Genomic DNA, 72089 nt, shown 5'->3' on the forward strand with positions numbered 1-72089 from the left:
GCTACGGATGTTGCCTGTTGGGGGAGAGAATCTTTCTTGCTTTAGGAATAAGGGGAAAGGCGGTTCCCCTGTTCCATTAAAGAAGAGAGGAAGAAGAAGGAAGAAAGAGAAAGGAAAAATAAAAAGACAAAAGTAGAGACAAGAAGAAGAGAAGAAAAGAAAAAAAGAGAGATTCTCTCTCTTTGTTCTCTCTCCCTTCTCTTTCTTCATGTGCTTCCATTTTTTCTCTCTCTAAAAATTTTACTTTCTCTCTACAAATTTTCTCTCTCTAAAATTATTCCTCTCTATAAAGTTCTCTCCAAGATTGATCCAATAAAGGAGTTTTCTTTCGATGATTTTGATCAAGTTTAATGAAGAATTCTGATCCGCAATCATCGAATAGTATGTCGGCACTCATCTTGATTAGCTTCGGATACCATTAAATTTGATCACCTATAATTTTTATTAAATCATTCGTACACTAGTTTAATCATAATTTGATTTAAATTATCTTGATCGGACTAATCGAGATGTCGGATAGTATTGCTTGATTAGCCATGCTCCATTTTGTCAATTTCTCTCCTCTGATATTCTCTATCTATATGATTTATGAATCCAGTGAACTTGACATATTGCTTTAAATCTGAGTTGATTCTAGCAAAGAATTTTGAACCACTCTATCAATCGGATAATATATCCACACCATCCGAGCCTTTATTGAGCATCACAAGATCTGATCCTCGTTAATCTTTATTGAATCATTATATTTTAAGTGATCCTGATTAGATGAAGCTAGTTGATCAAATTGATCCCTACTGTTAATTCGTATACCAATATTCAATTTGGCTTTTATTGAGCACTAATAACTTTGATTACCATTGATCTCTGTTAAACCATCTGTTTCTTATTCTAATCATGATCAAATAAAATTATCTTGATTCAACCGATTATGACATCAGATGATACCACATTTGTTAGCCTTATGAGGTTATCGAAACTTAGAATTTTTATTAGTTGTGACTTAAGACCGATAGAAGAATATATTTTGAACAATATATTTTGAAAGATACTCTTAGGACTGATTGAATCTATCCATTCAATATTCTGCAAAATAATAAACTATCTTTTCAAGATATTTTAAATTTATTTTGAAAGCACATATTTAATCTTTAATTTATGTATAATTTATGGAATTGTGCTTTGAATGGAAAGTGATTTGAAACTAAAGATTTCTGAAATATTATGATTTATTGATTTGTTATGAAATTTGCATATGTTCACTTTATATATATATATGCTATATTGCAAAAAGTGTTTTTGGTATGCATCGAATTTGAGCTCTTAATTTTGCTATATTCTACACTATTAGTAAGGGTTATACGTTGGTACTCTGGACCTTACTAATAGGGATTATATATTGATATTCTAAATCCTATCAATAAGGGTTATGCATTGGCTCTCTGAACACTATCAATAGAGGATGTGCATTGATTTTCTGAACTCTATAAGTGGGGATTATGCGTTGGCACTCTGATTGAGCTCACTGTTTCTATTCTGACCCTGCCATAGGGTATAAGTATAGTCATGGTCAAAACTTGTTGAATTATATATTGATTTATTTTGAACCATATATATATATATATATTTGAAAAGATTTGTTTTACACAAATTATTATGGAATATGTGTTTATGTTAATTAATTATATTTTTTTTTGAATATTATATTTTATAATAATATTTGAATATCTAGTTGAGATATTCATTACTTACTGGACTATTAAGCTTATTACTTCTCCTTTCTTTTTAGATTCAAACTCAAATACGGATGTAGATACTACTTGGAGAGTAAGTTTAGATATAAGAGTCGACAGTATCAACCATGCCTATACATAGATTTATTATTATATTTTATAGGATTATTATCCGAGATTTAGTTGACGTAAGATATTCTGAATATTTGTTGGAATTTTATAAGAGATTAAATTTAATTTTAGTTAGTTAAATTTTAAATTTAGTTTATTATTAATTCTATATTGATATCAAGTTTAGAATACCTTGCAAGGTTGTGTAGAGAATTCTCGATGAGTATGCGATGGTTATTATGATTCCTAAACTTACGATGTCGAATTAAGGATGTGATAGATTAGCTCGCGATGTCGAATTAAAGATGTGATAGATTAGCTTTAGCTTTAATACTATTATTCAAATTGGATCCAAACTGAATTCGAATCGAATTTAAATTTTTTAGATCAAGCCAAATTATATATAGATCCGATCCAATTCAAATGGCCCATTACAGCAAAATTGGTCCAAGGATCCAACCCAATCTTTGATTGGATTTGGATCCCATATGAGGATCCAATGAAGCAATCGAATCAGCTCATGATTACTCATGATCCAATTCGACTTGACCCATTTGCACCGATAACCATCACCATCTTTACCACTATTTCTCCTAACACCCCACTATCTAACCACTATTCTTTTTGTCTCCGCTACATCTTGTTGCCCAGCTATGCAACCCAAGAGGGGGGGTAAATTGGGTTTCTAAAAATTTTAAACTTAACTTATACCTTATGAAGATTGTTTAACAATAGCAAGATAAATAAGGAGAGTATAGTTGATTCAAGACTAATGGTTAAATGCAAGAATGCAAGAGAATAAAGAGGTTCTAAAAAGAGAGCAATTAAGCATGACACAAACAAGAGGATTTATAGTGGTTCGGTGCCAACCTTGCACCTACATCCACTCTCCAAGCTCCTACTTGGAAATTTCAATCCACTAACTTGTATTCAACTTGAATACACTTGTCGGAACCTCCGACTCTAGCTATTCCAATGATGCGGGATAATTCTAAAAAAAAAAATCAATCCTAATAATCAAGCTTTCTTCTGTTCATCAACAACAAATCACGTCCGGTCAGGAGCTCATTATTCCCAAGACAGACAGTATAGTTGCCTATACTCTACTCAGGAGGCATGATTGATTGATACGAGACTAAAGCGAGATCAATCTAAATGATACAGACGAATGTCATTCGAGAGATCAGTAAACAATTAGTAATAAAAAATTTTATAAACAGATAGCAGAAATTAAACATTCTCACGAGTAAATGCAAAAAAAGAAATAAGAATAGAACGAGAGAAAATAAAATATTAAATCCATGAGAAAATCTAAGAAGATGATAAGAATCTGGATCGTGGTAGTTAAGAAACTACTCTGATTAGGGCTCTTAATCTTTTAACCAAACAGATCCATCGATAAAGAACTAGGTCTTTACCAACATCGGATTAAAAAAAAAATCAAAGATCAACTGTTAAGGAACGAAGGTCCTTGACAGCATATGATCTGTAGAATAAGAAATCACTCCTTCTCTCAGCACGACAGATAAAAATTCTGGAGGAGACAGATCTTCTCTTGACGGAATAGGCTTGCGTGGGTAGATGGTGGAGTCGATCAAAGTCGCAGGAACACTGAATCTTAAGTAGAAGGAATATGATAGAAAGTGGGCCTCACACCCTCCCCTTGTGGGGCGATTTTGGGTCTCACATCCTCTCCTTCTTGAAGCGATTGATACAAGTATTTGTGGAGTTTGTAAAATCATTCATTATTTTTTTTCATGAAAGATACAAGGATTTATATAAGACTCTAAGGGTCCTATTTGTTTAGGAATCTCTTATCTTTACAAGGAAGAAATCAACCCTCCATAAAAAAGTAAAGCATTATAATCTACCATAGGAAAGAAATCAACCTTCAACAAAATAAGAAGGTAGCCAAGAACTCTTAAGAAATTCTAAGGAAGAAATGAAACTCCATGTGGGTGCTTGATGCTTGATACAACTTGGCATGAGCACGGCACATGCTGGCATGCATATTTCTTCTCTTGGCATGTGGAGAGTGGTGGCTCCAAAGGTGACGTGGACAAATCCAAGTATGGCCCTATGGACCCAAAGCCAAATGCATTAAAATAAATAACTGAAGTAGAATCAATTTAATGAGGCTTCTTCGATCCAAATCGAACTTAAATTATGTTGCTGATTTTTGATGGCTCTGGTGTCCGCACCAATTCTCCTGAGGTGGGAAAAACTCGACCCTGTCGAGTGTGGGTCGATTCCGCTCTGGTGACGCTCAAGTAGATCAGGATCAATGCGTTGCAGCTCTTCTTGAGTGATCCAGGTATCTTCAGACTCCGGTCGACCTTACCATCTGACCAGATACCGCTGATAGCCTCGACTCTGGGTGGAAAGAATCTGCTCATCCAAAATTCTCTCAATCTGATCGTGTTTTGCTGACATTTTGGCTGGTGGACACTCAGGGATAGGTTCGCTCTCAAAGGTTGGTTCAGGCTCAAATGGCTCACTAGGTATCCGAGTTGGTTTTTTATAGGCGACAAGATCTGTAATGTTAAAAGTAGAGCTAATTCCAAAATCAGAAGGTAGGTCCACAACATACGCATTTGATTCGATTTTCTTTATGATCTTAAATGGACCTGCTCCTCGGACATGTAACTTCTTCACGGTTCCGGGAGAAAACCGTTCAGGCCTCAATTGAACCATCACATAGTCTCCCTCTGCAAACTCTTGAACACGTCGATGAGAATCTGTATTCTGTTTATAAACTTTATTACTCATACTAATTTTTTTACTGATCTCTTTATGTAGACTCTTGACATGCTGTGCAAATGACTCTGCAGATTCGAAAATCCTAGCATGCATGGGTAGTGGGATGAGGTCTATTGGTTTTCTAGGTTGATATCCGTGAACTACTTCAAAAGGACTCATGCTAATGGATCTATTAACAGAGCTATTATATGCAAATTCGGCTCGGGACAGCAAAAGATCCCAGTAACCCATATGTTTCCCAATCAAGCAACGCAAAAGATTTTCAAGACTCCTATTAACCACTTCGGTCTGACCGTCTGTTTGCGGATGATAGGCAGAAGAAAACTTTAGTTTTGTGCCTAAAAGATGCCATAGGATTTTCCAAAAGTAGCTCATAAATCTAACATCCCTATCAGAAATAATGATTTTAGGTAATCCATGTAGTCTAACAATCTCATCAAAGTATATCCTTGCAACTTTCGACGCATCAGACGTTTGGCAACAGGGCAACAAATGGGCCATTTTTAAAAATCTATCTACAACCACTAGAATAGAATCATGCTTCCTAGCTGTCCTAGGTAATCCCAAAATAAAATCCATACTAACATCTTGCCAAGGACAGTCTGGTATAGGTAAGGGTGTATATAAGTCAGTGTTTTGTTTTCTCTGTTTGGCCACGGCACATGTTCTACATTGGGCAACAATTTGGACGACATCTCTTTTCAAGCTCGGCCAAAAGAACTGGGCTTCTACCAACTCTATAGTTTTATTCCTACCAAAGTGTCCAGCTAATCCTCCAGCACGTAATTCTCAAACTAAAAAATTTCTCAAAGATGTACAGGGGATACACAGCCTAGTTTCTCTAAATAGGTAACCATCCTGAAGGGTATATTCACTACGTTCTCTAGATGGCCCCTTACGTAAAGCGGTAAGTATGTCATCAAAATTTGGACACTCCTCATAATTTTCTTTAACCTTATCAAAACCAACAACTTCTATACTAATGATGGACAGCAAAGTATGACGACGACTCAGGGCATCAGCAGCACGATTCTCTACACCTGCACGGTGTTTCAAAACAAAAGTATAGGCTTGCAAAAACTCAACCCACCTACCGTGTCTATGATTCAATTTCTTTTGAGAATTCAAGAATCTAAGGGCCTCATGGTCAGAGTACAAAATAAATTCTTGTGGTAGTAGGTAATGCCTCCAATATCTTAAAGCTTGAATTACCGCATAAAACTCCTTATCATAGGTAGAATACTTGAGTTTAGAATCGTTAAGTTTCTCGCTAAAGTATGCTACTGGATGACCTTCTTGACTAAGGACACCACCAATCCCAACTCCTGACGCATCGCACGCTACTTCAAAAATCTTAGAAAAATCAGGGAGACGTAAGATTGGGGCATGAGTCATCTTGTCCTTAATATCTAGAAAGGCTCTATTGGCTGCCCTAGTCCATTCAAAATTTTTTTTTCTAATGCAGTCAGTGATGGGAGTGACTATGGTGCTAAACCCTTTTATGAACCTACGATAAAAGGTTACTAATCCATGAAAACTCCGCACGTCATGCACACTCTTGGGCACCGGCCACTCAACTATTGCTCTAATCTTTTCAGGATCAACAGATACACCATTGGGGGTAACAACAAAATCTAAAAAGATGATATGGTCTGTCATAAAAGCGCACTTCTTAGGATTAGCATACAACCTTTCTGTTTTAAGAACTTGACACACTCTTTGAAGGTGATCTAAATGGTCTTCCCTAGTTCGACTATAGATCAAAATATCATTAAAATATACGACTATAAATACTCCTATAAATGGTCGTAGTACTTGGGTCATCAACCTCATGAAGGTACTAGGGGTATTAGATAATCCAAATGGCATCACCATCCACTCATATAAACCATTTTTTGTCTTGAAAGTAGTTTTTCACTCATCTCCCGATCTAATCCTTACTTGATGGTAACCACTCTTAAGATCGATCTTAGAAAAGATAGTGGATCCGGCCATCAGATCTAACATGTCATCTAACCTAGGGATGGGAAAGCGGTACTTAATGGTGATCTTATTAATGGCATGGCTATCTATGCACATCCTCCATGTACCATCCTTCTTTGGAGTCAGTAGTGCAGGAACTGCACAAGGACTCAAACTCTCCCTCACAAATCTTTTTTTTATCAGCTCTCCAACTTGTCTTTGTAGCTCGGCATGCTCATTAGGGTTCAACCTATAGTGGGGCAAGTTGGGTAGGGTAGATCTAGGAACTAAATCAATGGCATGTTGAATGTTTCTCATAGGCGGTAAGTAATCTGGAAGATCCTCAGGAAAGACATCATGAAACTCAGTAAGAAGGCTAGCTACTTCCTTAGGATAATCCACCTTAGAATCCTCACGAACTTCTCTAGCAACAAGCATCCAAACTGGTGATCCTTCACTCATGATCGTCTCTAATTCTTTAGCACCTATCAGATTGAGGCTTTTCTTCTTAAGATTTTCTTTTGGTCCATCGCTTATCTTTCTATTAGTAGCCTTAGGTAGGGAAGGATTAATCGTGATCTTCTTACCCTGATGAGTAAAGCTACAGGAGTTGGTACGGCCATAAATCGTAACATCATTGTCGAATAGCCAAGGCCGACCTAATATGATACTTCCGACTTCCATGGGTAACACATCGCACCACACATGATCCTGATATGAATGAAGTTGGATGGACACACGACATCTAAATTTGATGGGAATAGAGGAGGAATCAATCCAAGACACACGGTATGGACTGGGATGATCTACAGGAGTTAATCCTAATCGCTTAACCGTGTCGGTGGAGATGACGTTGATACAGCTACCGCTATCAATGATCACCTTACAAATTTTATCGCCAAATTTTATGAAGATATGAAAAATAGAGGTCCTACGCCAGTCTTCACTTTCTTTAGTTTGGGCTAGGACATACCTAACGACTCCAAGCCTAAGGTCTGACTCAGGTGTGGCATAACCTAGGATGTCCTCAGTACTCTCAAATTGCTCGGCTAAATCTGGATCAGCTTCATAAACTTCTTTCTCAATATTTTTTAGAGTTTCTCCTTCTAATTCTTCTATGAATAATGATCGGTTGGGGCATTGTGTAGCAAAGTGACCGTAACCATGGCACTTGAAGCAATGAGATCGAGAACTACTTCCTTTTGATAACTCTCCTATAGCTCTTTTTCCTTTATCTTCTTTTCTCCCAATAGGATTTGTAAGTGGAGGTCCATTACTAGAAGTTTGATTAATATTAGGTCTCGATCCAGAAGGGGTTACTCGGTTGGATTCAGGACGACGGGGAGTCGAATATCTAAAAAATTTTTCAAAATCTAAGGCAAGTTGATAAGCTTGTTCCAACGTGGTTACCTCTCGCAGAAAGAGCTCACGCTGAATATCCTCTCGTAATCCAGCTCTAAATCTAGATAAGGTAACAACTCTATCTTCGACTACTCCACATCTCATGAGGTATTCATCAAATCTCATGATATACTCGATGACTGATCTATTCCCTTGAGTAAGCCTCTACCATTGATCTAAAAGTCTTTGTTGGTAAGAGGTGGGGAGGTACTTCTCTCTGAGTTTTTCTTTCATCTCATCCCAGGTTTCTATCAGATCTTGTCTTCTCTGATTGAGAAGACGCTCAACACTTTTTCAATAAAGTCGGGCTTGCCTCACTAATTTTATCCTAGCAAACCTAACTCTCCTTGCTTCAGACATTTCATACCATCCAAAATAGTGGTCCATACCTGATTCTCAATCTAGGTACTCTCTCAGATCTAGACAACCATCAAAACTTGGGGCTTCGACTTTCACATTCCTAAGAATATGCTCATCTTGATCGAACTGGTTATGGTGCGGGCATGCCCCTATAGGTCGATCAAGTTCTAGATTCCTACCTCTTTGTCCTATAGGTAGTCGGAGAGACTCAGGTTCAGGTTGTTTCTGCCTAGCTTCTTCTAATACCACTATTCTCTCATCCATGATTTTCATAAAATTTTTTATGTCATCAAACTTTTCAGTCAGAGCATTAATGATGGCTGTTATATTGGGATCCATATTGGTGTTGGGTGGGGAAGTAGGATGTTGGTACCAGGTACCTGATCTAATGGTCATGCAACTCTAAGATGCAGAAATAAGGTGCAATAAAAATTAAAATAGTTGAAAGTAAAGTACGAAATTTAGAGTGCAAAAATTTAACTTACGAAAATTAAAATTGCTGAATTTAAACTAAAGCCCTAATCAACCTGCTCTGATACCAAATTGATGTGGGACAATCCTAAAAAAAGAAAATCAATCATAATAATCAAGCTTTCTTCTGTTCATCAACAACAAATCACGTCCGGCCAGGGGCTCATTATTCTCTGGACAGACAGTATAGTTGCCTATACTCTGCTCAGGAGGCATGATTGATTGATACGAGACTAAAGCGAGATCAATCTAAATGATACAGACGAATGCCATTCGAGAGATCAGTAAACAATTAGTAATAGAAAATTTCATAAACAGATAGCAAAAATTAAACATGCTCACGAGTAAATGCAAAAAAAGAAATAAGAATGGAACGAGAGAAAATAAAATATTAAACCCGTGAGAAAATCTAAGAAGATGATAAGAATCCGGATCGTGATAGTTAAGAAACTACTCTGATTAGGGCTCTTAATCTTTTAATCAAACAGATCCATCGATAAAGAACTAGGTCTTTACCAACATCGGATTAAAAAAAAAATTAAAGATCAACTGTTAAGGAACGAAGGTCCTTGACAGCATATGATCTGTAGAATAAGAAATCACTCCTTCTCTCAGCATGACAGATGAAAATTCTGGAGGAGACAGATCTTCTCTTAACGGAATAGGCTTGCGTGGGTAGATGGTGGAGTCGATCAGAGTCGCAGGAATACTGAATCTTAAGTAGAAGGAATAGGATAGAAAGTGGGCCTCACACCCTCTCCTTGTGGGGTGATTTTGGATCTCACACCCTCTCCCTCTCGGAGCGATTGATACAAGTATTTGTGGAGTTTGTAAAATCATTCATTATTTTTTTTCATGAAAGATACAGGGATTTATATAGGACTCTAAGGGTCCTATTTGTTTAGGAATCTCTTATCTTTACAAGGAAGAAATCAACCCTCCACAAAAAAGTAAAGCATTATAATCTATCATAGGAAAGAAATCAGCCTTCAACAAAATAAGTAAGTAGCCAAGAACTCTTAAGAAATTCTAAGGAAGAAATGGAACTCCATGTGGGTGCTTGATGCTTGACACAACTTGGCATGAGCACGGCACATGCTGGCATGCATATTTCTTCTCTTGGCATGTGGAGAGTGGTGGCTCCAAAGGTGATGTGGACAAATCCAAGTATGGCCCTATGGTGCGGACACCAGAGCCATCAAAAATTGGCAACATGATTTAAGTTCGATTTGGATCGAAAAAGCATCATTAAATTGATTCTACTTCAGTTATTTATTTTCAGTCAATAAATTTTAATGTATTTGGCTTTGGGTCCATAGGGCCATACTTGGATTTGTCCACGTCACCTTTGGAGCCACCACTCTCCACATGCCAAGAGAAAAAATATGCATGCCAGCATGTGCCGTGCTCATGCCAAGTTGTGTCAAGCATCAAGCACCCACATGGAGTTCTATTTCTTTCTTAGAATTTCTTAAGAGTTCTTGGCTACTTACTTATTTTGTTGAAGGTTGATTTCTTTCCTATGGTAGATTATAATGCTTTACTTTTTTGTGGAGGGTTGATTTCTTCCTTGTAAAGATAAGAGATTCCTAAACAAACAGGACCCTTAGAGTCCTATATAAATCCTTGTATCTTTCATGAAAAAAGACAATGAATGATTTTACAAACTTCACAAATACTTGTGTCAATCGCTCCGAGAGGGAGAGGGTGTGAGACCCAAAATTGCCCCACAAGGGGAGAGTGTGAGGCCCACTTTCTATCCTATTTCTTCTACTTAAGATTCAGTGTTCCTACGACTTTGATCGACTCCACCATCTACCCACGCAAGCCTATTCCGTCAAGAGAAGATCTGTCTCCTCCAGAATTTTCATCTGTCGTGCTGAGAGAATGAGTAATTTCTTATTCTACAGATCATATGCTGTCAAGGACCTTCATTCCTTAACAGTTGATCTTTGATTTTTTTTTAATCCAATGTTAGTAAAGACCTAGTTCTTTATCGATGGATCTGTTTGGTTAAAAGATTAAGAGCCCTAATCAGAGTAGTTTCTTAACTACCACGATCCGGATTCTTATCATCTTCTTGGATTTTCTCATGGGTTTAATGTTTTATTTTCTCTCATTCTATTCTTATTTTTTTTTTTGCATTTACTCGTGAGCATGTTTAATTTCTGCTATCTGTTTATGAAATTTTTTATTGCTAATTGTTTACTGATCTCTCGAATGGCATTCGTCTGTATCATTTAGATTGATCTCGCTTTAGTCTCATATCAATCAATCACGCCTCCTGAGCAGAGTATAGGCAACTATACTGTCTGTCCTGGGAATAATGAGCCCGTGGCTGGATGTGATTTGTTGTTGCTGAACAGAAGAGAGCTTGATTATTAGGATTGATTTTCTTTTTAGGATTGTCCCGCATCACCCTATGGACCCAAAGCCAAATGCATTAAAATAAATAACTAAAGTAGAATCAATTTAATGAGGCTTCTTCGATCCAAATCGAACTTAAATTATGTTGCCGATTTTTGATGGCTCTGATGTCCGCACCACCCAAGCTAGTTCATTTATTTTTCGGGTACAAGCCAACCCAATACAATCCGATTCAAGGTTCGGATCAACCTTCCTACATTTTGGAACCCTTCCAAAATAAAAATAATAACTCAAAAGGAGTATTACAATTAATAGCATAGAAAATACAAAAGAAGCTCCTTTAATGAGCGAATGAGGCTTTAAATACACTTTACACAAATAGAAGAAAGCTCTTTTCAATTTTTTCAAGGGGGTTAGAGATTTGAATGAGCACTTGAGGAGTTAGTGAACTTGAATTAAAAGCTTCTTGAATGCTTTGAGTGGGCTCTTGCTTAGGGCTGAAAAGTATGCTTGAAATCTTCTTTTAAAAAAATCTTTCTTCTTATTGATTTTTACTTTTTAGTTTTTTTTATAACTTTAAGAAATGGTGGAGAGTAATCTAGGCTGAAATAGAGCCATTAGACCACATTAAATGAGCATTAAATACACTTAAAATGGATTAAAAACTAGCCATTGCGGAATTTTTCCATCACAGGGGTCGACTCATGGGGTCGACCTCTGTGGAAAACAGCAGAAAATAATGGTTCTGTAATTTTAGCCTAAAAACAGCAGAGATCGACTCATGGGGTCGACTCAGAGACTGTGCCAACCAGAAAGTTCTGCGTGCCATTCAGCCCTTTGTGCCATGAGTCGACTCATGGGGTCGACTCAATTTTACAAACATGAATATCTTTCAAAATACACATTCAAAAATTATAAAATTTTCTTCAATGGATCACAAATTTTTTGTTCTTGCTCTTGATACTTTCAAATCAGAATTTGGCAAAATTATGATTTTGCCCCTGAAATACAATAAGTCTTTTTCAAGTGAAAATCATTAGTAACCCCCTCAAATACTTTGTAATCATTAAAATCAATTCAAGGAGCAACAATCGTCTCCTTTTTGATGATGATAAAATACTTAAGCAAAAGCATATATAAAGCATTGAACATAAATTTCAAATTTATGAAGATGTATTATTTAAATATTATAGTCAAGTATTGGAATGAAATGCATCATTAGTAGTTTGAAGATAAATGTGAAATTTGCTACCAATTTGAAAATTGCTTATAAATGCATTTGCTTGGAAAGAAGAGCTGATTTGGATTCTTTGGCATATGACACATGTGCCCATTTGTTTATATTGCTCATTTGCCTAACAATTTGCTTATTGCTCATTTGCTCATTTGCTTTTGATTCTTTACTCCCCCTTTTTGACAGCATCAACAAAGATTTTCTACTTCCCCTGATATGTTGCTTAAATTTTTTTTTAAGGACATATTTTCTATTCCTTCTTTTTGATGGGATCAATTTTAGTTCTCTAGCTTCCTTCTTTAATTGCTTGTTGCTTTACCATTTTGTATTGCTTATTGCTTTACTCTCCCTTAATATAGCAATCGTAAAAGATATATCAATTTGCTCATTTAAAAGATATTGCTATTCAAGTTTTTCACAATTTAGAAGTAATTCAAGTGGATCACATTCAGAGATATTCATTGAAAGTCAAAGTGTATATATATATATATCCAAAAGATGAGTGAGTACAAAGATGGTTCAATACATAGATGTTGACTTAGAATACAAAAGACATGGATAGAGACTATCCAAAAATAAAACAGTCAACATTGCATTACATATCCTAAACAAAAACTAAAGAAAAGACTAACTACACAGGATCTAGTAGAGATCATGACTGGATGGATCAGAGTCAGATGAATCAGAGATGGGATGAGGAGATGAAGGATCACGACCAAGGGCTCGACCTCGACCCTGTCTGCCTCTGCCACGGGTGGAGGTGCCGGCACGAGTGGACGGGTGAGAAGATCCTGAAGGCTGAGAAACAAAAGACTGAGCTACAAAAGAGAGTCTGATGGTGTCCAGAAGGTTTAAGGCTCTCGAAATAGACTGTAGCAGTGCAATGAACTGGGTGGAAGCATGCTCACTAGAGCCTCTGATATCTCTCCTCAGGAAGTCAAATCCACTCTCCAAGACTTCTCTAAGTCTGGCTGCCTCTACAGATAGGTCTGAGACCTCAGTGATGTCCCCATGTGGCTGTGGATGGGCTAGAGCCAGTACTTGCCTCTGCAAGTCGAATACTCTGACAGTCAGTCTCACCACACAACTCTCAAGCTGCTCGATGCGAACTGACTGATCAAAAATCATCTGAAACACAGTGGAGATGTGGGGGATCAGTGCTTGATCAGATATATCATGAAATATCGATCCTTGAGTAGAAGCTGAAGTATCCATCTGACGAGATAGTATAGAAGCTACGCGCTGAGATATCATCTTTATCTGATCGTCAGCCAATCTGATCTCTGAGGGAAGTGCTCTACTGTCTGGCTGCTGGACTAGAGTGTGCCTCCTCGTAGACTCTGATGGCCTAGCCTCATGGTCAGAAACAAACTGAATGTCTGAAGATACTGCCCTGTGATCACGGAGGGGTGAGGATGGTCCTTCTTCCTCAGCTCTGTCCTCAGTTCTCTCTTCCACACCTTTAGTCCAACCACCATCAGTCTTAGTAAATCCCATGCGGTGCAAAGTATGGTGGTTGATGGTGTCAGAGTGAGAAAGCCTAGCTACTGCCTCCCCCTCAAAGCTAACTCCAAATCTCCTGAATACTAAAGTGAGAGCCATACCGAAAGACAGATATGCCTTGGATCTATTCAGGGTTTCTCTCATAGCCTCAATCATTAATGCTAGGAGGTTCAGGGGGGTTTGGATAATCACATGAAACATAATGCAAATATCTCGATCAGAGAGAAGATCATGTCTACCACTTCTAGGGAAGAATAACTTAGTTACCATTTGATGTAGTATCCTCATCTCAATGGAAAAGATCTTGGCCTCTAATTTATTTAGGCTTCCCGAGAAGGTTCTTCCTAGAATCACATTAATTTCCTCCTCCTTAATTGGGAGTTCCATATTTGTGTATCCCTCACAGGGTAAATGAAGAATTTCTCCCAAAAGCATAGGATCTAGACTGATTTCTATACCCTTTACAGTGGATCTTACTGTTTCATTGCCATAGCTCAAGTTCAGATAAAATTCTCTAACCAGATCCACATAGGTATTTTCTTTAAGTGAGCAGTATAATTCTCAACCTTGATCCTTGATTTTTGATCCGATAGAGAACCCCTCCTTTTCAAAAAATTTGAAATCTATGTTTTTGCCAGGTTCTACCTTCCTATCAGATAAGGAAATCTTACTAGGGCTAATTTGTGACCTTATTGAAGCTGGAGTTGAAGCAGCAGCAGGGTGTGAAGCTGAAGTGGTCTCGGTAGCTAACCTCTTTTGGCGCACATTTTCCTCCAACCCACGGATCGATTTTCTCCTTTGTGGAAGCTTCATCTTCGGAGCCATTTGCACTGACGAGACTAGCACGGAGCTTGGGAGAGCAAATGTGAGGGAGAGATGAAGGGTTTCTAATGGAAGGATAGGAATTTTTTTTGGAGGAGTGATACCTCGATTTGGAAGAGACGGGTAGAATCTAGGGCACGCTCAAACCGCTCCAGATGAAGAGGGAGAAGGGGAGGAACTTGATTCCTAAGGGTCGATTTGAGGTGTAAGAGGCGGTGGGAGAAGAGTCTTGAGGAAAAACTTGGGTTTGGAGAAGAAGAGAAGGGGACCTATGGCTTGGAGGAAGGAAGAAGACGGTGTGTCGGGTCGGCTCAAGGAGGGATTTTCAACAAAAAGAGAGAGCCCGTGGGATTTGGCCAAAAATTATAAGTTTGCCCTTGGGTCGACCCTAGGGGTCGACTCATGGCACAGAGAAATTCAGAAAAATGATGAAATAATTTTTGAAAAATTCAAAACTTTAGGAGAAGGATATTTACTCAAAGATTAATTATGAGAATGATAATTTTGACCTTTTAAGCCCAAGAGAAATAATGAGAATTAAGTTCAAAGAGTTTTTGACATTGATCCCTTGGGATCAGTGAGACAGTTAAGCAGATGGATCAAGGATTCCTAGTTCTCTCTTAATTTCACAAAATCTATCTTCACTTAGGGCCTTTATAAAGATATCGGCTAATTATTTTTCAGTACAAATATAGTCAAGAATTATGTCTTTATTTTGAACATGTTCTCTTATGAAATGATGCCTGATTTCAATATGTTTAGATCTAGAATGCTGAATTGGATTTTTAGTAAGATTTATAGCACTAGTGTTATCACATCTTATGAGAGTTTCATTAAGTTTGATACCAAAATCTTCGAGTTGTTACTTAATCCATAATATTTGAGCACAACAACTTCCAGCTGCAATGTATTCGGCCTCGGCCGTAGACAGTGCTACCAAATTTTATTTCTTGCTAAACCAGGAGATTAGGTTAACTCTAAGAAATTGGCAAGTTCCACTAGTACTTTTTCTATCTAATCTATATCCAGCAAAATCAGCATCTGAATATCCTATTAACTCAATTAATGAGTCCTTAGAGTACCATAATCCTAGAGTTTATGTACCATTTAAATATCTAAGAATTCTTTTAACTGTATTCAAGTGTGATTCTTTTGGATTTGATTGAAATCGAGCACAAAGACAAACACTAAATATAATATCAGGTTTACTAGCAGTTAAATATAGTAGAGAGCCAATCATACCTCTATAAAATTTTAAGTCTACACATTTACCTTCTTCATCCTTGTCAAGCTTACATGAAGGGCTCATGGGTGTGCCAATTACTTTGGAGTTCTCCATTCTAAATCTTTTGAGTAATTCCTTTGTGTACTTGCTTTGGGTGATGGAGATTCCTTCCTTTGTTTGTTTGATTTGGAGTCCGAAGAAGAATGTAAGTTCTCCCATCATGCTCATCTCGAACTCCCCCTGCATGAGCTTTGCAAAATCTTAACAAAGAGTTTCATTAGTAGACCCAAAAATAATGTCATCAACATATATTTGTATAACTAATATATCATCTTGATTTCTTTTAATGAAAAAGATTGTGTCTACATTACCTCTTGAAAAATCATTATTAAGTAAAAATTTGCTTAGCCTTTCATACCAAGCCCTGGGTGCTTGTTTCAAACCATATAGAGCTTTATTTAATTTAAAAATATGATTAGAAAAAGTATGATTTTCAAAACCTGGAGGTTGTTCTACATAGACTTCTTCAGTAATATATCTATTTAAAAAGATACTTTTGACATCTATTTAGAATAATTTAAATTTCATAAAGCAAGCATATGCAAGTAGAAGTCTAATTGCCTCTAATCTAGCAACAGGTGCAAAGGTCTTATCAAAATCAATTCCTTCTTCTTGATTATAACCTTTAGCAACCAATCTTGCTTTATTTCTTATTACATTTTCATGTTTATCTAATTTATTCCTAAAAATCTATTTTATGTCAATTATTGAATAATTTTTAGGTCTTGATACTAAAGTCCATACATTATTTCTTTCAAATTGATTAAGTTCTTCTTGCATTGCATTAATCCAATTATAATCTTTTTCAGCTTCTTCAATGGTTTTAGGTTCAAGATGAGAGATAAAAGCAAAATGATTGAATGCATCTTTAAGTGAAGAATGAGTTCTTACACCCTGTGAAGGATCACCAATAATTAGTTCCTTGGGGTGATTGTGAACATACCTCCATTCTTTGGGTAGATCATTTGTACCTTGAGGTTGTTCTTGTTGTTCTTCACCTCCCTCATCCTATTTGTCTTCATGTTCCTCATCATCTTGAATTATTGAATCTTTCAGAGTGATCTCCTTCATCCCTTCTATAAGAGGATCTGCGTCATCAACACCTTCATTCTTCCTTGAAGGAAGATCATTAGTTTCATCAAAGATAACATGTATTGACTCCTCTACTACTAAGGTTCTTTTGTTAAAAACTCTAAAAGCTTTACTAGAGGAGAAGTAACCAAGAAAAATTACTTCATCGGATTTTGCATCAAATTTTTCAAGTCTTTCTTTACCATTATTTAACACAAAACATCGACAACCAAAAACATGAAAATATGCAATATTAGGTTTTCTTCCTTTCCAAAGCTCATAGGGGATTTTCTTTAAAATTTGTCAATTAAAGCACGATTTAAAATGTAACATGCTGTGTTAATAGCTTCCGTCCAAAAGTATCTTGGAAGGTTGCTTTCACATAGCATGGTACGAGCCATTTCTTCAAGGGTTCTATTTTTTCTTTCTACTACTCCATTTTGTTGGGATGTCCTAGGTGCAGAAAAATTGTAGCCTATTCCTTTTTTATCACAAAATTTTTTAAAGTCTTGATTTTCAAATTCGGTTCCATGATCACTTCGAATATTTTGAATTGAAAATTTTTTTTTATTTGTGACTTTTCGGTAAAATTTAGAGAAAACTTAAAAAGTTTCATCCTTGTATGTCAAAAAGAAAATCCATGTAAAATGAGAGAAATCATCAATAATTACAAAATCATATCGTTTTCCTCCTAGACTAGTAGTTCTAGTAGGTCCAAATAAATCCATGTGCAATAGCTCTAATGGTCTAGAAGTTGAAACAATATTTTTAGATTTGAATGAAACTCTTGTTTGTTTACCTAGTTGGCATGCATCACAGATTCTATCCTTTTCAAAATTCAATTTTGGCAAATTAAGAACCAATTCCTTCTTAATGAGTTTTGAAAGTGAATGCATGCTAATATGTGCAAGCCTACGATGCCAAAACCAACTAATCTCATTAATCTTAGCATTCAAGGATACTAGGCATTGCATGTTTATCTTGGATAGATCATTCAAATCTACCATATAAACATTATCATATCTATGTCCAACAAATTTAATGCCTTCATTAATAGGACTAGTTACAATGCAAACAGAAGATTCAAAAATAACTTTATATCCTTTATCACAAAATTAACTAATGCTTAGTAAATTATGCTTTAAACCATCTACTAACAAAATATTTTCAATGTACTTGGAGGGAGTGATATCAATGTTACCTATACCGATGATCTTTCCTTTACCATTGTCTCCAAAGGTGACCATCCCTCCATTCTTAGCATCAAGTGTGATGAATTGGGATTCATCACCAGTCATATGTCTCGAGCATCCGCTATCAAGATATCATTTCTTGTTTGCTCCTTGGGATGCTAGACACACCTGCAGGCAAAAGTCAAGTTTTTGCTTTAGATACCTAAGCTTTCTTGGATCCTTTTTGGTTAGTCATAATGGTTCCTTTTGGAACCCGTATTTTTTTTACATTTGAGTTTACAGATTTGTTAGAGAAACAAGTGTATGACTTGTGTCCTACTCTACCACATTTGAAGCAAGTAATATTAAAAAACTTGTTACTTGAAGAGTTTACATAGATATTTTTTAGATACTTTTGTTTCTTTAAGGGGTTATAGCCAAGTCCAGCCTTATCATACATGGCCTTTTGATTTTCAAGAATCATATTAAGTTTATTAGAACTTAAGGTGAATTTTTTAATTATTGGTTTTAGCTTCGCAATTTCATTCTTTAAATTTTGATTTTTTTGAAACAGGGTAGATTTTTCAATTGAAATGCTCTCATTTTGTTTCAGTAAAGATTGATTTTTTGATTTTAGATCTTTGTTCTTTATCCCTAGTTTCTGTAGTTCATCAATTAAATCATAAAAAGCTTCATGAAGTTCTTCAAAGGTAAAGTCACTAGGAGTTTCAGAATTTATCTCATTTTCATGTGTCATAAGGCACAAGTTGGCTTGTTTAGTTGAGTCTTCCTCTTCGGAGCTTGAGTCATCACTTCCACTCCAAGTGACCATCATGGTCTTCTTCTTATACTTCTTGGGACCCTTCTTCAGTTGTGGGCATTCAGACTTGAAGTGTCCCGGTTTCTTGCATTCATAGCAGTAAGGGGTTGGTCTTTATCCTTTTCTTTGCTATGTTCCCCTTTTGTGAGTGGCCTCTTCCTCATTCCTTGTTTTCTTTTCCTCAAAAACTTCTTGAACCTTCTGGTAATGAGAGCCATCTCTTCATCCTGCTCTTCATTTTCGGTGTCATCAGTTTCTTCATCAAGTTGAGCTGTGGATTTGAGGGCGATTGTTCTCTTCTTTTTGACTTCTTCCTCTTGATGTTGTTTCATGCTCAGCTCATGTGTCATCAGTGATCTAAGAAGCTCTTCCAAAGATAGGATGTTCAGATCTTTGGCTTATTGGATAGCGGTCACTTTGGCTTCTCAAGTTCTTGGTAAGGACCTAAGAATCTTTCTTACGAGCTCACTGTTAGAATAGGACTTATCAAGACTCTTTAAACCATTTATAATATCAGTAAAATGAGTAAATATTTCAGTTATAGATTCATCATGCTCCATTTTAAAAAGTTCATATTTATGCACGAGCATGTTAATTTTGGACTCCTTTACTTGATTAGTTCCTTCATGGGTTACTTCTAATCTATCCCATATTTCTTTAACAGACAAGCAAGTTGAAATGCGATTAAATTCATTAGCATCAAGAGCACAATATAAAACATTCATAGCTTTAGCATTTAGTTGGGCCATTTTCTTATCAACCTCATCCCAATCTTTTTCGGGTTTGGCTGATTCCACACCATCAATAATTTTAGTGGGTATGTGAGGGCCGTTTACTATGATATTCCACATATCATAGTCGAGTACTTGAATGAAGATTTTCATCTGAGCTTTCCAATAGGTATAGTTGGACCCATTGAAAAGTGGAGGTCGGTTAGTGGACTACCACTCGGCTAGAGAAGTGCCAACTTGAGTTGTCATAGATCTTTAGCTCTTTGATTGGTTAGATCAAAGTAGGGCTAGAGCACCGGGCTTTGATATCACTTGTTGTCCAGCTATGCAACCCAAGAGGGGGGGTGAATTAGGTTTCTAAAAATTTTAAACTTAACTTATACCTTATGAAGATTGTTTAACAATAGCAAGATAAATAAGGAGAGTATAGTTGATTCAAGGCTAATGGTTAAATGCAAGAATGCAAGAGAATAAAGAGGTTCTAAAAGGAGAGCAATTAAGCACGACACAAACAAGAGGATTTATAGTGGTTCGGTGCCAACCTTGCACCTACATCTACTCCCCAAGCTCCTATTTGAGAATTTCAATCCACTAACTTGTATTCAACTTGAATACACTTGTCGGAACCTCCGACTCTAGCTATCCCAAGCTAGTCCACTTATTTTCCGGGTACAAGCCAATCCAATACAATCCGATTCAAGGTTCGGATCAACCTTCCCACGTTTTGAAACCCTTCCAAAATAAAAACAATAACTCAAAAGGAGTATTATAATTAATAGCACAGAAAATACAAAAGAAGCTCCTTTAATGAGTGAATGAGGCTTTAAATACACTTTACACAAATAGAAGAAAGCTCTTTCCGATTTCCTCAAGGGGGTTGGAGACTTGAATGAGCACTTGAGGAGTTGATGAACTTGAATTAAAAGCTTCTTAAATACTTTGAGTGGGCTCTTGCTTAGGGCTGAAAAGTATGCTTGAAATCCTCTTTTGAAAAATCTTTCTTCTTGTTGATTCCCACTTTTTAGTTCCTTTTATAACTTTAAGGAATGGTGGAGAGTAATCTGGGCTGAAATAGAACCGTTAGATCACATTAAATGAGCATTAAATACACTTAAAACGGGTTAAAAACTAGCCGTTGCGGAACTTTTCCGTCACATGGGTCGACTCATGGGGTCGATCTCTGTGGAAAACAGTAGAAAACAATGGTTCTGTAATTTTGGCCTAAAAACAGCAGAGGTCGACTCATGGGGTCGACTCATGCCTGGGGGTCGACCCATGGGGTCGACTCACAGACTGTGCCAGCCAAAAAGTTCTGCGTGCCATTCAGCCCTTTGTGCCATGAGTCGACTCATGGGGTCGACTCAATTTTACAAACATGAATATCTTTCAAAATACACATCCAAAAATTATAAAATTTTCTCCAATTGATCACAAATTTTCTGTTCTTACTTTTGATGCTTTCAAATCAGAATTTGATAAAATTATGATTTTGTCCCTGAAATACAATAAGTCTTTTTTAAGCGAAAATCATTAGTAACCCCCTCAAATGCTTTGTAATCATCAAAAGCAATTCAAGGAGCAACACATCTCTATTGCTATCGCTACCATCTCCCTCAAACTTTTGGTCTCGCTACCCCACCACCTCGGATGTCTCTGTCAACATTACAACAGCTGCCACTATTATTTTTATATTTATATTTTTGAAAATAATTGATTATACAAAATATATTAAGATTTTATAAAAATTTTTAAAATCAAATAGACGTGAAATTCTAGATTTTGTTTTGAAAGTTGAAAAATAAAAGGGACGCCAAACGGTTCCTTAATGGTTGTTTGTTTAAAAAATAATGTTGGCATATCTTATTTGTCCATTAACCAATGTAAAGGGGATTATTTTATATTTAGACATCTACATGATTAAATTGGAATTTTATATAAGCCTATTTCCGAACAAGAGTAATTTTTTATACACTACATATGGTGTAGAAAAAATATACCGTCTAATCTGATCGGCCTACGTAGTCATCACTTTCCAATGCATATTTAATACGTACAGTTCTACTTTTTCATTTAAAATTTTGAATGATGAAAATATTTTTCTTTCGAAAAATTATGACATCCTGTGACCATATTATGATATTTTATGATCAAATTATGACTTCTTATTCATAATTTGATCACAAAATGTCATAAAGAAAGAAGAAGTATTTTCATCATTTAAAAATTTCATCAATTTTTATGAGAAAAATATCTTTCTTTTTTTGACTTCGAAAAAAAATTATGATAAATCAACCGTAGGATGTCATAATATGACCACAAGATGTCATAATTAAAAAAAAAAAAGATAATTTTGTCATTCAAAATTTTAAATAAAAAAATAGAATGTAGACTTTAAATATATATTTTAAAACAGTTGGATAATCCACTCCACATCATTTTTATTGCATCATATACGGTACCCAAAATCTTTCCCTACATAACAACGATAGAACACAGCTAGCTACGAAAAGAAGATTGAGTCTTTGTAATTGATATCCAACATTCAACATCTTTACAACTCAGTTTAACGAAAGAAAATTACAGCTAAACATTAAAGAAAATTACAAACTCAACTAGTTGGCTGATCTCGGCCTCGTGTGTGCATGTGGATAGCTTGGATGCACGCTTGCATGCAATAATGTACGTGTATCTAGGGGACATTTTACCAGCCACAACGGAACGAGAGAGGTAACATTCAGCAAAGAAACGGCTGCGAGTTTTTGCCCGTGGAACAGCAGACCATCCACGTCTTGACAAGCCCTTTCCAACGGAAATACAGATTAAGAGGAAAGGGAACAACCTTGACCTGTTGGCGTAGTTATATTACAAATTAATCCTAAAATATTTGGCAATAGCTTTTAGCCGAGGGTAACCTTCAAAACCTCTCTCACATGGACTCTGGTTCGCGCGCCAGATATGGTAACATAACCCTGCTTTGGCTCATTTTAATACCCAAGATTTTCTTTTTTCTTTTTTTTAAATAGCCATCTCCAGGTAACGTACAACCCCCGTGTTAAAGTGTCAAGGACGGCTCTTTTTTACCAAGTCAAATGATCCCAGAAACATAAGTGAAAACAATCAAAAAAGAAAATTATGTGCATTTCCAAGGAATTTTCACAGAACTTGAAAATTGAGTCCATCTATAAAAATATTAAGGCTAGACTTTTACGTTTTTCAAAATGAATGCAAACGATTACATTATTGGCAAATCATTATAACTCTTTCTGCACAGAAACATTTCAGAAAGGCCACCATGCAAAATAGAAGAACCCATCCGAGCTTATTAATTGTTGCACTTGGTAGAAATAACCGAAACTATACAACAGCCTTCAAACCTTTATAGATGGGAAACCCATGCATCCATTAGAACTTTGGTGTACCATTTTGATTGTAATCTGCTCACAGGGAACCAAAAGAAAAGATGATAAGAAGTAATAGATGATTCAAAACACCACACCATAACGGTAGAAAAATTATACTCGGTACGAAAGGCATGCCGAGCGTCGTTACCATGAACCAATCCGTGCTGATGATACTGTACCAAAATGGGTGCAACTGATTTGCCCACTTTACCAGAGACCTGACAAGAAATAGAAAATCCTCATTTGAAGAAATGGGTGAGACTGGTTATCCATGGAACAGCAGACCATCCAAGTCTCGCAAACCCATTCCAACAGAAACAAAAAGATGCAAAGTTGCGCTCCTTTTAATAATGAGAAAAAGTAGACTAGGGATGACCATGTGGGCATGCCTATGGAAATAATCGGGCCACAACTATAACTTTTGGCTGAGGGTATTTCTGTTCATAAAAAGAAAACAAGGCAGACAAATAATTATACCAAAAATAGCTTATGACAGCTTTCCTTTCAAATAGTCGCCTAGCATAAGCAAGTTCATTGAGTCCTTTTCCTAATTAATATAAAAAAATAATTATTTATTTAAATAATTTAATTTTTAATTTATTTATCAGTTTGATGCAAAACCGATAAAACGTCATTTTGAATGACATTTTATCATCGCCACGTCACCTCCTATTTTCCACGTAGATCAAATCAAAAAAAAAATTAAAAATAAAAAATATCAAATAATATGATATTTTTAAAATATCATATTCTTTGGTATTTTTTATTTCTCCAAAAAAAAATTGGTAAAAAATACAAAAAAATAAAAAATTTTAAATTTATAAAAAATAAAAATTTTAATTTTGATAAAAATCAAAATTATCATTTAAAATTAGTATCTCCATTTTAAATTATCTTTTTAAAAAAATATCTGAAAAAAATTGATGAAAAAAAAATAAAAATACCATAAAAAAATTGAAAAGAAATAGAAATTATAATTCTAAAATTAATTTAAAAAAAATATCTCAAAAGAAATCTTAAAAAATACCATAACATAAAAAATATCATAAAATTAATTTTTTTAAAAAAATATCATAAAAGAAGAAAAAATTGAGAAAAAAATTAAAACTATAATTTTGAATGAATTTTTAAAAACAAAAATTTGAATTCTAATTCAAATAAAAAATATAATTTTAAATTATTTTTTCCATTTAAAATTAATTTTTTTAAAAAAATATCTAAAAAAATCTTAAAAAAATTAAAAAATAAAAAATATCATAACAAAGAAAAAATGAGAAAAGAATAAAAATTATAATTTTAAATTTTAAAAAATTAAAATTAAAATTTTAATTCAAATAAAAACTATCATTTTAAATTAGTTTCTCCGTTTTAAATTAATTTTTTAAAAAGAAGACGTTCAAAAAGATAAAAAATTTAAAAAATAAAAGTGTCATAAAAAAGTAAAAAATTTAAAAAAATAGAAAAAAATAAAAATTATAATTTTAAACTTAAAAAGAATAAAATTTTTAATTTTAATTAAAATAATAGATATCATTTCAAATTACTTTCCCCATTTCAAATTTATTTATTTAAAAAATATTCCAAATAAATTAATAAAATATCTTAAAAAAATTTATAAAAATAAAAAAATGGTAAAAATGGGAAAAAAATAAAAATGATAATTTTAAATTATAAAAAAATTAAAATTTTAATTTAAATTCAAGAAAAATAAAAGAAAAAATGCCATAAGAAAAATGAAAAAAAAGAAAAAATGTGAAAAAAATAAAAATTATAAATTAAAATAAAAAAATAAAAATTTTAATTTTAATTAAAATAAAAAATATCATTTCAAATTACTTTTCTCATTTCAAATTATTTTTTTAAAAAAATATCTAAAAAAAAGAAAAAATTGGTGTAAAAAAATAAAAAACACCATAAAAAAGAAAAAAGGATAAAAAATTGAATTGAAAAAAAATAAAAATTGTAATTCTAATTTAAAAATAAAAATAATAATTTTAAATTTAAAAAATTAAAAATTCTAATTATAATTCAAATAAAAAATGATAAAAAAATAAAATTTATAATTATTAATTTTTTAAAAAAATTAACTTTAATTCAAATAAAAAATTATCATTTCAAATTACTATGTCCATTTTAAATTAATTTTATTTATTTAAAAATCACATGAAAATAAGTAAAAAAAATTAAAAAAAAATCATAAAAAAATGGAGAAAAATGCCAAAAGGAATGGCGTTTTTGAAAATGCCATTCTCTTTGGCATTTTTGAAGCTTAAAATCTAAAAAAAAACCCCTCTCTCCCTCTTCTCCCTTTTCTCCGGTGTTTCTCCGATGTTTTCTCCTCTCCGACGGCACGACGCCGAGCTTCCGACGGCGGTGAGCTCCCTCCTCTCTCTCTCCTTTTCCTTTCTCTCTCTTCCTCTTCCTCTCTCTCTCCCTCTTCTCTCCCTCTTCCTCTCTCTCTCTCCCTCTTCCTCTCCGATGGGCCCCGGCGATGGGCCCCGACAGCCCCCTGGCAGCGGGCCCGTGCGGCCCTGCGGTGCCATTCTCTTTCGATCCGCGGTGGCGGCCCTCCAATGGCAGGCCCATGCGGCCCTACGGCACGGAACAAGGTCATGACCGCCGTCGCTGTCCTAGGATACTTCAACACACTTCAACTTCAAGTAGTGGAAGAAATTAAAAGCTCCGAAGATGTATTTTTGTCATTGTTTTATGTATTTCTGTGAAATTGTATTTGAATATATGTGTTTAATATCTTGAGATGAGCTGAATTTTGTGTTTAAGTTGTATTGTGTGATAATATTATATGTTTAAAATATATTTCTCATAAAATGAATGGCTATCATATCATATTTCTTATTTTTTAATACACTTATGATAATATCATTATTTTAGATTCATTAGCATATTATAGCTTATGATTCACGGTATCTCGATCCTTGAGACAGCAGTATTCTTACATTGTAGGAGCACCATCGATCACAGACTACTTTAGATGACGGCGTAAGCATTTCAATCCTATTTACTATTTAAATTTTTTTAAAAAAAATCATATATGTTATCTAATTATTATATTTTATTGCAGGAGCCCAGACACCTTCGTCTATGACGATCCGATGCTGACTTCTGGAGGACAGAGGACATCCCACATAGAGTGCTGGATTATTTACGATATCTTAAATTTTATGGAGTATATTGGATTGGTTGTATACAGATGGACGTTGGTCTTATTACTGCTTTGCTTGAGAGATGGCATCCAGAGACACACACATTTCATCTTCCATTTGATGAGGCGACCATCACTTTACAGGATGTCAGCATCCTTACTGGACTACCAGTTGATGGCGATCCAGTTACCGGAGTTGATCCCACGCTTACCATTCCGGAGTGGCAGGCTTTGTGCTTGCGATTGCTAGGGTTTGAGCCCGACGCACACTTTTTCGATCATTCACGACTCAGGATTGAGTGTTTGGATGGTCGTTATCGATATTTTCATATTGCGGATGATGTACCAGAGGAGATGGTGCAGCAGTATGTTAGGGGTCAGGTGCTACGGTTGTTAGGTGGTATTCTGGTACTCGATACTTCATCAAATAAGATGAAGTTGATATTTTTGCCATTATTAGAGGATTTAGACTTCGCTCGTAGACTCAGTTGGGGCAGTGCAGTACTAGCTTGCCTGTACAGAGCTATGTGTCGGGGTTCTTATGCTGATCAAAGCAAGATTGGTGGTTATCTTATATTATTACAAGTATGTGAATTAAAAATTTTTATTTTTAATATTCAATTATATTTCAAATATTGGGTATATCAAGTATGATTTTTTTGAAATTTACAGATTTGGGTATGGGAGCGTATGCTGACTATCATTCTATTACGATGACAGTTGCTCGAGATGCCATCAGAGCAGCATGATCCTGATGTTTCATTCAGACTGGACGGACCATTGGGATATAGGTATAAAAATATTACTTTTTTTATTTGAAACTTACTGTTTTAAATTCGATAAAATTTATTTAACATGAGTAGATTGTGAAACAGATGGAATGTTGTATTCAACGTTCATCACGTATCGACGAGAGTGGCACGGGTTTATAGGTGCCAGTTGGATACATTAGTTGATATATATAGACAGATAAATTTTGAATTTTTTACAAATATCATTTTACAGTATTCATAATTTATTAAAATTTTAGTTTACTAATTTTTTTTATTAACTCTATCAGTTTTTGTGGGAGTCATATACAGATGAGATATTGACTATGTTGCCGCAGATATGTACAGTTAGACATGACATATGGACTGCTAGGGTGCTACTTATTTGTTTTGATGTGGTAGAGTGACATCTTTCCGATCGTGTCCTGCGGCAGTTTGATCAGATTCAGGGCATCCCAGAGCAGTTTGATACCAGTCAGGGACTTCATCGTATTGATCGACGAGGGAGAGCTCGTATTGACTGACGTATCAGACATGCAGAGTACATCGATATTTGGAATGCATGTCAGGATCATATTGTTCATGGTGATCCCATTTTAAGAGACTGTTCATATACCGATGACTACATGGCTTAATTTTTTAGCATTACAATGCGAGTCATTGGACAGCCTCGGTATGCAGTTCCCGAATACGAGGGCGAGAGTTTTGCTGTGCATCTTTTGGTAAGACTACGAAAATTAGTTTATGTTGTTTGTGTTATATTTTTATTTTATATTTTACAGTATATTGACTATTTTATTTTTATTTTGTAGACTGATTCTATGTCGGATCTTGTGTTGGACGCTCGTCGTGCTTTATCTATGACTGATGAGGATGAATGGATTCGGATACTGCGTGAGATAGAGAGAACAAGTTCCGGAACATTGGTGGTGATTGGTGTTGATCCATATAGCTGTGCGCCTTGGTATGGAGCAACCGATGCACCAAATATGAGATATACGCCGTCACCATATATTCCACATATGCCATCATCGCATATTCCGCAGATGTCATCACTAGATGCTACACAGATGCCACCGTCTTTTGATCCACAGATAGCAGCACCTTCTTATTCCAATATCCCCCAGATGATATCATCGGATACCAGTTGGCCACATGAGTATGATACTTTCTTTTCAGGCTCATCCGTGTATCCAATGAGAGGGTTGAGAGGGTCGCTTAGTCCGTAGATGATCCGATAGCATCCGTTATTCCTGAGCAGCATGACCAGCAGACCTCCTCCACTGATATAGGGGAGGAGCCATCACAGCAAGAGCAGGAGCAGCCGTTGAGAACCTTCCTGAGAAGGTCCAAGCGACCACGTGCACCACGACGTCCTTGTGAAACTAAATCTTTTTTAGATTTGTACTTAGTATTTTTAAAACTTTTATTGTACTATTTTTTATACGCTTGATATTTTTATTCTATTTAATATTAATAATTATTGATTTTATTTTATATTATTTAATTTTAAGTGATCGGATATTATGCTTTGTGGATATTGATACACATACTCTAATGTGTCTCAGAACATTAGGAGAGAAAATTATGTTAAAAGGGCTATAAAAATTATAATATAAATAATAATAATATATCAAATAATTTAATTATGAGATAAATCAGACCGTACTAGTACATCTCGATCTGGTACGAACACAAACAGCTACGTACGGTGCGATATGAAAAAAAATTTTGAATTAAAATTTTTATTTTTTTAAATTTAAAATTATAATTTTTATTATTTTTTATTTTTTTGATATTTTTTTATGATATTTTTTATTTTTAACCCCCATAATTTTTTTGAGATATTTTTTTAAAAAAATTAATTTTTTATTTGAAATATTAAAAAAAAAACTAATTTGAAATGAAAAAGTAATTTGAAATGATATTTTTTATTTTAATTAAAATTAAAAATTTTATTTTTTTTAAATTAAAAACTATAATTTTTATTTTTTTCTCATTTTTAAATATTTTGCTCTTTTATGGCCCATTTTTTATTTTTTTTGACATATTTTTTTAAAAAAATTAATTGAAATGAAAAAAGTAATTTGAAATGATGATTTTTATTTAAATTAAAATTAAAATTTTTATTTTTTTAAATTCAAAATTATAATTTTTATTTGGCTCTCATTTTTTCAAATTTTTTCTTTTTTATGATATTTTTATTTTTTTTATTTTTTAAATTTTTTTGAGATATTTTTTTAAAAAATTAATTTTAAAAAGATAAAATAATTTAAAATTATCTTTTTTATTTGAATTAAAATTAAAATTTTTATTCTTTAAAATTCATTCAAAATTATAATTTTTATTTTTTATGATATTTTTTTAAAAAAAATTAATTTGAAAAGAAGATTGTAATTTGAAATGATGATTTTTATTTGAATTAAAATTAAAATTTTTATTTTTTTAAATTTTTAAATTATAATTTTTATTTTTTTATTTTTTTAATGATATTTTTAATTTTTTTTACATCATTATTTTTTCAAATAATTTTTTAAAAAAATAATTTGAAATGGAGATACTAATTTTAAATGATAATTTTTAATTTTATTAAAATTAAAATTTTTATTTTTTTATAAATTTAATTTTTTTTATTTTTTATTATTTTTTTGAAAAAAATAAAAAATATCAAATAATATGATGTTTTTAAAAACATCATTTGAAATGATATTTTTAAAAACATCATTTTAAATTATATTTTTAAAAATATCATATTATTTAATATTTTTTATTTTTTTTAATATAATCTACGTAAAAAATAAGAGGTAACGTGACGATGATAAACGTGACGATGATAAACGTTATTTTGAATGACATTTTATCGATTTTATATCAATCTAATAAATAAATTAAAAATTAAATTATTTAAATAAATATTTTTTTTATATTAATTAAAAAAAAAAAAGACTCCAAATTCATTAGCCCAACCAGCATATATATATATATATATATATATATATATATATTCTGGCTCATGCCCTTTTCTTTTTCTTTTTCTTTTTTTTTTTTTCTGTTTTTGAAAAAAACATCTGTTAGCCAGACACAAGGCTTGTTCCCAGCCCCCTGCCTGATTGACTCCTGAGCCCAACGCTGCCGAAAAGAATAATAAGAAAAATGTCATTCCACGAAAGTCCCAAAAAACGCAACAAAGAAAGCAAAAATCTTATCCTAGTTCCACTTAAACTTGTTGGGGAATTCATAATAATAATAAAAAAAATGGCATGAAGCATGGTATGAACCATGAAGCACCAGTCTCTTAACCATTTGACATGGCTCTACCATGTGAATGCAACCTAAAGCCTCATTATAGTAGATGCTTCAAACACCTTGGGCTCACAAAGATAAGTAGATGCTGAGGCTTGACCTGGCAAAAAGTTCATTCAGGTTTGTAACAAGGAAAAAACACAAGCGTGAACACTTGCAGAGCTTGCACAGCCCTTTCATGTAGCAAACCAAGTCCAAACAGCCTAAAGCTCTATGCATTTAGTTTGCAGCACACACAAGAATTTTTAAGATGAGATGATACGTCATTGGTCAATATCTTCTATATACCAATTTCTATTAACTAAGATAATAAGAACAAAAATTTTCATGCATATTATATTAGCACGTGCTGATACAGGTACAACCCAACATTTCCACCGAGATATACACCTTGGGCCCTAGGAAGAAGCAGAAGGGGCATTGAACAACAGATGTTCAGCAAAACAAATATCCATAAGGGCCATCAAAATGATTACCTTAGTTGCCATCAAATTTACTAAAATAGATATCAATAAAACATGATTTTCAGTGAAACAGGTTATGAACAACAGGGGGAGACCCATCTTTCATAAAACTCAATTTTTTTAGATTTTACATCTCACCATTTTGGCAGTTTTATTTAAAAGAACCAAACAGGATAGGCTGCAAGGAAAAGAATAAAAAAAAAAGCCTTTTCACCCTTGTAAAACACATTCATTTTGAGTCTTTTTATTTACTAATTTTAATGAAGCTTGTCAACTAAACAACCCAAGAAAGCAGTCTCCAGTAATCGCGCCAGCCTCCTTACTTTATTGTAATTAGTCTTTCATTTATCAATTCCTCATATTTTTAATCAAATTTCATAGTTTGGAAATCAAAAGGCAGGCAACTCTTTTGAGATGCAATTATTTGGCTTGCTAGCATCTATCACCTCCTAGATGCTAGGTAAAGAAAAAGAACGCATGGTGATGTAAGTCATGAATGGAAATAAAACTTCTGGCACATGATTTTTGTCATACATAGCATATCAAGATTTTGACACATGATTCTAATAAATATCACTTCCACTAATCTTCCACATGATTCATGGACAGGTCGTATATGGCAGATGAAAATTTTCGCACATAAATCTTGTATATGAATTTTTACATCTTTTCAAATAAACCTTGGACAGATCATATGAAGATTTTAGTGCAATGATTTCTTCACATGATTCTCGTGCCTGATTCTTGGACAAATTATACATAGCAATAATTCCTAGTCTGATAATTAATGACTGATTCACTTATCATAACTTTGTATTTTATGAGATTACCTTTGTATCCTTACAATATAGTATAAAATAGAGTACAACAACACATTGCACTTACCCCTAGTGTCTTATTTTCTTCATGGTATCAAAGCCATCCTTCTCCATAGCCTTCTTTGCTCTCCCCCAACTCATCAGCCCTAGTCCATATCCGAGAAATCACTGCTTTGCATGACATATCCAAGAATCATGCATGAGAATCATCTGCCAAAATCTTCATCTACCATGTATAACCTATCGATGAATCACGTGCAGGATTATCTGATGAGGTATGAAGATACATGCACAAGAATCATGTGCCAAAATCTTCATCTGCCAAGAATCATATGGGAGATTATCTTAAGAGATGAAGAGATATGAATGAGAATCATGTACCAAAATCTTGATCTACCATGTATGACAAGAACTGTGTCAGAATCTTCATTTCTATTCATAACTTCATCACATGGCCCCCCGACAAATGCACTACCAAGTAGTTGAGGTTTTACAAAAGTTCAGATTAATTACACAACATATGTTTCCTTGTTTCGGTCATTTATTTTTTTGTTTAGAATGTTTACTGGTTGAAATATATTTCTGGGTTGAACTATTGCAAGATTTCTAATATGTTATCTTTCAACCAGTTTGTGATCTTAAATTTTCACAAAACAGAAGATTCCTACACTGAAAAAAATAGAGAATGTGGCGTCATTTGAATGGTAATGCAAATTAACCTTTATTGGAGAAAATGATAAAAATAATTTAAGCAAACCTACAAAATTTAAAAAAAACCTAAAGGAAACAAATCTTCTACAGATCACTCCAAATTTGAAAGATTTGAACACGGAAGAATCATAGACAAACAAGAGTTGGAAAAGAATGAAGGAGTGAAGAAACATAGAGAGGCTCAGATTTGCCTTGGATCCATCATTCATCTTTTGCAATGACCAAAAACTTCATCCAAAATGGTCTAGCCAGAAGGTTATGAATTAATGTCCTTGCCCTGCTATGATCTCCCGGACTAAACAAACATCCGCATGGATCCTCACATCCTTCTGCTGCAATCCTCTCAACAAGTGACTGCAGCAGTTGTCTACGAAGAAATGGATTGCCCCAACTGTCATGCACTGTTGCAAAAGGAAAACAGGAGAGAGAAGTCGAAAAGAGGTTTCATCACCACCTCAATAGAAAAGATACAGCAAGATAAAGAGAAGAATGCATTCAAAACAGAGAGGTCTTAAATAACAGCCATGTCATATTGTGGAAGAGGGCAACTCTTGGTAGCACCAGAGCACCAACTGACCAACTCTTCCTGGTTCCTCCATCAAGCCTCATAGCTGAGCAGCATATTGGGCTGAAAACACAGCTGTCCAATGAATCAAGCAGCTTGAGCATGTCTCTAGATTCAACTTGAGACAAGCACGAATCAAGTTCAGTTAGAAGCACGAATCAAGTAGAAGACTTGTATGCACAAAAAAGTGGATTTGATACCATTTGGGTGGTAGTGACAATTCTGAGAAAAATAAAAACGACAAATATCATTGTGACAAAGCCCTACAAAAACATTGTAAATTCCTTGAGCAAAAAAACTTCAACAGAACAATTCTGATTTGCAAGATTCAAAACACAAATATCATAAGTATTATTTTAGGAATAAAGAACAGAATGATAAACAAGGTACCTATCTCAGAACATAAAAAAAACACAGACAAGTGGCAAGAGGCTCAGATTCACCTTCGTACCATCATCCCACTTCTGCACTATTTGTCCACAAATGGCAGTAGAGGTTGTCAGGGGAGTCTCACAACAGTCACAAAAGAAAAATACTGGAGGAATCTACAAGAGCTTCATCATCACTGCCTCCAGAGAACGATAGAGCAAGACATACATAGAGAGAGGTATGGGAATTAAGAGCTGAGTTCGGACAATCTCCAGTTCATGACCGAGGAGACAACCATCACCATGGAAGACACTCTGTAGAATTTTTGTTCATCTTATAACAAAGAGGGGGGCAACTCAGGGGAGCACCAAGTCGCCAACCCTTACATATTTCTCCCTGGAGCTTTCATACCTCAACAAATGACATAAAGGCTGCAAACAGGTTAGGCCGAGTCAGGATCCAACTTTGACATCAAGAAAAGAAATAGAAACCCATAAACTACAAATCATTTCTGATTAACATTTTGAACATTTAAAAATTTTGAAAAAAAAATGAAAATTCTGAAAAAGCGGTGGACAAGTGAACAAGGGCTTAGTTCTAAAAGAAGAAAGATGGGAAGAAGCAGAGGCTCAGATTCACTTTTGGCCTGTCAGATATTGCAGTCACATCACTTTTCTCAATGCATGGCTTGCCACTGGTTGCCTGCAAAGCAGCAGACCATCCAAGCTGCCTGCCAGCATTGCAAACAAGCATTGCTGCATGGGAAAAACAATGGCCAATATGGTGAAGATCCACTCAAGTGGAGCCAAGTCAAGCTCTCTCTCTTTCTCTAAATATATACACATACACACACACACACACATGCATGCATACATAGATACATACATGTATGCTCTACCATCACATTGCTGGTAGGTTCATCATCACCGCCTCTGGATTCTCCCTGGCATCTTCGTTAGACCATGTGACTTTTAACCATTCCGGTTGATCTTTCAAGTCCCCTGATATTTATCAAGGGAAAATGCTTTGTCTATCCTATTAGAGCAGAATGGAGGAAATGAATTCATGTTGTCGACCCCAACCAGTGCAGGCTTAAGCAGGGATGACCATGTGGGCATGCCTATGGAAATAATTAGGCCACAACTATAACTTTTGGCTGAGGGTATTTCTGTTCATAAAAAGAAAACAAGGCTGACAAATAATTATACCAAAAATAGCTTATGACAGCTTTCCTTAAATAGTCGCCTAGCATAAGCAAGTTCATTACATATCCTGGCTCATGCCCTTTTCTTTTTCTTTTTCCTTTTTTTCTGTTTTTGGAAAAAAAGATCTGCTAGCCGACGCAAGGCTTGTTCCCAGCCTCCTGCCTGATTTATTCCTGAGCCCAACGCTGCCCAAAAGAATAATAAGAAAGATGTCATTCCACAAAAGTCCCAAAATCTATCAGTTTCATAAATGCAACAAAGAAAGCAAAAATCTTATCCTAGTTCCACTAAAACTTGTTGGGGAATTCATAATAATAATAATAAAATGGCATGAAGCATGGTATGAACCATGAAGCACCAGTCTCTTAACCATTTGACATGGCTCTACCGTGTGAATGCAACCTAAAGCCTCATTATAGTAGATGCTTCAAACACCTTGGGCTCACAAAGATAAGTAGATGCTGAGGCTTGACCTGGCAAAAAGTTCATTCAGGTTTGTAACAAGGAAAAAACACAAGCGTGAACACTTGCAGAGCTTGCACAGCCCTTTCATGTAACAAACCAAGTCCAAACAGCCTAAAGCTCTATGCATTTAGTTTGCAGCACACACAAGAATTTTTAAGATGAGATGATACCTCATTGGTCAATATCTTCTATATACCACACCAATTTCTATTAACTAAGATAATAAGGACAAAAATTTCATGCATATTATATTAGCATGTGCTGATACAGGTACAACCCAACATTTCCACCGAGATATACACCTTGGGCCCTAGGAAGGAGCAGAAAGGGGCTTTGAACAACAGATGTTCAGCAAAACAAATATCCATAAGGGCCATCAAAATGATCACCTTAGTTGCCATCAAATTTACTAAAATAGATATCAATAAAACATGATTTTCAGTGAAACAGGTTGAAACAGATTATGAACAACAGGGGTAGACCCATCTTTCATAAAGCTCATTTTTTTTAGATTTTATATCTCGCCATGTTGGCAGTTTTATTGAAAAGAACCAAACAGGATAGGCTGCAAGGAAAAGAATAAAAAAAAAGCCTTTTCACCTTTGTAAAACACATTCATTTTGAGTCTTTTTATTTACTAATTTTAATGAAGCTTGTCAACTAAACAACCCAAGAAAGCAGTCTACAGTAATCGCACCAGCCTCCTTACTTTATTGTAATTAGTCTTTCATTTATCAATTCCTAATATTTTCAATCAAATTTCATAGTTTGGAAATCAAAAGGCAGGCAACTCTTTTGAGATGCAATTATTTGGCTTGCTAGCATCCATCACCTCCTAGATGCTAGGTAAAGAAAAAGAATGCATGGGTGATGTAAGTCATGAATGGAAATAAAACTTCTGGCATATGATTTTTGTCATACATAGCATATCAAGATTTTGACATATGACTCTAATAAATATCACTTCAACTAATCTTCCACATGATTCATGGACAGGTCGTATATGGCAGATGAAAATTTTCGCACATAAATCTTGTATATGAATTTTTACATATTTTCAAATAAACCTTGGACAGATCATATGAAGATTTTAGTACAATGATTTCTTCACATGATTCTCGTGCCTGATTCTTGGACAAATTATACAAAGCAATAATTCCTAGTCTGATGATTAATGACTGATTCACTTATCATAACTTTGTATTTTATGAGATTACCTTTGTATCCTTACAATATAGTATAAAATAGAGTGCAACAACACATTCCACTTACCCCTAGTGTCTTATTTTCTTCATGGTATCAAAGCCAACCTTCTCCATAGCCTTCTTTGCTCCCTCCCAACTCATCAGCCCTAGTCCATATCTGAGGAATCACTGCTTTGCATGACATATCCAAGAATCATGCATGAGAATCATCTGCCAAAATCTTCATCTACCATGTATAACCTATCCATGAATCATGTCCAGGATTATCTGATGAGATATGAAGATACATGCACAAGAATCATGTGCCAAAATCTTCATCTGCCAAGAATCATATGGGAGATTATCTTAAGAGATGAAGAGATATGCATGAGAATCATGTACCAAAATCTTGATCTACCATGTATGACAAGAACTGTGTCAGAATCTTCATTTCTGTTCATAACTTTATCACATGGGCCCCTGACAAATGCACCACCAAGTAGTTGAGGTTTTACAAAAGTTCAGATTAATTACACATAACATATGTTTCCTTGTTTCCGTCATTTATTTTTTTGCTTAGAATATTTACTGGTTGAAATATATTTCTCGTTTGAACTATAGCAAGATTTCTAATATTTTATCTTTCAACCAGTTTGTGATCTTAAAATTTCACAAAACAGAAGATTCCTACACTGAAAAAAATAGAGAATGTGGTGTCATTTGAATGGTAATGCAAATTAACCTTTATTGGAGAAAATGATAAAAATAATTTAAGCAAACCTACAAAATTTAAAAAAACCTAAAGGAAACAAATCTTCTACAGATCACTCCAAATTTGAAAGATTTAAACACGGAAGAATCATAGACAAACAAGAGTTGGAAAAGAATGAACTAAAAAACAAGGGACCTTGTCTTAGAAAGATAAAGGAGTGAAGAAACATAGAGAGGCTCAGATTTGCCTTGGATCCATCATTCATCTTTTGCAATGACCAAAAACTTCACCCAAAATGGTCTAGCCAGAAGGTTATGAATTAATGTCCTTGCCCTGCTATGATCTCCCAGACTAAACAAACATCCGCATGAATCCTCACATCCTTCTGCTGCAATCCTCTAAACAAGTGACTGCAGCAGTTGTCTAGGAAGAAATGGAATGCCCCAACTGTCATGCACTGTTGCAAAAGGAAAACAGGAGAGAGAAGTCGAAAAAAGGTTTCATCACCACCTCAATAGAAAAGATACAGCAAGAGAAAGAGAAGAATGCATTCAAAACAGAGAGGTCTTAAATAACAGCCATGTCATATTGTGGAAGGGCGCAACTCTTGGTAGCACCAGAGCACCAACTGACCAACTCTTCCTGGTTCCTCCATCAAGCCTCATAGCTGAGCAGCATATTGGGCTGAAAACACAGCTGTCCAATGAATCAAGCAGCTTGAGCATGTCTCTAGATTCAACTTGAGACGAACGAATCAGGTTCGGTTAGAAGCACGAATCAAGTAGAAGACTTGTATGCACAAAAAAGAGGATTTGATGCCATTTGGGTGGTAGTGACAATTCTGAGAAAAATAAAGACAACAAATATCATTGTGACAAAGCTCTACAAAAACATTGTAAATTCCTTGAGCAAAAAAACTTCAACAGAACAATTCTGATTTGCAAGATTTCAAAACACAAATATCATAAAGAAGTATTATTTTAGGAATAAAGAACAGAATGATAAACAAGGTACCTATCTCAGAACATAAAAAGGACACAGACAAGCGGCAAGAGGCTCAGATTCACCTTCGTACCATCATCCCACTTCTGCATTTTTGGTCCACAAATGGCAGTAGAGGTTGTCAGGGGGGTCTCACAATCATCACAAAAGAAAAATACTGGAGGAATCTATAAGAGCTTCATCATCACTGCCTCCAGAGAAAGATAGAGCAAGACATACATAGAGAAAGGTATGGGAATTAAGAGCTGAGTTCGGACAATCTCCAGTTCATGACTGAGGAGACAACCATCACCATGGAAGGCACTCTATAGAATTTTTGTTCATCTTATAACAAAGAGGGGGCAACTCGGGGGAGCACCAAGTCGCCAACCCTTACTTATTTCTCCCTGGAACTTTCATACCTCAACAAATAACATAAAGGCTGCAAACAGGTCAGGTCGAGTCAGGATCCAACTTCGACATCAAGAAAAGAAATAGAAACCCATAAACTACAAATCATTTCTGATAAACATTTTGAACATTTAAAAATTTTGAAAAAAAAATGAAAATTCTGAAAAAGCGGTGGACAAGTGAACAAGGGCTAAGTTCTAAAGAAGAAAGATGGGAAGAAGCAGAGGCTCAGATTCACTTTTGGCCTGTCAGATATTGCAGTCACATCACTTTTCTCAATGCATGGCTCGCCACTGGTTGCCTGCAAAGCAGCAGACCATCCAAGCTGCCTGCCACCATTGCAAACAAGCATTGCTGCATGGGAAAAACAATGGCCAATATGGTGAAGATCCACTCAAGTGGAGCCAAGTCAAGCTCTCTCTCTTTCTCTATATATATATATATATACACACACACATACACACACACACATGCATGCATACATACATGTATGCTCTACCATCACATTGCTGGTAGGTTCATCATCACCGCCTCTGGATTCTCCTCGGCATCTTCATTAGACCATGTGACTTTTAACCATTCCGGTTGATCTTTCAAGTCCCCTGATATTTATCATTGAAAATGCTTTGTCTATCCTATTAGAGCAGAATGGAGGAAATGAATTCATGTTGCCGACCCCAACCAGTGCAGGCTTAAGCAGGGATGACAGTCGGACAGATTTTTCGGATATCCAACCTATCTCGAATCCTAATAGGATCCATTTGCAATACCCTGTACGATTGGGAAGGATTTGGGATTTAAAATTTAAATCTGTTTGAGTTTGGGATGGGTTTGGGATTTGCCCCTCGGGTATCTGCTACCTGAACCCTATAAATGGGTTTGGGATTTGCCCCTCGGGTATCTGCTACTTGAACCCTATAAAATATAAACATAATAGCAAAATGAGAGAATTTGAACTCCAAATCTTTAGACGGCCCACCCAAAACCTTAACAAATAAGCTCCAGTTAACAATTGTTTTTAAATTGATTGCTAGTATATTTGTACCCTTTAAACTCTTATATACAAATACTGAACACAAAACCCTAGCCATTGTCTAAGCTCCCCTATTCAGCCGCTCCGAGCCTCCCACCCAACTGAGACTCACGGAGGAAAAATCAGAGGAAAACATAGGAAAAATCAACAAAAACAAAGGAAAGATGGAAAAAATTAAAAGGTTAGACCTTTTCCCACATAGATTGATTTTTTTTTTCTTTTCATTTCAGTCTCTTTTTCGGAGATCTGTGGGAAAGGAGATCACCCGAGCAAGATCAGAGGGGTTTCTTAGGTTCCAATTGGGGTTTTTTCTCAAGCATATGGATTTTGTCCGAGTTGTGGCAGTGAGTTGGTCCCTTGAGGTTTTGAGAGCTTAATCTTGGTAGAATCACGATACTTTGTGGGATTTGGGGGATTTTTGATCTAAAGGATTCTTCTTTGGCTCCAAAATTTTCAATTTATGGAGTTCTGTTCTCATGATAATATGAATATGATACCAAATCCATGATGTGAGACTTGCACTAGGCTAAGTTCCACCTTTCTGAATTGTCATGTGGATGCATGAACAAGGCCTTTCTCACGTTATTCAACTCTAAGGTCCAAATGCATGTCATCGTAGCTTGCACCGGCCACCATAGAACGAGATAGATAGAGACTCAAGGCTCATGGTTTAACATGTCCTTTTCCTTACTTCCTGAACATTAGCTTTGTGAGATAGGAGGTGGTCTAATTGTTTTAAACGGTTGGGTAGGAATCATGCTCTAAATCAGAGAAACCAATGTTTGATTGAGGTGGCTGGTGTAATTTTAACTTGTAATTAGTTTAAAAAAACAATTTCTTCACTACTTTTTGATGTATATATCAGTCGTTACAAATGGGAATCAAAGAAAATGTAGTAGTAGTTTTCTAAATTCTGTGTTTTTAATGGTTGGTAGTAGCTATGGACATCAAAATCTGTAGGTGTGACTTCAATAAATTGTCATCCCAAAATCTGTAGGTGTGGCTTTAATCAACCATCTTTTCATCTTAATTTTCACAGAGAAAAGCCTTGAATACTGAAAAAAGGGTACTTCTTATCATTTTGGGTGGCACTGAAATTGAGCCTTTTTTCGAACAAAAAAGAAAAGCTAAATATCAATGTAACAAAACACTGTAAAAAAAAAAAAAATGTAAAAAACTCTAAAGTTGCTTCATATTTGCATAATATTATCATAGAAAAATCATAAACATAACAAAATTTCTGAAAAACAGAATAGAGATAAATGGAAATACTTATCTTGGAAGATGAAAAGGATGGGAACAAGCAAGTAGAGGCTCAGACTCGCCTTTGACACATCTTTCCTCCTGCACTATTTCTCAAAAGACTCATTGCAGCAGCGGTTGCCTGTAGACCAACAGACCATCCAAGCTGCCAAGCAATGGTTACCAAAAAGAGCAAAAAAAAAAAAAAAAGAAAAAAGAAAAACACCGGAGGGGTCTGAAGAGCTTTCATCATCATTGCCTCCACAAACACAGAGAGGGTTTGGGTTGTATCTTTTGTGTGAAAGAAGGATTCACCTTCCTCCACATGAATCCACAGTTGAATCACCTGGGAGACGATCACCGTGGAAGATACTCTACAGAAGTTTTGCTCATATTACAACAAAAAGGGGGCAACTCAGGGGAGCACCAAGTCACCAAACCCTATTTATTTCTCCCTGGAGCTTTCATACCTCAACAAATGACATAAGAGGGCTGCAAACGAGTCAAGTTAGGACCCAACTTCGACGTCAAGAAAAAGAAGAAACAGAAACCAATAAGCTACAAATCATTTCAGATAAATAATTTGAACATTGAAAAATTTTAAAAATGAAAATTCTGAAAAAGAAGTGGACAAGTGAACAAGGGCTTAGTTCTGAAAGAAGGGGAGAAGCAGAGGCTCAGATTCACTTTTGGTCCGTCAAATATTGCAGTCACATCACCTTTCTCAATGAATGGGTTGCAGTGGTTGCCTGCAAAGCAGCAGATCATCCAAGCAGACTGCCACCATTGTAAACGAGCATTGCTGCATGGGCAAAAATAATGGCCAATATAGTGCAGATTCACTAGAGTGGAGTCAAGATTCTCTCCCCCGCTACACACACACACACACACACACATATACAAGAGGGGTCTAAGGAGCTTTGATCATCACTGCCCGAACACAGACAGAGAAGGATTAAGGTTTTACCTTTTCGAATTGAAGAAGGATTCACCTACCTTGGGGTAAATCCACTGTCGGATCGCCCACCATGAAGATCTCAAAGCGAGCAATGGATGATCCAACAGCCCCCAGCTGTACGGGTGAAAGTGGATTGGATAATATCCATCTAGAGCCATTTTAATGTCCAATCTATCCAGATATGAATATAAATTAGGGCACCCGACTGATATCCATATCCATATCTATGTCCATCAAAGAAAAACGGATGTGGATATGGATAGACAACTATCAAATCCGTATCCGAATATCCAATTCTATCTATAACCCAATTTAATTTTACATAGCACTAATGAACTTTCAAGGAAAATATATAACCACATTAACATGCTATTAATCTATTAATTTGATTTATTATCCACTTAGTAATAACATTGACTCTATAGTCATAAGGCTTAATTATTCAACTTATATCCATACTTTTCATATCCAATTTGCATATGTATCCATCAAAAAGAAATATAGGAATGAATTTGTTGTATCCGATTAATATCTGTATTCATCAAATAAAACAAATATGGATATGGATATACTGGTATCCAATCCGTATCTCATCCGGTTTCAGCCTAGAAGGGTGTGAAGGAATGAGCAACATAAAATGGGGCAGCTTGGGGGGTTCAGGTTGTATCCTTCATGCGAAAGAATGATGGATTTTTTTCTGCGACATCAAGATAAATCTCCAAGCACTTCGAACTCTCTCTTTTTTGCCCAAAAGATACAACCCAAACCCGCTCGAGGGGCACCAACCAAGCCACCAACCCTATATTTATTTCTCGGGCTTTTATACCTCAACAAACTATTAGATTTAGGCATGTCATACAATGATGAGAATGCATACTATGCTCCTGACAGATAGATTGATGATCCATTGAGTTTGATTGGCCAATGGTTGATATAGAGCAAAAGCAAAAGAGCTAGCAAGGATGAGAGGGAAAGTAGAAAGGGCAGGAGCATTGTAAGGGTAACCCAAGTGGAGTTTGCTCAAAGAGTGACGCCATGCGGCTCCCATAAAGTACAAATGAACAATTTCCCGCCGCAACCGGTTGCCTGTTGATCAATAGGCCAGCCACGTTACAACATGCATTTTCAGGAATGTTCTTTCTTTGGTCCAGTATTTGATGGAAAATAGCCTCTGGTTAAACAAGATGTATTAAGCAATTTGCTAGAAAATAATATCAAAAACCACCACAGGAACATGATAAACAAAGTAAACTAAACAAAGAAGAAAATATCTAACCTCTCAAAAAGGAGCTCTCTCACTGTACCATGGAAAAGAACCACACCAGAAATATTAAAACAAAAGCTGCCTGTCACAGGGAGGAAAAGGAGAAAGGAAGAGGCCAAGAAGAAGATTTCTATTAAAACTCAGCCTTTTTCCCCATTTAGAGCAAAATGCCTTTTTTACCTTAAAACATAAAATTATCATCGATATGAAATAATAAATTCTTCACAAATAATTATTGACCAATATCAACAGTTATATTTGAGAAAAGAACGGACTTTATAAATTGCAATAAAAGAAACGTGCCACCAGGACCCGGCATTTGTCTTTTTTTCCCCTCCTAATTTGGGACAGGTAGGGCTTCGGAATCGAGAGAAAGGCAGCTCTTTTCAAATACCCCATTATAACTTACAAGACCTGACATGTCCCATCATTGATGTCAGGTCTTGTTGACCGTGCATGTCATCTACAATGGATAGATACTTGCCAATCTCGACCATCCCAATTTTTGATAAATTGCATATGCTACATAGACACAAGAACCATCTACATACAGTTCATATTTGAGTTATTTTTAACACGGTTAATGAAACTTCATATTTAATCAGAATTAGCTTTCTTTCCTTAGTTTTAATCTTTTTATTTTCTAAAACCATATAGATCGCATTATTGCCATATTTTTACTATAAAAATACATGGATGAATACTTTGTAGTTAAAATTTCTTGTTTTTATGTACTATAACACTATTGCTTGTAATGAATTAATAAATGCTTTTTGTTCAAGATAACTTGTGATCTGAAATTTTCACAAATAATAAGATTTCTTTTACTAAAAAAATATGTTTATTGCTATTTGAGTGGTAGCAGAAATAAAAATTTTCTTGAAAGATAAGAAAAAATCAACACCCTGATTAAATAAAAATAAATGCCCCAATGTGTAGAGCCCAAATAGGGACAAAGTACTAGTATCTCAGGCACTAATTATAGTGTTAGAATGAGCACACACCCTCTTCCCAAAGAGCTTCTTAAGAATCCTGGCTATCCATTTCCGGACTACTTGTTGAACTGAATACAGAAAGAAAGATGCACAAGCACCATATCAATTAAGTCTAGGGTTTGCAAAAATTCAGCTTAGTAAACTGAAGTTTCTTTCCCTGTTTTATCTTTTCTTTATGTTGTTTTAAGATATCCACTTCACCTGTTGCCACATTGCATCTTTCATGAACAGTACCTCAAAGACTACTTTTCCATTGGCATTTGTTATGGCATGATTTCTAAGGTTCTCTTTCAACCATTCTGTTATCTTTAAATTGTTAGAAAGTAAAATATTTGTATACTCAAGAAAAGGATTTGATGCCAATTGGAATGTAGTGACAATTCTGAGAAAAATAAAGACGACAAATATCATTGTGACAAAACCCTACAAAAGCATTATAAACTCCTCGAGTTAAAAAAAACTTCAACAGATCAATCCCAATTTGCATGATTTCAAAACACAAATGTCATCAAGAAAAAGTATTTCAGGAATAATGAACAGAATAATAAACAGGTGCTGATCTCAGAACATAAAAAGGATAGGAACAAGTGGGAGAGGCTCATATTTACCTTTGATTGATCTGTCATTCGACTTCTGCATTCTTTGTTCACAAATGGCTGATAGAGATTGTCCGTGGAGTGACAGACCATACAAGCAACCTCACAATAGTCCCAAAAGAAAATAAGGGAGGAATCTAAAAGAGCTTCATCATCACTGCCTCCAGAGAAAAGATAGAGCAAGACATACATAGAGAGAGGTATGGGGTTTAAGAGCCTGAGTTCAGATGATCTCAGTTCATTAACTGGTAGACAATCATCACTATAGAGGGCACTCTATAGACTTTTAATTCAGCTTATAACAAAGAGGGGACAACTTGGGGGAGCACCAAGTCACCAACCCTGATTTATTTTTCTCTGGAGCTCTCATACCTCAACAAATGACAAAAGGGCTGCAAATGGGTCGGGTCGAGTCAGGATCCAACTTCAACATCGAGAAAAAGAAGAATCAGAAACCCATGAACTAGAAATCATTTCAGATAAATATTTTGAACATTGAAAAATTTGAAAACAGTGAAAAATTGAAAAAGGAGTGGAAAAGTGAACAAGGGCTTAGTTCTGAAAAATGAAAGAAGGAGAGAAGATGAGGCTCAGATTTACTTTTGGTATGTCAGATATTGCACTCATCACTTTTCTCAATGAATGGCTAGCAGCGGTTGCCTGCAAAGCAGCAGACCATCCAAGCTGGCTGCCACCACTGTAAACGAGCATTGCTGCAAACTGGGGGAAACCAATGGAAAAATCAACAAGAACAAAGGATAGATGGAAAAAATTGAAAGTAAGACCTTTCCCCCATAGATTGATCATTCTTTTTTCTATTCGCTACTTTTTTTTTTTGTTTCATTCTCTTTGTCAGAGATCTGCAAGAAAGGAGAGCAACTAAGGGACATCGGAGGGGTTTCTTAGGTTCTGATGGGGGTTTTTTCTCAAGCATACAGGATTTTGTGCGAGTTGTGGCGGTGTGAGCTGGTCCCTTGAGGTTTTGAGAGCTTAATCTTGGTAGAGGCATGATATTTTGTGGGGTGTGGGCTATTTGTGATCGAAAAAATTATTCTTTGGCTGGCTCCAAATTTTTCAATTTCTGGAGTTGTATTTTCATGATAATATGAATCTGATACCAAATCCATGGTGTGATACTTGCACTAGGCTAAGTTCCACCTTTCTGAGCTGTCTCATGGATGCATGAACAGGGCCTTTCTCACGCTATTCAGCTCCAAGCTCTCATCATCATTGCCTCGAGAAGAGAGAGAACAAGACAAAGACATGAATGCATTCAAACACCATGTCCAAATGAGATACTTGGGAGACTAGGTCCCTATTGAGTTTTGCTATGGCATGATTTTCAAAAGAGTAAATTAAAAAAATCCCCCTGAGGTTTGTGTTTGTTACAGTTCCACCCACTAGTTTTCAAAACCTACACTTACACCCCTAAAATATAACGGCGTTATTCAAACCATTTCAAAAATGTAAAATGACCAATTTGCCATCCGTTATAAAAAAGTATCCATCCAAACCCCTATAATTGCCTTCAACTGCTACAGCTTATGTAAGAGCAAAGAGAGAGCGGGAGAGAGAGGAAAAACCGAGAGCGAGAGAGATGATCACTTATCTTTAATTTCAAGGCTGCAGAAAGTTCTTCTAAAAAGAAAAGCTCGAAGAGACACACCAGCCCACAAGAAAGAGAGAGCTTTGAAGGGCAGGTACACTCTCCTTCCCTCTCTTCTCCACTACAGTAAGCTTGGGCTGTGAGGATAGGGGTTTGAAGGAGCTAAGAGAAAAGTGAGCAGAAAAGTTAAAGAGGGAGAAAGACCCGTGAGCATCAACTTAAATGTTTCGAGTGGATTGTGAGATCCCAAACCCCCAATAGTCTTTTTTTTCTCTTTCTTTTTTTTGTTTCTTTTGATACATCTTCCTCCCTTTTCAAAATGAACCACCCAACTACGACGCCTACTCCACCGAGGACTAGATGTTAATGGCTCCACCCTATCCATGGGCCCCGGCACCGTCACCATCACCTCTTTCAGTGCCCATTATTACATCTATGGCATTAGTGGCCACTGCTTTGCCAGCTAGAAGCTAGCCATCACCGTTGCCTCGAGAAAGCCGTCTCACTGGTGACGGCGAGGTGGGGGAGGTGGTGAAGGAGAGCCCCGATGATGCAGACAGGGAAAAGGCCGATGTCATGGAAGGATAGGTGGGCAATGGTGAGGTCGCGCATGATGGCGGTGGTCCAGGGCAATTGGGTGTTAGTGACGATGGCATCAAGGTGGTGGAGGCTGAGAAGGTGGTTGTGGTCAGGGTGGGTGAGAAGAGAAGCGACATCGATTTTATGGCATTCAGAAGGAGGAGGGCGCTGATGTTCTTGACACCCCCCGGGGGGGATCAGAGGCGATGGTGGGAAGGGGTAGAGGAAGGTGTGGAGGGGGAGACCGGCGGCGGCATAGTCCATGATGGGCTGGATGAGGGCGGCATTGACCGAGGTGAGGAGGACGGTGGAGTCGATGCTGCGGGTGGCGAAAAGTTGGGCAATGTGGACCAAGGAGATCATATGGCCCATCGCGAAGAAGGTGATCATGTCGGCATAGACGATGCTAGGCTCGTGGCAATTGGCAGCGCGCTTGATTTTCATTTGAAGTAGGCTGAGCTGAGCATAGAGGGAAGAGGAATGGCTGGCAGCGACGCTACGGGCAGAAAGGATAGAGGGTGTCGAGGAGATGGAGGAAGTTGGGAGATTTTTTTTTTTTTAATCCTTTGTTCAAGGCTATTTTAGTCATTTCAAAAATCTGTAATGACGTGGCAATGAGGTTTTAGTTAACATTAACAAACTGTCCAACAGCATGGGTAAGACTGTAGTGTTAACTAAAACATTAAGAGTGTAACCATAGGTTTTGAAAATTATTGAATGTACCTGTATTTTCGACCTATTGTCAGAGAGATTTTTATAATTTGCCTTTTCCAAAATAACATTGTCATTCAACCAATCTTTTGATCTTAATTTTCACAAAGAAAAGACTAGCATACTGAGAAAAGGGTTTTGGATGGCATCATGGCAGTGAAATCAAACCTTTTTTCTTTTAAGAACAAAAAAGAATAGCTAAATATCAATGTAACAAAACCGTGTAAAAAAAATGTAAAAAAAGTCTAAAGAAGTTACTCCATATTTGCATGACTCTATCATAGAAAAATCATAAACCTAACAAAATTTTGAAAAAAACAAAATAGAGAAATAAACAGGATACTTATCTTAGAAGATAAAAAAGGTTGGGAACAAGTAGAGGCTCAGACTCGCCTTTGATCCATCTATCGTCCTCCTGCACTATTTCTCAAATGAATCATTGCAACTAGGGGTGACCAAAAACCAAACTTGAATCAATCAAACCGGTGAAACCGAATCAAACCGCAGGTTAGGTTTGGTTTAAAATTTTATTCGGTTTGGTTTGGTTGGTTTTTGACATATAAAAAACAAGTTTAGATTGATTCAGATTTGTCAGTAAATAAAACCGTTCTCAAACCGAACCGGACCGGCTTTAATAAAATGACATCATTTTGACTAGGGTGTTGTTTATCTTAGAGTATTAATGTATTAGAGAACAATTTTGGATTTATGGTGTTATTTATCCATTTGGTTTTATGTTGATTAGCTTTAAACTCTAAATGACTAACTTACTGGATTGCTTATTTTTTTTGTAATGTGTTGGAGATTTTTATTTTAATCCTTAATAATGATATTTGTTTAAGAATTTTATTTTGTTGAGTGACAATATCTTATATTAACTTAAATCATTTTACTTGATAAATTCTCTTGATGATACTCTTACGTGGAAAGAAAACAAGCCTTCATGAATCAAAAATAATAATAATAATAATATAAATCGGTAAACCAAACCAAATCAGACTGTTTAAATCATGTTGGTTTGGTTTGGTTTTAATCTTTTATTGGTCCGATTTGGTATCTAAAAATGTCAAACCCTGGTTCGGCTTAGGTGTGAGCATGAAACTGGACCATGCTCACCCCTAATTGCAGCAGCGGTTGTCTGTAGACCATTAGACCGTCCAAGCTGCCAAGCAATGGTTACCAAAAAAGAAGCACCAGTCTGAAGAGCTTTCATCATCATTACCTCCACAAACACAGAGGGTTCGGGTCACCTTCCTCCGCACGAATCCACCGTTGGATCACCGCCGCCCAGATCTCAAACCACTCCGACCTCCATCATCCATCCATCTGCACACATCTCAAAGCGAGCAGTGAAAGATCCAACGGCCACCGGGGGCATCGTAACAGGGAGCAGCTCGAGGGAGCACCAAACAAGCCACCGACCCTACGGACTCGTTTGGTTCGCGGGAAGTGGAGGGGAGCTTTCATACACAACAAATATCAGACTTAGGCATTTCTCCGAACGATGAGAATGCATGCCTCCCACCCGATTGCGACTCCCGAAAACAGAAAAAGAAAGGAAATACCCAACACAAAACCCCAGCCATCGTCTAAGCTTCCCTTTCGGCCGCTCCAAGCCTCCCACCCGATTGGGACTCCTGAGGTCGGGAAAATAGAAGAAAAACGGGAAAAACATAGGAAAAATCAGCGAAAACGAAGGCAAGACGGAGAAAAATTAAAGGAAAGACTTTTCCTCACATAGATGATCAATTTTTTTCCTTTTCGCTTCTTTTCCTTTTCATTTCATTATCTTTTTCAGAGATCCGTAGGAAAGGAGAGATCAGAGGGGAAGGCCGACGCCAGTGACGATGGGGAAGAAGGCGACGGCGGTGACCGGTGGGAGGTGGTGGCGAGGTGAGCAGGAAGGAGGTCGGCGTCTCTCTTTTTCGGAGATCTGTGGGAAAACCTGAGGGAGATTGGAAGGGGGAAGACCGACGCCGGCGACGATGGGGATGAAGGCGACGGCTGAGAGCGGCGGGAGGTGGCAGCGAGGAGAGCGGGGAGGAGGTGGGCGACCGCGAGGGCTCCGGAAGGTTCCAGAGGGCTAGGGAGAAGAAAAAAACGCTGCCGAGAAAAAAAAATCCACTCTCCTTTCATATATTATAATAATATAATAACATATATATATATATATATATATATATATATATATATATGTTTATAGAAAAAAAGACTTGTACTAGGCTACTAGCTGTCAAACCTTCTAATTCTTCGCTTTTTCCAGAATAAAGCTTTAGGTGGTCAATGTGGGGGTGGAGGGGAGCGCAAACTAAGGATTAAGAACCCGAATAAACCACATTTCCCGTATCCATGGCGCAAAAACCCGGCTCGGCGCTGTGCAAGAGAAAAGGGTAAAGTAATGGTTGCCAAATAATTTTCCCGGACGACGCAGGCACGGAGGCCATCGCCGAACGGGAAGGAAAGAGCAACGTAAGGATATCAGGAGAAAGGGACTGAAAGGCCTCGGAGGCGTCCACGTGATAGCAAGAAAGAGACGGGGAAATGGGAGGGTGTTACATCACTAATGAGGCGCCGGCGAGGAGGGGCTCCGGCGGCGGCCATCGGAAGTCAGTTAACACGGCGGGGACGTCAGCGCAGATGTCCAACCGACGGGGTGCCGAGATCTAGCAGCTTCCGGCTCTGAGAGGGAGCGCACAGGAAGAAGGAAGGCGTGGATTTGGAAGAAAAGAGGGGGATGAGAGGAAAAACCTGCGTCAAGGGTTTGGGACTTTCCGAACGCTGATTTGCAAATCAGGTCACGTGTCACGTCATTTCAGTCCTTGACGTTAGTGGGCCATCTATATGAAATATAATTTACAATATGATGCCAACGACTGATGGCTCATGAATAAGTTAAAATCAGGGTCACCTCACTGGCGCTTCCACTCGAGGAAAAAACATAAGAAATTAATATTTTTTTATTATTTTATTAAATTATATCAGAATTTTTTCTAAAATAAAAATTTAAAAATACTTTATTTAAAACATGTTAACGCATTTGGGTTCAATATTCATTCTCCTATGTTATGTTATGTAGATGGTTAATATATATATATATATATATATATATATATATATATATATATATATATATATATATATATATATATATTGGAACAAAAATTTGTTTGTGCCGGAGAAGCTGGAGTCGAGGGAGTCGCGGTCACCGTCGGGATCTGCAAAAGAAGTCTAAACCGGAGGTGAGGTTGCTCCAGCAAGACCCTCCGATGCTCAAGTCAGTTCTCTGCCTCAATAAGAATGAAGTGCTCGAACGAAAATTTTAGCAGAGTTTCTAGGTAAAAACAAGAGCTTATGGAATAACGTATCTGGAGTTTCTCTTTTATAGGCGGAGGGGGCAACAAACTGATGGTGACGCCTGTAACCGTCTGGTAGTGGGCGACGTGGTCAGGAAAAGTTTGTTGCGGAGAGTAGTGGGGTGGACCCGTGGCCATTACCGGGGCGTGCCACGTGGAGTTTGCCACGAGAAGCGGAGCGGCGTCCGTTGTCGCGACTTGCCAGAGGATAGACGAATCGCACGGTATCCGTCACAGGAAGTGGAGCAGGGCCGTGGCCATTATTACGGCCTGTCAGGGAGTGATGGAGCCGCGTGGAATCTGTCGCAGGAGGTGGAGCAGGGTCGTGGGGTGATGGAGCCACGTGGAATCTGCCGCAGGGAATGGAGCAGAATCGCGGCCGTTACTGCAGCGCACCATGGGGCGAAGGTCTGCCGGCTGAAGCCCGGCTGGAGTGTCTGGCGGAGAGAGGTAGTTAGCCACCTGTCCAAAAGGAGCTCGGAATCCGGCTTTCGCAAGAGTTCGGATGGAGTCTTCCTTCAGTCACAGCCGGGGGTGGAGTCCGGCTCCCGTAGGGGTCTGGACGGAGCTCACCGGCAGTTGAAATCGAGGACGAAGCCCGGCTCCCGTAGGACCCCGGGCGGAGTCTTCCTGCAATTAAAGTCAGGTGCGAAGTCCGGCTCCCGTAGGAGTCCGGACGGAGCTTACCTGCGGTTGAAGTTGGTGACGGAGCCCGGCTCCCGTAGGAGTCCGGGCGGAGTCTTCCTGCAGTTGAAGTCGGGTGCGAAGTCCGGCTCCCGTAGGAGTTCGGACGGAGCTTACCAGCAGTTGAAGTTGGTGATGGAGCCCGGCTCCCGTAGGAGTCCGGACGGAGTCTTCCTGCAGTTGGAGTCGGGTGCGAAGTCCGGCTCCTGTAGGAGTTCGGATGGAGCTTACCAGTAGTTGAAGTCGGTGATGGAGCCCGGCTCCCGTAGGAGTCCGGGCGGAGTCTTCCTGCAGTTGGAGTCGGGGACGGAGCCCGGCTCCCGTAGGAGCCCGGGCGGGGTCTTCCTGCAGCTGGAGTCAGGCGCGAAGTCCGGCTCTCGTAGGGGTCCGGACGGAGCTTACCAACGGTTGAAGTTGGTGACGGAGCCCGGACTCCTAAGGAGTCTTCCTGCAGTTGAAGTCGGGTGCAAAGTCCGGCTCCCGTAGGAGTCCGAATGGAGCTTACCAGCAGTTGAAGTCGGTGACGGAGCCCGGCTCCCGTAGGAGTCCAGACGGAGCTTACCAGCAGTTGAAGTCGGTGACGGAGCCCAGCTCCCGTAGGAGTCCGGGCGGAGTCTTCCTGCAGCTGGAGTCAGGTGCGAAGTCCGGCTCCCGTAGGAGTCCGGATGGAGCTCACCAGCAGTTGAAGTCGGTGACGGAGCCCGGCTCCCGTAGGGGTCCGGGCGGAGTCTTCCTGCAGCTGGAGTCAGGTGCGAAGTCCGGCTCCCGTAGGAGTCCGGACGGAGCTCACCAGCAGTTGAAGTCAGTGACGGAGCCTGACTCCCGTAGGAGTCCGAGCGGAGTCTTCCTGCAGCTGGAGTCAGGTGCGAAGTCCGGCTCCCGTAGGAGTCCGGACGGAGCTCACCAGCAGTTGAAGTCGGTGACGGAGCCCGGCTCCCGTAGGAGTCCGGGCAGAGTCTTCCTGCAACTGGAGTCAGGTGCGAAGTTCGGCTCTCGTAGGAGTCCGGACGGAGCTCACCAGCAGTTGAAGTCGGTGACGGAGCCCGGCTCCCGTAGGAGTCCGGGCGGAGTCTTCCTGCAGCTGGAGTCAGGTGCGAAGTCCGGCTCCCGTAGGAGTCCGGACGGAGCTCACCAGCAGTTGAAGTCGGTGACGGAGCCCGGCTCCCGTAAGATCCGGGCGGAGTCTTCCTGCAGCTGGAGTCAGGTGCGAAGTCCGGCTCCCGTAGGAGTCCGGACGGAGCTCACCAGCAGTTGAAGTCGGTGACGGAGCCCGGCTCCCGTAGGAGTCTGGGCGGAGTCTTCCTGCAGCTGGAGTCAGGTGCGAAGTCCGGCTCCCGTAGGAGTCCGGACGGAGCTCACCAGCAGTTGAAGTCGGTGACGGAGCCCGGCTCCCGTAGGAGTCCGGGCGGAGTCTTTCTGCAGTTGGAGTCGGGGACAGAGCCCGGCTCCCGTAGGAGCCCGGGCGGGATCTTCCTGCAGCTGGAGTCAGGCGTGAAGCCCGCAAGGGTCAATCCCGCTGAAAACTTCGGTTGAGGATATTTTATATCCAACAATATATATATATATATATATATATATATATATATATATATATATATATATATATATATATATATATATATATATATATATATATATATATATATAAAAAAGAACTAGGAGGAAGGAAGAAAGCCCAAAAGATCCCATCGTTGGTACATATCATTCAACAATATAACAAAAATTTTTTAAAATGTTATGACTCAACTAATTAGCTAGCCTCTATATTCTGTATATAATTAAATATATTTTATATATAAATCAAAAATTTATCTAAACGAGATTATCAAAAGAAAAATAAAGAATAGAAAATTAAACATCTTGTTAATAGAATAGTTATAAGCAATAGTTAATTTAGACAAGGCCACGGTTACTTTAAAATTTGTTTGGTCAAAAATCTAATTTGAAAGTTATGTAACTGATTTGATTCGACATCTACAAACTTTGAATCTTTCTAATTTTTTAGAGATCCAATTACCTGATGATATTTTACTCGTATGCAGAAGTTGCTTGGTCCACATTGGTCAGTTTATATGGTCCTAGCTTTAGATCTTTCTGGATGCATTCTTTGGGTTCTCTCTCTTTTACACCTTCTGATAATCAAGTTGTATATGGGGTCATCACATCATCAGACTCTAGGCAATCTTGAATTTTGGGAGTTATTTATGCAAGCAACAACGGCCTCTCTCGCTAATCACTATGGGAATTAGTCTATATTGTTCAAAATATTGGCCTACCATTTCTTCTTGTAAGTGACTTCAACTATATTCTTTGTTCTAAGGCAAAAAAGATGGCAGGCCATTCATCATTAATAGAAATAACCATGAATTTCACTCATTTATTCACACTTCGGTGAACTATAATGGTCCATCTTATACTTGGTGCAAAAATAAGCTCATCCTAGCTTGTGTTTGGGAGCAGATTGATTCTGCTTTTACATTGGATTCTTGGCTTCAACTTTTTATGAAATCTTAGATACAGTATTTGATTCAATATACCTATGAGTATTACCCAGTCTTACCCTTTATCTCTGATTATCACTCATTTAGACCCAAATCTTTTCACTTACGTTGTTAGGGATTATATGAAGTGATACATCGAGCATGGTGGTGTTCAGGCTCTCACTCACCTGGAATATGAGTCATGCTTAAGCTCTAGAATGCCTAATCAGCATCAAGATAAAAAATGAAATATATAGGTAATTTGTTTCAGAAAGCTAAATCCCTGTACACCACTTTACATAATTGGCAACTAAATGAGGTTCAGTCTCGTGGTCTCTCTCACTCTAAACATCTCCAAATGTAAGCCATTTTGTAAGCTTATCATGATAATCTTATGCTTCAGGAGATCTTATGGTATCAATAGTCTCGGATTCTTTGGTGCAAAGAAGAGGATGCCAATGCTAGGGTTTTTCATCAATCAACAATTCTACAACACTGTAAAAATAGGATCAATTCTCTTGCTAATGCTCACGACTGCTTGCGACGAGACCCTAATCAAATTTAGCAAGTAAAAGGCCATTTTCGAAAAGATGGCAGTAGGATCATTCTCATCATGAAAATTGGGTCTTGAACCAGCTTCCAAGATTTCTACTAAACAAAATGAGGCCTTAATTGTAGAGATGATGAGATAGAATCAATGGTATGCCATATGAACCTTGATAAGTCCCCCAACCTTGATGGCTTTCTTTCTTTCTTCTTCATTTCCCTCTGGTAGCTCATAAAATTTGATATTTGTGATGTTATCAAGCATTTATTTAGGTATGGTTTAATGCTTCACATATGGAAAGATATTTTTGTCACTCTAATTTCTAGGAAACCTAACCCCACTCATGGTCATAATCTCTGGGCTATCAGTTTTTATAACACAGTCTATAAGTTTGTAGCTAAGTTCCTTGCAGATCATTTATGCCCAAATATTACCCCATATTATTTTTCCTGCTCAAGGAGCCTTCGTTCCTGGACAAAATCTTGTTGATAATATTTTGCTTGGTCAGGAGCTTATATATTCATTGTCACATGCTTCTTGAACTCGAAGAATTATGACCATTGAACTTGATATGGAAAAGGCCTTTGATTGAGTCAATTGGTGCTACTTATCTATGGTTATGGCATCTTTTGGTTTGAGTCCTTATTTTATTTCTTGAATCAAGGTTTATATCTTTATCCTAAATTTGCTCTTCTCAGTAATGGTTTTCCTTCTTGGTTCTCTTTCAAGAGATCTTAGACAAGGATGTCCATTATCATCTTACCTTTATATCATGACTATGAGAGTTCTAACTTGTTGCATCAGGCTATTTAAGTTAATGCATTGCATGCCTACAATCTGAGATGACAGGAAATTTTTGTTATCGATATATTTTTGGTAGATAATTGCCTATTGGTGGCTTGGGCAACTTTTCAAAATGCTATATATATTTCTATTTTGCTTAATTTATACTATCAAATGTCAAGCCAAGCAACCTATTTCTCTAAATCCTTTATTCATTTTAGCTCTTGAGTTTCTTTGGCCCTCCAAGCTCATATTGCCTATTGGTTACAAATTAGACCTAAGAAAGGATAATGGACTTGCCTGGGAATTCCTTTCATTGGCTCGAGATCATCTCTTAGGACTTTTAGGCACTTACGAATGAGGTGGTGAGTAGGATCGAAGGTTGGTATTGAAAGTCTCTATCCCCGATGAAAAGAACAATCCTTTTGATTTATATCCTTTCTTAGTTACTTGTGTATACTATATCAGTAATTCATATCCCCAATTACTTATTGAATAAACTTGACAAAGAATTTGGATCTTTCTTATGGGGACATGATTCATTGAAACATGGGTTGCATCTCATTCCATAGCATGCCGGTCCTCTCAAAGAGCAAGAAGATTCAGGTATTAAATCCTTGAACCCTAGGCAGCATACTCTCCTAACAAAGCTTGAAGCTAATTTGCTACTATTTTCTACTTCACTATGAGCTTAAGTGGTTAATGTTGAATATCACTTTAGTTCATGAAAAACTTATTCACCTCCTTGTCAAAGTTGCTTTATTTGGAAAAAAACTAATGGCTGCCTCCATTCATACACACTTTTAATTTATCAGCTAGATTAGTAATAGGGTCTCTATAATATTCTCTATGATCCATGATGTGCTACTATTCCTCTTGTAAAATGGCCTAGATACTTGAACATTGATATGAATATGTCATATACCACTCTAGATTATTTCATATCACCATACCACTCTTGAAATCACTCAAGGCTTGTGACTATTTTCTCTCTACTTTTGGTTGATTGCATTCTCACTATTCCTATTTCTATATCTTTTTTAGCAAATTAGCTTACATAGGGTCTAACACATACACCCCAGATTCCTCAATCTACCTTACATGATATGTTCATTCAACTATTGAAACCAAATTTATTTATTTCTGCAAGGTGGATTTGGAAACTCCAAGTTCCTATGTAGGTTAAATTCTTCAATCGAAAAAAGATTTCGACGAAGCTTCCATGAAAGCTTTATTTCTTCTCTCTCGATATTCTTCCACCTTTGTTCACTATTTATGATCTATGTTCATGTATGGAGGATGTGGTTCATATGTTATTATATTGCTCTTATGCTCGAGACTATTGGATCATAGTTGCTAACTACTGTAGAATTGATATCCTTGAGTCCTTGCTGGCTTACTTAAATCTTCTATCCACCACTCGGGTAGGGACCAAGGTCCATTCATGGCTTCAATGTTTTGGATGCCAGCTATGGTATGAAATTAATTATAGGGTTTTTCAGCATGTTTCTAAAATCCCACTATAGTTAGTTCATTTTAAGTTTTTAGATGGATAATGACCCCTTTGTGGCTCAGAATTCAGTTTTGGCACATCCAAGGAAATGGAGAATAATTAATCAGTCGATACATGGGTATTTGTCACACTATCTATAGTTCCCCTCCCCTTAATGTCATTAAACTAAATTTTGATGGAGCTAAATAAGGTCTTACAATAATATCTGCATATAATTTAAGTAATCACCTTAGACATCTACTTTGTATTGTTGGCCATTGGTTGCCTGTCTGTTCGATGGCTTATGTAGAATTAGTTGGTCTATGGCAAGATATTCGATATGCTATTCTTCACTATCAAACTATTCATCTTTGGGTTGAAGGTGACTCTACTATTTTTCTCATATTTCTTTCTGATTGCACTTTTAAGATAAATGCTATGGTGCCTTCACCGGCAGCACTCTGAAGCCATCTATTATATTTCATATATCCCTAGTGCAATCAGTAGAGGACCTCATACTTCTTCGGCTTTTATTGATAGCTAGCTTTCAATTTTTGAGATCACAAACTTTGCCCACTTAGCTTCTCCATTGGCTACAAACAAATCTTTGTGCCATGTCCTCTCCCTATTAGTTTTGTTGCAAATACTTACTCCTACTTTTTGGCTGCTAGTATCTTCTATTATACCAAGCTTGAAGCTGAGAATTGGTTATGATATTTTTTTCTAGATTTTTTTTTCTCTTCTTATGTCATAATATTCTTATGTTGTTTTTAGTCTGGTTGTTACGTTATGTGCATGTGCATTATGGATGAGTAGAGACTATGTTCACTTTTATACAACTTTTCTTTAAGCAATATAATCCCTTTGTTTCACCCAAAAAAAAAAGATGGGATAGATATGAATATATAAATAAAAATATTATTTTAAAAATTAAGGGAAAAATTCTTCCAATTACTTTAAATAAATATATGCAACTTATTATATTTACATGTAGGATAATTCTAAGTAAATCAAGAATAATAAATTACATTACCGCATTCAATTGTCTTTTATGAAGTAGACTAATTTCAATCAACATCCAATAAATTGTCTTTCACAAAAAGTTGAGGATGGTATTGATTTGTTTTTTTAACCTACATACTATTTATCATTTTTTTCTGCTCCACCAAATTCTTATTCCATTATTTCTTTCCCCATCCTAAGAGGTCGACACTCCCATCTCTTCCCTTTACCGTGCTCCTCTAATGTCAACAATAGTTCCCTAACCATCAACTTACAATTGATTTTAATCCATGCCAATGCCACCAACAATCTTTACCTTCATCTAAGCTAATCTAACATCCCTTCGCATTCCAAGCAATGTGATATCCTTAAAGTATCTTTGAAATATAGATTAATTGATGTGAGATTAGTTTTTAGTCACACACTTTGATCAATTATAACACAATCTTGGCAGATCTAATTAGCAGCAATATTGATTGACTTAGGATAGCAATTGATAGCTATTGTCAATCTTTGTCCCATGTCCCGCTTATGTTCTTGCTTCTCAGTCAATTTGTCACTCTTAGGACTAACTGAAGATTGATGATCATGATGTATTATCAATGATCATTACCTTATATGTATAATATTCCTTGCTACTTGGATAAAATTCCATCCAATCCATTTTCCACCATACTTTTTTTTTTGTTGGTGTTGGGGGTTGGGTGGGGGGGACGCGGGCGGTAGGGCAGGCGTGGGGCCATATCTTCTTTTAAAATTACCATTTTATCTATCAATGTTCAACGATGGAGACTTGGATATTTGGTTTTGCTCTTTTTTTGTTCTTTAATTGCCACGCCTGGAGGGGGGGGGGGTGTGGGGGGGCATAATATTCAAATTTAATCCCAATTTTAGCTCATTTGATGTAGCCTCAAAAATCACCTATATTAGAAAAACTAAACTGGATTAAATCTAGTTAAATTGCATGTGTAGGAAATTACCAAATTAAGTGTGAAGGAGTTTGATTGGATCACAAATTACTAATTGTGGTAGATAGAAGATAGAAATGATGGATAATTTGTATAAAATTGGATTGGATTAGTGCACCGAGCTAGCTTTGGTGGATCTGGATAGTCTATTGAATGAAATTAATCAAATCAAGGGGAGTCTTGTTCAACCGAGCTCGTAATTGGTCATTTAGAGATAAAATGAGTTAGGGAGTGAGTGAATTAGATTTGAAAGAAATAGGACGGGAGGAATTAAATTAGAATCATCGAATTAGTTTTTCAAATTTGAGAAAATTGAACAATTGATGCAATTCGAAGTAATTCAGCTTAATTAAGATGCAATCTATCTTTTAAGAAAAATGATGTAATTAATCCACTGACAATGGGATATGATAGAATTTTGACTAATCTAAGGATAGATTGAAGTAAGGATGGTAGGTTAATAGGACAAAGATTTACTAAAACCAAAAAACTTAACTTAGGAGTTTGATCACTTATCGATTTTATGGTTAAAAAGTTCAAAGTGGATATAATGGGTGTTTACAGCATGGCCTATTTGGCCTATGGATTGGGACAATCGAGATAGAAAATTGTCGCACCTCAACCCAAATGCATGAGCCGAGCACGTGGTAGATGGACAAACATCCCATAGGGTTTTATCCTACAAGACATACTAAATCTGCCTTTTGTTTCCATTAACAAATTCCACATGACCACGAAATTAGATAGTGGTGCAACTAAGGGTCTACACTTTTGACAATATATCAACAATAAAATCTAATAGTATCTGTTGGGGGATAATCTGTCATTCAGACTGAAGACATAAATCAGACATATGATGAAGCTTATAGGGCCGATGCCATAGTACTGTTGGAGATGAATGTTTGATCCTAGAGATAGATATATCTCTCCAAACCTTGGGAGAACTCTGAAAGAGGTCATTCAGTACATAGCTTCGGGCATCCCCGATCCTGACTTCAGCTAATTACTAAGGCTCCACCAATCGATCCCAGTCCCCGCAGTAGGCTAAAATATGAATAGCTCGATTTTAGACTCCGATGCCAGATATGCTTCATACTCATTGATCCTTATTCCAGTGAATATGACTGACTTTGGCTACCATCATTTGACATCTACATGCATTGGACCATTCTAAAGCCTCCTCAACTGAAGCCAATCCGATCCTATTTGCACCCTCATTTCAAATTCAAAAGTACCTATGATGCCACAGATAGCTTCAAAACCAATAAGACAAGCATAACCACCTAATCTCGAAGATTCTGATTGAAAGTTTCATCATATCACGTTCAAATCGGCTATGTAACCTGTCCGAAATGGCTTTTCAGCCCACGCTTACAAAATGGCCTCTAGGAGACCCCCAAGTTATGCATGCATAATCTCTTTCGAACGCTCTTTCTCTTCTATTTTTCTAAAAACTAACTTGAGCATCGAAGGATCTCCATTAGAGCCAACTCTGATCAAAACTTGTCTTACAGGTAATTTTTCAGGAAGGATGCGCCATCGCTTCAATTTTTTTGACCAAGAGTCGAATTTCAACGATAACAGATTGGTGTTAGAAGAAGGATTTTTTATCCAATTTTAAGAAGGAACAAGAGATCGAGACCATGGCCCTATGCAGAACATCTTCCCAATGATCTAACATCACTACTTCCTGACAGACGGAGAACACGACCAATCCCAATCCTAGATGCAACTTCAAGAGGTTCCTCCTCCTTCACCATCGGTGGTGGCCATTAGCACAGAGTAATTCTACCTACTATTTCAACACGTGCAGACTCTGACTACCACCATCCAAGCGATGCAGCAACTCCATACTGCACCGACAATGGTGGCATTGGCATAGCAGTTCAATGCTGCATCGACGACAGTAGCAGTGTAGTCGACTAATGCTGCATCGATGGTAGAGTTGCAACCAGCCAATCCTGTATAGCAATCCGCAGTGCCATCGTTGGAGCGATCGTTGATTCTCCTATAGATGGTCTCTGAGTCCCTGTTCCAGGCAGGACTCCACCCTTAGCCGACGATCTCCTCCATGGCGCTCGGAGGACAGCTTTGCCTGAGATGCGGATATCAACCGCAAATTTCAAGAGATGAATGAGTAGATTGAGGTACTTTGTAATCAGGCTCCAGTACGGGATGATGGATTCCACATCAATTTGCCCTTCAGCATCCGAATCATGCAGGAGCCACTTTTCAACAACTTCAAAATGTCATAACTGGAAAGCTACCATGGGATTACTATCCTCGTGGATCATCTAGAGAGTTTTAAAGTCCTGATGCTCTTTTAGGGGGCTATCGATGCTGCTCTCTCTCGAGTTTTTCTATCTATTTTAAAGGGCACAGAACGCCATTGATACTCAAGTCTGGAGCCATGAACAATCCATTCATTCGATCAAATGAGTCACTTGTTCGTAGGTCACTTCATCAGAAGTAGAAGACAGTGGAAAGGATTAGATTTTCTGATCAATATCAAACAAAAGGAGGGAGAGTCAATCTAATCCTACCTCAGTCATTTCAATGTGGCTGTACTGAAGGTTCGCGATTTAGATTAATCGATCGCTATGACAGCCATGAAGGATGGACTTCTGAGGAATGATCTTCGGTACTCTCTAGAGATCTACCGTCATGACTTCATCGATATGTTGGCTTGGGTGGAGAAATACGCAAGGAAAGATGAAGCATTTGAAAATGAGCCCCCGATAGACGTGGCTGCTAGAGAAAAGAAGAAGGAAAAAGAGATGAAGTCTCCTCCGAGGGATCAGCAATGTTCTCACTTTCCACCTAGATGTCGGAGGTCATGAACTCCCTTATGGAACCCTCGACAAAAGAATTTCTTCAGGAGAGAGAGTGGCATGTGTCTCCACCTAGGAGATTCACAAACTACACGCCACTAAATGCTATCCGAGCTCAAGTGTTGATCAAGATTAGGGATCAGATCCCTCGGACAATGAGTTACAGACCCATTCAGATCATTGAAATCCCAATAAGTAATGTCTGTACTATCGTGACCATGGCTATGACATTGAAGACTATATTTAATTTTGAGATAAAATCAATGAGCATACTTGGCATGGCCATCTGGATTGGTTCATCAAATGTCGGTAGGAGTAGCTAGAAGAACGATGGAGGTCACCTCACCCACCAGAACAGTAGCAAAAGGAGCCCTCTAAAGATTGACCTCTCACCAGAGTAATAAACACAATAATTGGAAGGTATCAAAGCAGAACGGAGGAGTGGCTGAACCTCTTAAGAGACGAAGAACTAAAGAATCCATTACCTTTACTGATGAAGATGCTCAAAGAATTCAGTTCGTGTATAATGATGTGATGGTTGTATCTTTAAATATTACAAACTACGACATATGCCACATTCTGATTGATAATGGAAGTTTGATAGATGTACTATTTTATGATGCTTTCTCCTGAATGGATATATCCCCTAAGCATTTGGGGTGATTGGACTCCCCTTTTGTGGGATTTACTGGAGATGCAGTGCTTGTTCAAGGAGTCATAGCTCTCCATGTAGTAGTCGGGCGATCCCTTCAACAGTCCAAGGCTTAAGTTGATTTCTTAGTGATTCGAACACTATCGGCCTACAACGCCATCCTTGAACATCCAGAACTCAACGCCCTCTGAGCAGTATTGTCCATCTACCATCTAAAGATAAAGTTTCCAACTGAGTTTGAAGTTAGTAAAGTTTGCGGAGATCAAACCCTAGCATAGAGTGTTATACTATTGCACTTCACAGTGTAGGACCTTCTGAAGCTTACCTAGTGGATGGACTGGACACCCAAGATAAGCTATCTGAAGAATGTCAAAGATCTGTGGAGGACTTGGAGACGATCTCACTAAATGATGGCAACAAGGAGCACACTGTTCCGATCGGATTAAAACTCAATCAGGTAACTAAAAAATATCTCGTTTCTTTTTTATAGAAAAATGCGAATGTGTTTGTCTGGACCCCAGTTGATTTGCCAAGCATCGATTCGGAGGTGATGATGCATCGATTGAGCATCAACCCAAACTATTGGCCCATCAAACAGAAGATAAGAAGCTTCATACCCGAACAACAGAAGGCAATAACTGAAGAGGTGGACAAGTTACTCAATGCTAGCTTCATTTGAGAGGTAACCTATCCAAGTTGGATCGCGAACGTGGTCATGATGAAGAAGATAAATGGCAAGTGACAGATCTACATCGACTTCACTGATCTTAACAAGATATGTCTGAAAGATAGCTATCTCTTACTTTCCATCGACCAGCATCATGGATGTCACTTTAGAACATGAACTCCTCATCTTTATGGATGTCTTTTTGGGATACAATTAAATCAGATGGTATCCAAAGATAGGAAGAAAATAACTTTTATCACTGACCGAGGTCTCTTCTGTTACAGGATTATATCCTTTGACCTAAAGAATACAAGTGCAACTTATCATCACCTCATGAACAAGATCTTCAAGGATCAGATCGGATAGAATATGGAGGTTGTTGGTGCAAAAATCCGCTTGTGCCGGAGAAGCTGGAGTCGGAGAAGTCGCGGTCGCCACCAGGACCTACAAGGGAAGTCTAAACCGGAGGTGGGGTTGCTCCGACAAGACCCTCCGACGCTCAAGTCAGTTCTCTGTCTCAACAAGAATGGAGCGCTCGAACGGAGAATTTAGCAGAGTTTTGAGATAAGAAATGAGCTTAGAGAATAACGTATCTGGGGTCCCTTTTATAGGCGGAGGGGGCTGTAGCCTGACAGCGACATCCGTAACCGTCTGGCAGTGGGCCGCCCAGAGTCAGGAAGAATTTATTGCGGAGGGTAGTGGAGTGGGATCGTGGCTAGAGCCATGGCTCGTCACGTGGAATCAGTTACGAGGAGTGGAGCAGCGTCCGTTGTCGTGACCTGCCAGCGGATGGGAGAATCGCCCGGTATCCGTCGCAGGAAGTGGAGCAGAGCTGTGACTGTTACTGCGGCCTGTCAGGGAGTGATGGAGCTGCGCGAAATCCACCACAGGAAGTGGAGCAGGATCGTGGCCGTTATGGTGACCTGCCAGGGGATGCAGATCCATCGGCTGAGGTTCGACAGCGGTCGGAGTCCGGCCCCCGTAGGGGTCCGGACGAAGTCTGCTTGCAGCCGTCGGAGTCGAGGACGAAGTCCGGCTCCTGTAGGAGTCCGGGCATGGTTTTCCTGCGATTAAAGTTAAAGGCGAAGTCCGGCTCCCATAGGAGTCCGGATGGGGCTTACTAGCAGTCATTGTTGAGGACGGAGCCCGGCTCCCGTAGGAGTCCGGGCGGAGTCTACTTGCGGTTGAAGTTGTCGGCGGAATTCGGCTCCCGTAGGAGTCCGGACGCAGTCTGCCTGCAGCCGTTGGAGTCGAGGGCAAAGCCCGGCTCCCGTAGGAGCCCGGGTGGAGTCTTCCTGCAATTAAAGTTAAAAGTGAAGTCCGGCTCCCGTAGGAGTCCGGACGGGGCTTACCAGCAGTCGATGTTGAGGACGGAGCCCGGCTCCCGTAGGAGTCCGGGCGGAGTCTACTTGCGGTTGAAGTTGTCGGCGGAGTCCGGCTCCTGTAGGAGTCCGGACGCAGTCTGTCTTGCAGCCGTTGGAGTCGAGGATGAAGTCCGGCTCCCGTAAGAGTCCGGGCGGAGTCTTCCTGCAATTAAAGTTAAAAGCGAAGTCCGGCTCCCGTAGGAGTCCGGACGGGGCTTACCAGCAGTCGATGTTGAGGACGGAGTCCGGCTCCCGTAGGAGTTCGGGCGGAGTCTACTTGCGGTTGAAGTTGTCGGCGGAGTCCGGCTCCCGTAGGAGTCCGGACGCAGTCTGTCTTGCAGCCGTTGGAGTCGAGGATGATGCCCGACTCCCGTAAGAGTCCGGACGGAGTCTTCCTGCAATTAAAGTTAAAAGCGAAGTCCGGCTCCCGTAGGAGTCCGGACGGGGCTTACCAGCAGTCGATGTTGAGGACGGAGCCCGACTCCCGTAGGAGTCCGGGCGGAGTCTACTTGCGGTTGAAGTTGTCGGCGGAGTCCGGCTCCCGTAGGAGTCCGGACGAAGTCTGTCTTGCAGCCGTTGGAGTCGAGGATGAAGCCCGGCTCCCGTAAGAGTCCGGGCGGAGTCTTCTTTTAAGGTCGGCCTTGTTGGCGGAGTCGTTGATTCTGTTGAGGACTTCGACTGGGGGTATTTTATACCCAACAATTCTGTTGAGAACTTCGGCTGGGGGTATTTTATACCCAACACCAGTCCCCCTACTTTCGAGTTTGAATTTCGAACGAAGGAAGTACAGAGAGATGGGTACAGTCGAAGCCGTCCCTTCGAATCCTGCGCACTACCGCCCCCAGATATTTTGGCATTTAATGCGTGCCCGTCAGAGCCCGTTTTTCGGTGAAGGTGACCTGAAAAGTCTTTTCAGAACCCCCGTCGGAACGCGATCCCAAGCATCGTGCTACAGAAATTTGTGAACGGTCAACCCTCGATAGCGGTGAGGGGGACATGCGGGACACGTGGCACGCACCAGCTGGCCCAGGAACACCCACCGCCATAACTGCGCTAGGATCCGTCGGCTATTTAAACCCCCTAATCTCCCTTCGTGGCTTCATCCTGTCGATAGGACGGTACCTTTCTTTCGCCTGATAGCCTAGCTACTCAGCTACTTCCCTCGCACCAGTCCTTACCTTCTTCAGCCCCCCAATTCTTCTCTGAGGGTTCCCACACCATGTCCTCTACCCCGGAGGCCATTCTTGAAGGGATGTCTAGGGCTTGGAGGAAGGCGAGGAGGAGAACGGCGGCCGGTGAGGATCTCCATCGTTTTAAAGGGGGCTCAAGGAAGAATTCCTTCAACAACAGGGGTTTAATAACGGGGGCCGTCGGTAAAGTTATTCTGCCCGAGAATTTCGGAGTAGCAAGGCGGGGTGATACCGGTCAAGAGGGCAGAGCTGTCATCACAAGCTGTGGCGGGATCCTTGATGCCGTCGAGACCGAGGGACCAGAAGCGGTCGGCGTCGACGGTGGGGCAGCAAAATCTGTTGCGGGGACGGTGGAAGTCGCGCATGCCAACCTTGCCGAAGCATTTTGGGTGGCGGCTGTCGTGGAGCATTCGGAGATGGAGCATATCTCTGGCGTCACCGCCGCCTCCAAGGTGACTCCGGCTCTTCTTGAAACAGGTCTTCGTCACTGCTGCCGTTGCCCTTACCGCCCCCGGGAATCTATCCCACCCTTTTCCCCCCAGGGTTGGGACTTCGGAGATGGAGCGAAGCGAGGCGAGGCGAGAGCCGATAGGTCCGTTACACGCACTGGAGAACGCGGCTGAGAAGGACGGAGACGGGGAGAGGAGTTTGCAGCTGGGAGCGGCCTTCGGTATATCCTTCCCGAACCGTGTTCGCGAGACTTGCAATGATGTATATCTCTCTTTTTTTTTTTTTTTTTCTCGACCCACCGGGTCTTGTAACGTATATCTTGTTAAATGAAAAGAAGATTTTGCTACCTTGTCTGCATCTTGCATCGAATAGTTGTTTGTCGAGCTTCTTCATTTTTCTTTCCTCTTTCTTCCTCCTTTTCTTCTCTTTTTTCTTTCTTTTTTTTTTTTTTTTTTTTTTTAACGTCGTCCTAAGGTCATCGACGACTTCTTTTATTCGTGTAGGGTTGTTATCTGTCGAGCTTCTTTTCGACTTTTACGCCGTTCGAAGATATCCGGTTGTCATTTTTTCATCAATGGCTGCAGGTTCGCTTGGGGCCATTCGGGCCCGGGGTCCCTCCTAGGGCTTGAATTCGGGGATCCGAGCTTCCGTTGCCCTCGGGCGCTGTTTGTTTTCCAATCATCACTGTTGCGATCCATTGCCTTCCTTTATTGCTTGGAGTTTTTTCTCTGCTGAAGTCGAGGCTAAGTTCGGCTCCCGTGGGAGTCCGGACGGAGAATCCCTCTTGAAGTTGGAGTTGTGGGCGGAGCCCGGCTCTCGTAGGAATCTGGATGGAGCCTTCCTTGGCGTCGTGGATAGAGCCCGGCTCCCGTAGGAGTCCGGATGAAGTCTTCCTTGTGGACGGAACCCGGCTCCCGTAGGAGTCCGGGTGAAGTCTTCCTTGTGGGCGGAACCCGGCTCCCGTAGGAGTCCGGGTGAAGTCTTTCCTTGCGTCGTGGCCGGAACAGGGCTCTCGTAGGAGTCCGGGTGAAGTCTTCCTTGTGGGCGGAACCCGACTCCCGTAGGAGTCCGGGCGGAGTCTTTCCTTGCGTCGTGGCCGGAACCCGGCTCTCGTAGGAGTCCGGGTGAAGTCTTCCTTGTGGACGGAACCCGGCTCCCGTAGGAGTCTGGGCGGAGTCTTCCTGCAATCAAAGTCATAGGCAAAGTCCGGCTCCCGTAGGAGTCCGGGCGGAGTCTTCCTGCAATCAAAGTCATAGGCAAAGTCTGGCTCCCGTAGGAGTCCGGACGGAGCTTATCGGCAGTCGCTGTTGTCAGCGGAGCCCGGCTCCCGTAGGAGTCCGGGCGGGGTTGTCCTGTAGTTGATGTCGGCAACGGAGCCCGGCTCCCGTAGGAGTCCGGGTTGGGCTTACCATCGGTCGAAGTTGCTTAAGTTAGGGCAAAGTTTTCCTCTTGGGGGGCGCATATGGGCGTTGCAGGGCCTTCCCCCCATCCGGTCTAAAAGGACCGGGCCTTCGACTTTGCTCAAGTTAGGGCGAGATTCTCCTCCTGTCCCTAACAGGGCTGTGGGGGCACATATGGGCGTTGTAAGGCCTCTCCCCCGATCCGGTCTAAATGGAACCGGGCCTTCGACTTTGCTCAAGTTAGGGCGAGGTTCTCCTCCTGTCCCTAACAGGGCTGTGGGGGCACATATGGGCATTGTAAGGCCTCTCCCCCCATCCGGTCTAAATAGAACTGGGCCTTCGACTTTGCTCAAGTTAGGGCGAGGTTCTCCTCCTGTCCCTAACAGGGCTGTGGGGGCACATATGGGCGTTGTAAGGCCTCTCCCCCCATCCGGTCTAAATGGAACCGGGCCTTCGACTTTGCTCAAGTTAGGGCGAGGTTCTCCTCCTGTCCCTAATAGGACTGTGGGGGCACATATGGGCGTTGTAAGGCCTCTCCCCCCATCCAGTCTAAAAGGAACCGGGCCTTCGACTTTATGAGGTTGCCCTTTTGTTTTTGATACAGTTTGTTTGAATTGTCCGAAGACATGTGGGTATGCGATTTTCGATTAAGACGAAGTCACTGGTAGTACATCCGTAAGTTTTCTGAGCTCCACAGCCGCGGGAGGTCGGCTCCTCCGAGCTCCTTAAGATAATAAGTTCCGGGCTGGACTACTTCTTTGACTTCATAAGGTCCCTCCCAGTTTGGGGCGAGTTTCCCCCGGTCCTGAGGTTGCGAGACAGCAGCTCGTCGAAGCACTAGATCTCCTGCTTTAAAGGCTTTGTTCTTGACCCGGGCGTTGTAATATCGAGCAACTTTCTGTCTGTAGGCTGCCATTCGAACCTGAGCGATCTTCCTTCTCTCTTCCAGCAGGTCGAGGTTGGCCCTAAGACTTTGCGAATTTTGGTGTTCGTCGAATGCCACGACCCGTGCCGACGGGAGTTTAAGCTCGATCGGGATGACGGCTTCCGTTTCGAAGGCTAAAGCAAAGGGGGTTTCCCCCGTAGGTAACCTCTGGGTAGTTCGATACGCCCATAGCACATGATAAAGCTCGTCCGCCCAAGTTCCTTTTGCTTTTTCAAGCCTTGTCTTAATCCCCTGCAAAAGGGTTCTGTTAGTCACCTCAGCTTCGCCATTCGCCTGAGGATGGGCTACTGACGTGAAGTTGTGGGAGATGTTTAGATCTTCACAGAATTCGACGAATCTGGCTCCCGCGAATTGCCGTCCATTGTCAGTGATTAGGGTTCTAGGCAAACCGAACCTGCAAACGATTGATTTCTAGACGAAATCTTGCACTTTTGCTTCTATGATTTTTGCTAGTGGTTCGGCTTCAACCCATTTGGTGAAGTAGTCGATCGCTACAAGGAGAAACTTCCTTTGTCCGGACGCCATGGGAAAGGGGCCAAGGATGTCCATCCCCCATTGTGCAAAAGGCCATGGGGCACTCAAGGGTGTGAGCCCGGTGGCGGGCCATCTCTAGACATTGGCGTATCTCTGGCATCGATCACACTTTTTGACATATTCAATCGAATCATGATGCATCGTTGGCCAGTAGTATCCTTGGCGGAGTAGCTTGTGGGATAAAGACCTGGCTCCCAAATGATTTTCGTAAACTCCCTCGTGTACTTCCCATAAGGCGTAGTCAGCTTCCGAGGGCCGGAGGCACTTTAAGAGGGGCAAGGAGTATGATCTCTTGTACAGTTTACCCTCATAAAGGAGGTATCTCGAGGCTTGATTTCAGAGTTTCCGAGCTTCTTTCGCATCCTGGGGGAGGACTCCATCTCTGAGATAGATTGTCAGCGGGTCGACCCAGCTGGGCTCGTGGTCGATCTCCATTACGGGCCGCGATTCTTCTGTACTCAGATGTTTTAGAACCTCAAAGAGGACGTCTTTGGGCAATTCGGTCGGAGCCGATGTCGCCAGTTTGGAGAGAAGATCGGCCCTGGTATTCTCCAGCCTTGGAATCTGTTTAATGCTGAAGTTGCTGAAGGCGGGGGTGAGCTCCTTTACCTTCTCAAGATATCTGGTCATACTGTCCTCCCGCGCTTCGAAACTCCCGCTGACTTGTCCCACCACTAGTTGGGAGTCGCTGTGTACCCAGAGTTGACCTATTCCCAGCTCTTTGGCGATCCTTAATCTTGCGATCAGAGCTTCATATTCCGCTCCATTGTTTGTTGCGGGAAACTCGAAACGCAGAGCGTACTCCGCGATGACTCCCTCCGGGCTGACCAAGATCAGGCCTGCACCCGTGCCTGCCATGTTGGAAGATCCGTCCACATAGAGGGTCCAAAAGTAATCGGAGGGATTGGCCTCTTCGTTGGGAGAGTTCGGGTGAGACTTCAGGTCGTCAACTTCGCCTTGCTCAGGCTCGGCCTCCTTCGGGATGGTGCACTCTACTATGAAATCTGCCAATATTTAGACCTTTATTGCTGGTCTAGGTCTGTAGTTGATGTCGAATTCTGTGAGCTCAATCGCCCATTTTGCCATTCTTCCGGAGGTGTCAGCCCGGTGCAAAACCGCCTTGATTGGTTGATCAGTGAGTAGCGTCACGGTGTGCCCTTGAAAGTAGGGTCGGAGCCTCCGAGCTGCAATCAACAAGGCGTAGGTCAGTTTTTCTAATTTGGTGTACCTGGTCTCGACGTCCCTCAATGCGCGGCTAATGTAGTAGACTGGTCGCTGGACTTTCGTTTCTTCTTTGACAGGGACGGCTGCGAGGGCCGTGGGAGAGACCGCCAGGTACAAAAATAGTTCCTTCCCAGGTTCAGGCTTCGCCAGCAGCGGGGGTGAGCTAAGGTAGCTTTTTAATTCTTCAAACGCCTGTTGGCATTCAGAGGTCCAACAGAAGTTCTTCGGCTGCTTGAGGGTTTGAAAGAAGGGCAAGCATCGTTCGGCCGACCTCGCGACAAAGCGATTAAGATCCGCTATCCTCCCCGTGAGGCACTGAACCTCCTTGATCGACTTTGGGGCGGTCATCTCTTGGATGGCACGAATTTTTTCTGGATTGGCCTCAATCCCGTGCCCTGATACCATGAAGCCCAGGAACTTTCCTGAGGTTACCCCAAAAGCGTATTTAGTTGGGTTCAGCTTTATTCTATACTTTCGAAGAGCGTCAAAGGTTTCCTCGAGGTCGGCGATATGATTTCTGAAAGACCTGCTTTTTACAAGCATATCGTCCACGTAGACCTCCATGTTTCGGTCGATCTGCTCTTTGAAGATTTTGTTCACCAGCCGTTGGTAGATTGCGCCCGCATTCTTGAGGCCGAATGGCATGACCCTGTAGCAGTAAAGGCCGCGATTAGTGATGAAAGCCGTCTTTTCTTCATCTTCCGATGCCATTCTAATTTGATTATAGTCGGAGAACGCGTCAATAAAAGTGAGGAGCTCATGGCCTGAAGTAGCGTCCACCAGTTGGTCGATTCTGGGAAGGGGATAGCTGTCCTTTGGACAAGCCTTATTCAGCGTTTTGAAGTCTATACACATCCTCCACTTGCCGTTTGCTTTCTTGACCAAAACAACATTGAAAATCCAATCAGGATAATTGACTTTCTTAATGAATCCGGCCTTGAGGAGCTTATCCACTTCCTCGGCTATCGCCTTCTGCCTCTCCGGGGCTTGACTCCGGATTTTTTCTTTTGTCGGTCGATGCTTTGGGTCGACAGCCAGATGATGCTCCATGACTTCCGTGTCAATCTCCGGCATGTCAGCTGGAACCCAAGCGAAAACGTCTGCATTTCTTCGTAGAAAATCAATAAGATGCATCCGCACCTCCTCCCCCAGGTTGGAACCAATTAGCACCACATGATCTGCGTTCCCATCATTCAAAGGGATTGGTACAAGATCTTCGATTGGGCCGCCCCTCTCTTCAGTGAGGTCATCGCGAGCATCCAATCCATCGACAGGACAGGGGTCCGATTGATCGCTTCTTTGCAAGGCGATGTTGTAGCAGTGTCTAGCTAGGGCTTGGTCTCCCCGGACCTCTCCAATCCCCTGGCTGGTGGGGAACTTCAGTTTCAAATGGTAGGTCGATACGATAGCTCGAAGAGCATTAAGGCCGGATCGGCCAAGGATTGCATTGTAGGCGGATGGCGCCTTTACCACCAAGAAATTCACCAGAGCCCTAGACTGCTTTGGATACTGACCCGCGGTCACAGTCAAAGCTATCACTCCCTCCGTCGGAACGGCATCACCGGTAAACCCTATCAAGGGGGAGCAAATCGGTCTCAGATGACCGTCAAGAGTGGACATTCTTGAAAAGGCGTCGTAGAATAAGATGTCGGCCGAACTACCGTTGTCGACGAGAATGCGACGGACGTCGTAGTTTGCTATATTCAAGGAAACTACGACCGCATCGTCATGAGGGAATTGGACTCTCTGGGTGTCTTCTTCGGTAAAGGTTATGGGTTCTTCAACTTTTTGCCACTTGGGGGATGCAGCTGGTATGTTGGTTGTCCCCCGTCGGGATTCCCCTGAGATGGCATTGACGGAGTCCGGCAGAGGTCGGTCATCCGGCCACTCCTCATCGGCGACTATAGCCAGAGATAATTGTGCAAAGGCCTCGCAAGGAGGCATCGGATGAAGGAAGGAGGAGTGGGCGTCGGAGAAGATGGCCGGAAGTGGATCCGTTGAGCGCTCCTTTAAGAACAAGGGTACTGCGAAGGTTCAGCCCTTCCTCTAGTGCCAATCCTGTTGGTGCAAAAATCTACTTGCGCCGGAGAAGCTGGAGTCAGAAAAGTCGCGGTCGCCGCCAGGACCTGCAAGGGAAGTCTAAACCGGAGGTGGGGTTGCTCCGGCAAGACCCTCCGACGCTCAAGTCAGTTCTCTGCCTCAACAAGAATGGAGCG

General features: G+C 39.2%; 1 protein-coding gene and 1 long non-coding RNA gene across 51 annotated transcripts; both read right to left on the reverse strand.

Annotated features, from left to right (window-relative positions):
* Positions 1-23001: 23001 nt before the first annotated feature.
* LOC140859240 (uncharacterized) lies at positions 23002-23737 on the reverse strand. The gene is made up of 3 exons (XR_012142749.1): positions 23679-23737; positions 23350-23419; positions 23002-23234 (listed from the first exon to the last, which is right to left on the reverse strand). It is a non-coding gene; the product is annotated as an uncharacterized lncRNA (long non-coding RNA).
* A 9120-nt stretch (positions 23738-32857) lies between these two features.
* LOC105049028 (uncharacterized) lies at positions 32858-50094 on the reverse strand. 50 transcript variants are annotated; one of them, XR_012142738.1, is made up of 9 exons: positions 49546-50076; positions 49044-49409; positions 44423-48943; positions 42832-42901; positions 41317-42726; positions 37945-38018; positions 36307-36479; positions 34250-34754; positions 33281-33795 (listed from the first exon to the last, which is right to left on the reverse strand). XR_012142738.1 is itself a non-coding variant. In XM_073260919.1 (7 exons), exons 3-7 carry the CDS (start codon positions 44451-44453, stop codon positions 33777-33779), a joined length of 264 nt encoding a protein of 87 aa, XP_073117020.1. In that variant the 5' UTR covers positions 44454-48943; positions 49044-49409; positions 49546-50094; the 3' UTR covers positions 32858-33776. The 50 variants fall into 50 exon arrangements, 2 of the variants coding, with proteins under 2 accessions (XP_073117020.1, XP_073117021.1); XR_012142721.1 differs by having other exon boundaries at positions 36307-37771; XR_012142735.1 differs by having other exon boundaries at positions 38152-42726.
* Positions 50095-72089: the final 21995 nt, after the last annotated feature.

The sequence above is a fragment of the Elaeis guineensis genome, chromosome 7 (assembly GCF_000442705.2).
Source record: "Elaeis guineensis isolate ETL-2024a chromosome 7, EG11, whole genome shotgun sequence".
Classification (NCBI taxonomy): Eukaryota; Viridiplantae; Streptophyta; class Magnoliopsida; order Arecales; family Arecaceae; genus Elaeis; species Elaeis guineensis.

Bases quoted from the DNA above. Each gene is read 5' to 3' on its own strand.
- LOC105049028 (XM_073260919.1), bottom strand. From the start codon at position 44,453: ATGCAGAAGTCGAATGACAGATCAATCAAAG. The intron at 42,902-44,422 runs GTAAATATGAGC...TCCCTGTGACAG, and splicing joins GAATGACAGATCAATCAAAG to GCAGCTTTTGTTTTAATATT. The intron at 38,019-42,831 runs GTTAGATATTTT...CCAAAAATGCAG, and splicing joins AGAGAGCTCCTTTTTGAGAG to AAGTGGGATGATGGTACGAA.